Source organism: Lolium rigidum, chromosome 2, assembly GCF_022539505.1.
Source record: "Lolium rigidum isolate FL_2022 chromosome 2, APGP_CSIRO_Lrig_0.1, whole genome shotgun sequence".
In the NCBI taxonomy this organism is placed as follows: Eukaryota; Viridiplantae; Streptophyta; class Magnoliopsida; order Poales; family Poaceae; genus Lolium; species Lolium rigidum.
The window spans coordinates 245,499,895-245,571,983 of NC_061509.1; the positions used below are offsets into that span (position 1 = coordinate 245,499,895).

The 72,089-nt window shown below is 43.4% G+C and overlaps 2 protein-coding genes and 1 pseudogene across 2 annotated transcripts in view; all 3 read left to right on the forward strand.

Moving 5' to 3' along the window:
* The first annotated feature begins 20,232 nt into the window (after positions 1–20,232).
* On the forward strand, positions 20,233–35,607 carry LOC124690727 (annotated as a pseudogene).
* An 18,979-nt stretch (positions 35,608–54,586) lies between these two features.
* On the forward strand, positions 54,587–54,991 carry LOC124690728 (cysteine proteinase inhibitor 8-like). The gene has a single exon (XM_047224078.1). It carries the CDS (start codon positions 54,587–54,589, stop codon positions 54,989–54,991), a length of 405 nt encoding a protein of 134 aa, XP_047080034.1.
* A 9,670-nt stretch (positions 54,992–64,661) lies between these two features.
* LOC124690729 (separase-like) overlaps positions 64,662–72,089 on the forward strand; it is a 14,932-nt gene continuing 7,504 nt past the window's right edge. The window contains exons 1-12 of the mRNA XM_047224079.1: positions 64,662–65,377; positions 67,601–67,778; positions 67,868–67,972; positions 69,497–69,631; positions 69,720–70,183; positions 70,270–70,384; positions 70,711–70,836; positions 70,917–71,216; positions 71,301–71,420; positions 71,518–71,739; positions 71,840–71,947; positions 72,044–72,089. The exon at positions 72,044–72,089 is cut by the window's right edge and continues 101 nt beyond it. Of these exons, the coding sequence (XP_047080035.1) occupies positions 64,662–65,377; positions 67,601–67,778; positions 67,868–67,972; positions 69,497–69,631; positions 69,720–70,183; positions 70,270–70,384; positions 70,711–70,836; positions 70,917–71,216; positions 71,301–71,420; positions 71,518–71,739; positions 71,840–71,947; positions 72,044–72,089 (2,635 nt within the window). The remainder of the gene's footprint in view (positions 65,378–67,600; positions 67,779–67,867; positions 67,973–69,496; positions 69,632–69,719; positions 70,184–70,269; positions 70,385–70,710; positions 70,837–70,916; positions 71,217–71,300; positions 71,421–71,517; positions 71,740–71,839; positions 71,948–72,043) is intronic.

The following is a 72,089-nucleotide window of genomic DNA, read 5'->3' on the forward strand; positions in this document are numbered from 1 at the left end:
AAAAAAAAAAAAAAAAAAAAAAAAGAAAAGAGAAAAAAGAAAGAAAGAAGAAGAAGGAGAGGAAAAAATATCGGGAGATAATGGCAATATAGCGACAAGATGGACTAAAATGTTGAGCCTACAACCAAGCACAAGTTCTTGGCTGTAGCCTCGGGGGCTACTCCCATCGGGAACGCTGTTCGCGTGCCCGATGAAATTACCAAAGGAAAAATAGAACAAGCAAGAGAGTATATTTCGAGTTATAAATTAACTCTACATATACTCCCATCGGGAGAGCAATATAAGTCATATTTGACTCGATAAAATGTGCCATTCCAACAGCCGGAAAAGCACTCGACAATATATTCTCGTAACGCCAAAGTTGCGATCAATTTCCGAATGCCGCAAATGTGCGAAGGTAAGACCCCGAATTATTCTCGCTGGGCGTGGCATCGCCGAAGACTGCGCTCTGCTACTTTTATCCGTATCAACGAGATACGAAGAAAAATCCTAACGGACGCGTTAGGTACTCGATAAATTCGACCGGGACTCGACGGAATGGTAAGACCTTAAGCGGCACTCGTCGAAGTTTACACCCGCATCCCGAGATCATGTCCAGGGACGTGATTTTGAAGTAGGTTGTTGCGGATTGCCACTAGAGCAGTTAACTAGTACCTGATCCGTCGATGAACTAGCCCCAACTACCAATATCCCCGTACAATATAGACTTTTATGAGAAAAAATATGAAAGTTAGAGCTTTCGAATAAAAATAAGCAGTAGAGATTTTCCCTGACTCTACGACTCAAGCAAAATCTCGGGGCTACTGACATAGGCATCCCAAATGGGCCTGCCGAATATAGTACCCGGGGTTTATTGAAGGCCCACTACTCGAAGAATAAGAAGACTCGAGAGCCCAAGATGTATTTAAGGAAAAGATAGAGTTGTAATAGGAAGTGTTATTTGTAATCCGGCGGGATAAGTTAGAAACCATCCCGGACTCGTAATCCTTGTATAGCACGAATCCCTCGGCTCCACCTATATAAAGGGGGTCGAGGGACGAGAAGATCATCGAATCATTGTCCGCAAACCCTAGTTTTCATATTCGTCGAGTACTTTTCGGCTGAAACCTTCGAGATCTACTTGCCCTCTACTTCTAACTAAACCCTAGCCTATAATCCGTAGGCATTGACAAGTTAATCCCTTGTCACATATGTTCACCTTTTGATGTCAACCCAAGCCCCGCAGTGGCAGTACAACCTTTTCAGCAAAAAATTTGGGAAGCTGTCACTTCTCTGTGTGATGTAGAACCTGATAGATTGTAAGTTTATCTATATAATATTTTTTTATATTTTTTATTGAGTTTTGCAGTCTCTAAACAAGTTACTTTGATTTTTAATGTCTTGCAGGATATGGGCAATTAACATTGATAATATAAGAGTATCCATGTTGCAGTTAGGAAACTCAATGAAAGTAAACGGTTGGGTTGAGGCTTGGCTAATGAATGCATTACTGTCGCAAATTATTCAAAGACAAGCATCCTAGAAAATCTAACAAGCATTTCTTCTTCAATACTACTTCGGTAAGTCTATTTTGCTGAAACTAGTATTTGTTGTTCGATTAACTTGTACAAGAGTAAATCATTTATGTTTCGAGTTTTCTATATCTTAAACAGGATTATCTTCTTGAAAAATGGAAAAATGAAGAAACTAGGATAATTTGGAAACGAGAAAGCAGTAGAATCATTCACCTTATCAAATAAAGCCAGATCATTGCACTTGTCAGATGGGGTATTTTTTTGTTCTTCTATGATCCAGTGATTCATTATCTGTTGTTTCTATTATTCTAGTTTATCTAATTTTGTATTTTTTATATGCTGCAGCTGTATTTCCCTAGTGTGTTTGATGATCATTGGTTCGTGTTCATGGTTGACATCAAATATCGCAACTTCATATTCCTAGATTCATATTATTCTCAACAATCTAGTTATCAGAAGAAAGTTGCAAACTTGCTGGTAATAACAAATTTCTTTTGTAGTTTCTTTTTTGTAATCCTTTCTTGAATTTTGCCTCTTGCTAGTAATACCTATCATTGTTTTTGTGCATGAAACAGATTAAAAACTTCAAGGCAGCCTGGAACGAGGCCTGCCTAAAGAATTTGGACTTCAACAGTTTTGGAGTAGCATATCCAAATGTACCTAAGCAAAAGAATGGGTATGCATTGTTTTTTCCTGTGGCACTTTCTTCGATTCCTTTTTATGCATTTTTAGATGTTGTGCTTCTATTCACCTTGTCTTTTATTTGTCCTGTCTTCCCCACGAAATGATTGTGGAATTTTCAAGCATGAAGTATCTGGAACTCTTTACTGCTAGAAATCCTGCTCAGTGCTCATTTTCTCATTTGGACATCACGGCGTTTCGTATGAAATATGCTCATGACATCTTTATGTGTGACTACAATGTTGAGAATGATGCAAAAAATTTAGCCGTTCAGTTTTCTTCATAGGTATAGTGTTATTTTTTTAGGTGTATATTACAATTATTTGCTAATGAATTTTCTCATAACTAATTTTATTGTGTTTGTGGTATTGTCAGGAGAAGAATATCAAAAGAAGACATGAAAATGGTGAACTTCAAACAAAGTTGCTGTATAAGCTGTGAATATACTCCCAAAGTTACTACCACAGTGCTCGAAATAGTTAATGATTTGTAGTTTGATCCTTCTCTTCTGTACATTCAAAGAGACGTGTATATAAGTACTGTCGCCCTGTTATCGGAGAACATGGCATGTTACCTCAGACCTTTCGAGTGTTATCGGAGAAAAACATTTTAGTGTCTTTGTTTCTTTCGAGTGTTATGAATGTCTTCTTTTTATTCAAATAGTTATGTTCATGGTGTGCTTTATATGTTTTTGGCATTCACATTATCTGTGTTGTTTGAACTTTTTCTGGATATGCGGAAACAGCCTCTGGTTGCTTTACTGTCTTTTTCTATAAGTACCATGACAACTGCATATTATTCACCTTTCATAAGTAAAGACATGTACGACAAGCTTTTGTTAAGAAATGCAGAAGACATATCAGAATCTGACACAGAGAAGAAATGCACAAGCTTTTTTCCAGGTATGACTAGTACTATTACATTTATTTGCTCCAGTATCTCAGATTCATTGTTTAGAATCTACTTCACAACATCAATAAATAGCTAGAATCTTTTTCACACAAATCTCCAGCTTGCTTTTTTAGAGGCATGTTTTCCCCTGGCTTTTTGACGATGTCTTCTTCATGTTGCGTGTTGATTTCACCTGGTTTCTCTTTTGTGTTTGCTTCTTTGTTGTATTCTCAGCATCAGCTTTACCTGCAACAAAATGAAAATTCTCTAGGAATTAGTTTCTAAACATTATAAACATAGGAAATACTTTTATAATTGCTCTTTTTTAGCTAATGTTTTTTTTACCCGCTGTCTTCTTGTTGCTGGTTTTGACACTTTTCTCAAAAAATGACTTGGGTATGTGCCTCATTGTACATGTAGCAATGTTATGGTTATGTGAACCACAGTGGCTGCATGTAATTTGATTTTTTGACATCAATTCTTCAACGAATGTCCTTTGTCGTTTAGAAGTTTACGGACGTCCTTTCGAAGGAACAACATCGGGATCTTGTAGGTTATCGGGAAACCATCTTTATGTTGCTCGTTCTCTTAGTTTTTGTTGTTCACTTGTTGCAGATGGTTGTTTGCCCTTTTCTCTTTTCTGGAATTCCGCAGTTTCATCTTCTTGAGTCATCTCATCTAGTCTGTCCTCTATCCTTTTGATTTCATCCAGCAAGAACAAGTATTTCCTTTCAGTCACAGCTCCTTCAGAGGCAATATTGCAAAATTTCCTAGATAGCACGCAGTATCTCAGATGTTTGTTACTTGTTGTTAGATCTATTGGGATGGACTGCTTATCTCTGATGTATTTTCTATCTTTTGGCCTCCACCTACTGATGTAATACTTTTCAGGAAGCTCTGACAAGTTAAGGTGGATGAGGACCCTCAGTATATGTGCACATATTATGCCATCCTTCTCAAACTTGCAGCATATGCAGGCAAATTCTTCTGCTTGTAGGTTTACAGAAACAAGGTACTTCCTGGACCTGAAATCTTGCAGTTGTAGCATAGGTGTCTTGTAGACCTCATACCTGACAAACTTTTGAACCTCCTGAACATGCAATTTTGTTGTGAACATTATTTGTTTCTGGAAACGATAGAATATCTTCCGGTTGTACATGCGACCAGCTTGAAGTTCTATCTCGCTACGCACCCAATAGTCCGGCTCTGTTATCCTTGTTACTCGAATCTTGTTCTCTTTCCAATTCCTCTATGTTTTCAGATATTTTCTGGTACTCACCCAAGAAGATGATAACACTATATGTAGACCCCACATTGTCTTTGAAGATTGCATTAGTTCCCTCACTTCTAGCAGTTGAGTGAATGAAAGGTAAGAAGTTATTGATGAGGACATCCCATCTCTTGATACAGCCGCTGTACCTACAGCCACACAATTACAAGGACCAATCACTCGAGCTCGTGCCAAACAACTTAACTATCAGGTACTTTCGTTTCTTGGAACTATTCCTCACATACATGAGAATATGATGCTGCCTAAATCAGATATGTTTGTTACTCTTAGGAATGATGGACCAAGCATGGATGAGGACGACAAGCATTGGAGCATGATCACGCATGGAGGAGATGGCAGCAAGCGTTTGAGGATTGAAGATGACGCCGCAAGTGGAGATTTCAGAACTTTGAAGCCACCATAAGAAGAGATGAAGACATGGACGAAATATAGAGTTTCCCACTTCATAATTTCGTCCATAGCATGTTATGGTGCTGCGTCACCTTAAGTTTTGGGCCAGGTCCATGTCATTTTCGCAGGAATTAAGTCAGCCACTTTTTAGAGTCCGTATTGAAGGGGGAAAGGCCTTCTAGGGTTTGGTTCGACCACCATACGTATGGTTGGCCGAAACCCCACCTTTTCCTCCTTTAAATACCCCCATAGCCGTCACGTTTAGACTCGGATTTTGATTAGATTAAAAGTTAGCCATTGCCGCAACTCTCGTGTACTTCTTTTGAGGCCAACGCCCGAACAAGACCGACTATTCGGAATCCCACCTTTTCAATAAAGCTTTCAACTATATCCGCAATAATTCCGATTGCATTATTAGTTCTTACTTGTTCTCGATTTCAGGTAGGAATTAAGACCCTCGTTGGTCGGCTGATCGTGCATCCGCAAGATCGGTAACTCCCGGAGATTGTCCTAGCGATTGCATTGGCGCACGAGTTTTGCACGTGTAGTCGGATCGTCAAGCACGAACTCCACCAACAAATCGACGCTATCATACTCTCATCGAAAGATCGGTCACCTTTGCCCTATCAAGTGGTATCAGATTTCAGGTTGCTCGGTGAGATTTTACTGTTTTCGTAGTGTAGATTGCATCTGCCATCATACCCATAAACCACGAAAAAGCCAAAAATACTGTTAGGGTTTTTAGATCATAGTTCCCATAAACCCCCTGCCACGCCTTGCATTGTCTTTTCAGTTTTGCATAGTTGAATTTGTGTCTGCATCTTCGTGTCGAGTTGCTGGTCTTAGCGTCTAGTTCCTTTAGAGTTTCGAGTTCTGGTCATATTAGTCACGCCGCCGCCACTCGCACCATACGCAGAACACCGCCATTATCGCCATATACACCTACCATATACACCTGCCATATACTTCCGCCATCGCCATATACACCTGCCATATACACCTGCCATATACTTCAGCCCTCGCCAGATACGCCTGCCATATACTTCCGCCATCACCATATACACCCGTATCTAACATATACCCCGGTTCCTACCACGACACGGATTTGTGTTGTTTCTCTGCCGCGACAGAGCCCGTGTAGAATTAGGTTTTCTTGTTTTTCCTACTTAGCTGTTACCTTCTAATATCATCTTGCGCTGCAGAAAAATTTCCGTGAGATAAGTTTCGGCCGCCAGTAAACAATTGGAAGGAGAGCAAAAAAAAAAAAAAAAAAAAGAGTCTGGAAACGCTTCCGAAAAAATTTTCTGGCTACATTGGTTTTTCACTTTGGTGATCACTTTTCGCCACTGGCCGTTATAGCGACATTTTTTTGGCGCCTGCGCGCTTTCCGGAGCACCTCCGAAATTTCGACAAAAAAATTTTCTGAGGCTATACTGTTTTTAGACCTTGGGGATCAGTTTGAGACACTTGCTATCATAGTGATTTTTCACACCTCGCGTCGCCACCTCATCGCCACCTCATCGCTGCTAGTTGCTTGTGTGTTGCGCCGTGACCTCGCTCGTGTTCTAGGCTCGCGTCTCTAGTACGGTCTAGCCTAGGACCAGCACAGTACCGTTGTTGAGCATACTTTCAATATTGCATTGCTGTTTTGACAATTGCTGTTTTTGCTACTATATTAGCCTTCCTACAGCTCTACATATTGCCTCCACGTGCACTGTGTCGACACCTGGTAATCGCTTTGGCAATCTTTGGAGACGCTGATCCTTGCTGGTTGTTACATCACCTTCCTCCTGTTTGGTAAGAACTTGTAAGAGCTTTGTATTTTGCTTGACGAATTGCGCGTGAACCACCATATTCCGTAGTTTGTAGGCATATACTTTTGTGCTTTTTGTGTACTAACCATGTCAGGACCAGTTGATCCGACCGCTGTTGATCCGGCCAAGATGACGCCTGGAGCAGCTTGCATGCTCACTTCACCCACCTTTGGGCGGGCATGCTCGCGACACCGATGCGCGCATTGATGACGTGGATGCCAAACTCACCGACGCGCTGGACAAACTGGATGGCCTCGAGGCAGCTTTCAACTCCAAGCTCGACGCCAAGTTCCAGGAGCTTTTGACTCGGTTGCCGCCGCCTCGCGCCAACGTGCAACGCCGCGCGCGCCGCGTTCCTCGTGCGGACGTTCCTGCAGGTACCGCTCCTGCTGCAGCAGCCGCAAATGACGCGCCTTCTGATGAAGGCTACGAAGATTATGAAGGGGACGCGGACGAGCAGGTAGATGAGAACGTACTGGAGGACGAGGAAGTCCAACAACCTGCACCTCGGTCGTCCACGGCAGCTGAACCGCCACGCTCGACCACCTCCACGCCCGGTACGTAATGATGATGATCATGTTGCTAAACCGAAGCTGAATATTCCGCCATTTGAGGGTAGATATAATCCCGATGCATATCTTACATGGGAATTGGAAGTAGAACAACGCTTTGCATGTTTAAAATACCCCGATCACTTGCGTGTTAGTGCTTGCTACTTGTGAGTTCACAGATTTTGCATCTATTTGGTGGTCTGAATATTGTAGAACACATGCAGCAAATATTCCTGCTACTTGGACTGGGTTAAAACTTGCTATGCGTACTCGTTTTGTTCCTCCACATTATCAACGTGACTTGCTGAAAAAATTGTCTCGCTTAGAACAAGGAAAAAATTCTGTAGAAGACTATTATCAAGAATTGCAAACTGGCATGATTCGCTGTGGTATTGTAGAGGATAATGAGGCTATGCTTGCTCGTTTCTTTGGTGGTTTGAATAAAGAGATTCAGCATATTTTAGATTATAAGGAGTACAACACTATTACTCGCTTGTTTCATCTTGCTTGCAAAGCTGAACGTGAAGTGCAGGATCGTCAACCACCATGGAGAAGAACTAACGTTTCGCAGGTCGTACATCGTCGTGGTCTCCGCGACAATCAGCGCCACAATCTCGTGGTACTCGCACCAGCACCTACTACCTCCAAGTACACCGCGCCTGCATCACGAGCACCTCCTGCCTCTACACCAACACCATCGGCTGGTCCTCCTCGGAGTTCATCTTCCATGGCCTCCACGGGGAAGATGCGCGACATTCAATGTCGCAAATGCTTGGGATTTGGTCACATAGAGAGAGAATGCAGAACCATGCGTGTGATGTTGGTGCGTGAAGATGGAGAATATGATTCTGCAAGTGACTTTGATGAAGATACATTGGCCCTTATTGCTGCACGTGATGGTGCCAATTCCGATTCCGAGAGAGAGATGGAGGTAATGGAAGCCGACACCTGCTGATCAGTATAGGAGCTTAGTTGCACAGCGTGTGTTGAGCGTGCAATTGAGCAAAGCTGAGCATGATCAACGCCACAATCTGTTCCAAACAAGAGGCGTTGTAAAAGAGCGAGCTATACGGATCATCATTGATGGAGGGAGTTGCAATAATCGGCCGGCGTTGACATGGTGGAGAAGCTTTCTCTTCCTACAAGACAGCGCACACATCCATACTACATACAATGGTTTGAGAGCTCTCGGAAGCTCAAGGTAACAAGAACTACACGTGTGCATTTTACTATTGGTACATATTCTGATTTTGTGGATTGTGATGTTGTACCTATGCAAGCTTGTTCTTTGTTACTTGGTAGACCTTGGCAATTTGATAGAGAATCTGTTCATAATGGTAAAACTAATCAGTATTCTCTTATGCATGATGGAAAGAAAATTGGTCTCAAACCTATGACTCCTGAACAAATACTAAAAGATGATCTTGCTAGAGCTAGTAGAGTAAAAACGAGGAGAAACTTAAGAGTGAGAATCAGATTGTTGCTGCAGATTTTGTTCCACATAAGACTAATACTAAATCTGATTCGAACCATGCTACCGAAATTCGTTTGAAAAATCCTTGTTTGCTTGCTAGCAAATCTGATATTGCTGAACTTGATGTGGACACTACTCAATGCTATGCTATCATTTGCAAAGAAGTTCTGTTTTCATTTGAGGATATGCCTCCTTCTTTTCCACTGCGGTTGCTAACCTTTTGCAGGAATTCATTGATGTGTTCCCACAAGATGTTCCCCTCGGACTACCACCTATCCGTGGCATAGAACACCAGATTGACTTGATTCCGGGAGCGTCGCTGCCCAACCGTGCACCATACCGTACCAATCTCGAAGAGACGAAAGAGATTCAGACGACAAATTCAGGTTCTCCAAGATAAAGGTTACATTCGTGAGTCTATTAGCCCATGTGCTGTTCCTATTATCTTGGTACCTAAGAAGGATGGTTCTTCACGCATGTGTACTCGATTGTAGAACAATTAATAATATTACCATTCGATACCGTCATCCAATACCTCGTTTAGATGATATGCTTGATGAATTGAGTGGTTCCGTTATGTTCTCTAAAGTTGATTTGCGTAGTGGTTACCACCAGATTCGTATGAAATTAGGAGATGAATGGAAAACAGCGTTTAAAACTAAGTTCGGCTTATATGAGTGGTTAGTAATGCCCTTTGGTTTAACTAATGCACCTAGTACTTTCATGAGACCGATGAACGAAGTTTTACGTGCTTTTATTGGACGTTTTGTGGTGGTATACTTTGATGATATTCTGATTTATAGCAAATCTTTGGAGGAACATTTGGATCATTTACGTGCTGTTTTCAATGCTTTACGTGATGCACGTTTGTATGGTAATCTTGAGAAGTGCACCTTTTGCACCAATCGAGTTGCGTTTCTTGGCTATGTTGTTACTGCGCGGGGAATTGAAGTTGATCCAGCCAAGATTGAGGCAATTGAGAGTTGGCCGCAGCCCAAGACGGTCACACAAGTGAGGAGTTTTCTTGGCCTCGCTGGTTTCTATAGGCGCTTTGTCAAAGACTTTGGATCCATTGCTGCGCCACTCGAATGAGCTTACAAAGAAGGATGTGCCCTTTGTGTGGGGCGATGCACAACAAGAAGCCTTCATGATACTCGAAAGATAAGTTAACACATGCTCCATTACTCCAACTTCCTGATTTCAATAAGACTTTTGAGCTTGAATGTGATGCTAGTGGAATTGGTTTGGGAGGTGTGTTGTTACAAGAGGGCAAACCCGTTGCATATTTTAGTGAAAAATTGAGTGGGCCTAGTCTGAACTATTCTACTTATGATAAAGAATTATATGCGTCTGGTTCGGACATTAGAAACTTGGCAACATTATTTATGGCCTAAAGAATTTGTTATACATTCCGATCATGAATCTTTGAAGCATATTCGTAGTCAAGCTAAGTTGAATCGCCGCCATGCAAAGTGGGTTGAGTTTATTGAGTCTTTTCCTTATGTTATCAAACACAAAAAGGGTAAAGATAATGTTATTGCTGATGCTTTGTCGCGCCGTTATACTATGCTATCTCAACTTGACTTCAAGATTTTTGGATTAGAAACAATAAAGGAACAATATTTGAATGATGCTGATTTTAAAGATGTGTTGCTGAATTGTAAAGATGGTAGAACATGGAACAGATTCGTCCTCAATGATGGATTTGTGTTCCGTGCTAACAAGCTATGCATCCCAGATGGTTCCGTTCGTCTTTTGTTGTTGCAGGAGGCGCATGGAGGAGGATTGATGGGACACTTTGGTGTGAAGAAGACGGAGGATGTACTTGCTGCACACTTCTTTTGGCCACGTATGCGTCGAGATGTTGAGAGATTTGTGGCGCGCTGCACTACATGTCAAAAAGCTAAGTCTCGACTTAATCCACATGGTTTATATATGCCTCTTCCTGTTCCTAGTGTACCTTGGGAGGATATTTCTATGGATTTCGTTTTGGGTTTGCCTCGTACACGAAGGGGAGGGATAGTATCTTTGTTGTTGTGGATAGGTTTTCTAAGATGGCACACTTTATTCCATGTCACAAAACTGATGATGCTACACATGTTGCTGATTTGTTCTTTCGCGAAATTGTGCGTTTACATGGTGTGCCAAATACTATTGTTTCGATCGTGATACTAAGTTTCTTAGCCACTTTTGGAGATGTTTATGGGCTAAGTTGGGGACTAAATTGCTGTTTAGTACTACATGTCATCCCCAAACCGATGGACAAACTGAAGTAGTAAATAGAACTTTGTCTACTATGGTTGCGGGCTGTTTTGAAGAAGAACTTAAAATTGTGGGAAGAATGTTTACCTCATGTTGAATTTGCTTACAATCGCTCGCTGCATTCTACCACTAAGATGTGCCCATTTGAGATTGTTTATGGTTTTGTACCACGTGCACCTATTGATTTGTTGCCTTTACCTTCTTCTGTGCAAAATAATTTGGATGCTACAAACCGTGCTGAATTGATACTAAAATTGCATGAGACTACTAAAGACAACATAGCACGCATGAATACTAAGTATAAAATTGCTGGGGATAGAGGAAGAAAGCATGTTGTGTTTGATGTTGGTGATCTTGTTTGGTTGCATTTGCGCAAAGATCGTTTTCCTGAATTGCGCAAGTCTAAACTAATGCCTTGCGCTGCTGGTCCTTTTAAGGTGTTAGAGAAAATAAATGATAATGCATATAAACTTGAGCTTCCCGTGAATTGGGTCCGGTTAGTCCTACATTTAACATTGCAGATTTGAAGCCTTACTTTGGTGAAGAAGAGGAGCTTTCGTCGAGGACGACTTCAATTCAAGAAGGGGGCATGATGAGGACATCCCATCTCTTGATACAGCCGTGCACCTACAGCCACACAATTACAAGGACCAATCACTCGAGCTCGTGCCAAACAACTTAACTATCAGGTACTTTCGTTTCTTGGAACTATTCCTCACATACATGAGAATATGATGCTGCCTAAATCAGATATGTTTGTTACTCTTAGGAATGATGGACCAAGCATGGATGAGGACGACAAGCATTGGAGCATGATCACGCATGGAGGAGATGGCAGCAAGCGTTTGAGGATTGAAGATGACGCCGCAAGTGGAGATTTCAGAACTTTGAAGCCACCATAAGAAGAGATGAAGATATGGACGAAATATAGAGTTTCCCACTTCATAATTTCGTCCATAGCATGTTATGGTGCTGCGTCACCTTAAGTTTTGGGCCAGGTCCATGTCATTTTCGCAGGAATTAAGTCAGCCACTTTTTAGAGTCCGTATTGAAGGGGAAAGGCCTTCTAGGGTTTGGTTCGACCACCATACGTATGGTTGGCCGAAACCCCACCTTTTCCTCCTTTAAATACCCCCATAGCCGTCACGTTTAGACTCGGATTTTGATTAGATTAAAAGTTAGCCATTGCTGCAACTCTCGTGTACTTCTTTTGAGGCCAACGCCCAGAACAAGACCGACTATTCGGAATCCCACCTTTTCAATAAAGCTTTCAACTATATCCGCAATAATTCTGATTGCATTATTAGTTCTTACTTGTTCTCGATTTCGGGTAGGAATTAAGACCCTCGCTGGTCGAGCTGATCGTGCATCCGCAAGATCGGTAACTCCCGGAGATTGTCCTAGCGATTGCATTGGCGCACGAGTTTTGCACGTGTAGTCGGATCGTCAAGCACGAACTCCACCAACAAATCGACGCTATCATACTCTCATCGAAAGATCGGCCACCTTTGCCCTATCAGTTATGCTTGAAGTAAACGGGGACAAACTTCGCTCTGTTTTCCCACATAATTTTCAAGTATTTCAGGTGTCCAACATCGTATCTGGAAATCATCTCTGGCCACAAATGCTCAAATTCAGCTATAGTCAGCGAGTTGCGCAGAATATCAGAGAAATTTGCATGAAGGTTTGGTATTTTACTGAAGCTTCCTCCACACTTCTCTTCCGACTTTCTCTTGATATGGAAGAAGCAGTTTCTATGACAAGTTTGTTTGAAAACTTCATCTATTGCTTTTGCCATTGCAGCATCTTGATCTGTGATAATTGTTGCAGGATGCTTCCCTCCCATACATATGAGGAATTCCTCGAATAGCCACTCAAAGGTACTTGCTTGTTCATTATTGATTATTGCACAAGCAAATAGGCGGTTGTGGCCATGTCTCGTCACTCCAGACAAAAGGAGCAAATGGGAGGTTATACTTGTTAGTCTTGAATGTTGTGTCGAAGCTAAGGCAATCACCGTATAAGTCATACATGTGTCGAGAAAATCCATCAGACCAAAATATGCATTTGACCTTGTTCCCTTCTCCAAGATCAAAATTATAGTAGAACCTTGGATCTTCTTCTTGCCTCTCGCCTAAAATAAGATAGAACTTTCATCATATCATTTGTGTTGTCTTCTAATCTGATTGCAGTCATGACATTGCACACATATTTCTTGTTGTAAGGAACATTCTTTGGCTTTCCTCCTCGCAGGTATGTGAGTATTGCCATTATCTTTCGTGCTGGAAGCTTCACAGAAGTGAAAGTGCGAATGAAGAGCTTCTCTTGATCAGTCATATGTCTATGGGATGCCAGGAATTTGCTCTCATCAGGGCGGCTTAACTCATGGTTGTGGTGCAACTCTAGGTTTGTGACAACCCACTTGTCTCCTTTTAGTGTAACCACCATTTTGGCTTTGCAACCTGAAACAGGATTTACATTTCTTCTCCTTTTTCTTGTTTTAGGTGGCGGTCCAGAACCAGCTCTCTGTTGGTTTCTCTCTTGTCTCTTCTTCTTCCTTTCCTCAATTACCTCAGGAGCAACTACTTTGCCAAACTTACTGCATGTGTAAGTTCTTCTCGTGCCAATAGCATTTCCAATATTTTTGCCTTTGTAGTTTCCCGCTTTCTTCACAGAGAATACACAAATTGAAGCATATTCATTGTAAAATTTGTAGGCTTCCTCTTCAGTGTTAAATACCATGTTTAAGTGTGGAGCATGATGCCCAGTAACTTCCTGACTAGCTTGTAATGCTGCAACAACACTTTCATTTTCAAGGAAAATACGGATATCTTCTTGAGTTAGCTTCTCCACTCCTTCAGGCATGTCCATATCTACTTCTTCACCATCTTCATTATTGTGAGTTTCATTGTCGAAACTGTTATTTTCCTCTGAAATATGCTGACCATTATGCACTGGATCATTATTCTGATTTTCATTGTGATCAAATTGCCAATTGTAATAGCTATCTGAACCATAATTCGGCAAATCTTCATTTCCAATATTTGTCTCATCTTCATCTAATTCTTCATCTTCATCACCAAATACTGGTTGCTTATAAGCTTCTTCTTCTTCTTCTTGTACATCTAGGAGTGTAGACTGGGAACTTGCATATCTGCCAGTTATCATGAATGTCTTGTTCTGCACATTTTTCAATTTTTGGTTAAATATAATCCGTAGTTAAATATAATCCGCAGCTAATTTGTAGTCACAAGTAATTACCTCCGAACCCATTCCCTCTTCCATTCCATTGAAATTGCTTTGTAGATAGCTCTGCAAATTTATATTTTTACAATAATAGTCAGTTTAAACAACCAAGAACTTTCTTATTAAAACATTTTCCCTGCGATATGTATGTTGCTTGTTACCTGTGATGTTGATGGTGCTTCGATAGACAACAACATTTCCGTGAAGGACATACCATTACCTTGTGATAAGGATATCTGCATTTTTAGTTTCAAATAAGTCATTAATCAATCTGTCATCCCATTATCCCATATTTCAATATTTTTATGATCATATAATTATATACTAAAGTTAGTATGGAACAACTTACAGCATAGCGATCTTCAAGGTCACCTTGTTCAGCTTCCTTTGAGTTGTAGTCATATGTCCATGGTGGTGTCTTAGTCTAAACATCAAGTTCATCATATGTAAGCAACAGTAAGTTGACAATGTTGAGTTTGTAATTCATGTTTTGATATATAGTTCAGAAAGTAAATCAAACTAACCTGCATATTAACATAGTTGCTGTTCAAAGTATAGCTTGCTGTGTGAGCTTCAATTTTATTCTGCATGGAAAAATAACAGTCATATACTTCCAATATAGTGTGCTTTTGTATATAGTCTTGATAATTAATGCACAAGTACACAACTTATATGCTAGAAATTAAAAATACTGTTCCACAACAAATTACTACTTTTATAGTCTTGGAATAAATACCAGAAGTAAACAACTTTTTGTATTTTTAGTTGGGTGCTTCTTAACAAAGTAACATTAGATGACTTGTTGTTTAAGGTCAGTATACCTCACAATTGCATGCTTTCTTTCTTTTTGTACACAAATACTTCCGTCTATTTTTTTTGGGTGCAAACACTTCTGCCTGACAACAAGTGAGGCGGAAGTGTACAACATGCAAATGTGAGGTATAATTATTTCATCATAACCGTCGCCGCCGCCTGGTCCAAGGCACGGGAACACCTCTTCGACCGCAGACCCGTAGTTCCTTTTTGCAGTGGTTTCTGAAGGTTTCTTTTGTGTTGTGGGTGCAGGTGTTTGGAGGAGGGAGGAAGGATTGGACGGCCGGATGCCGCGTGCGGGTCGTGAGGAAGGTGATTTGATCTGATGCTCTGTTGTCGCTGTGTCTTATCTAGATGCCATGTCTGGTTTGTTGAATTGGTTTGGTAAACATAATAAAATATAAGCAGGCATTGTGAGTACAAGTAAACAATGAAGATGAGGTTTAATTCTGTGAGGACCTTTGCGCACAGCATTTTTGTCAGTGAAGTTTGCAGTGATTATATGTTGTGCTTGTGCAGGCTTCTGATAGGAGTAGTATACATTTTTTCAATGTTTTCATGATAGAACCACTCAGGAATGTCTTGTTAAATACCGAGGCTTGTTGCAGTTGGTAGTATAGTTGCTTAGGCCAGAATTTGTGATATATACTGACATAACCATAGTAGCCTGTAGAGGAGATTTTTGGATATGTACATGCTTGCATTTGGTCAGACATGTAGTTTTACCAAGATTTTGCATACTCACGACCATCGAGTCTGAACTATCAGATTGCATGAGCTCAGATTTTGAATCCATGTACTCGATTATATGATCTTTGATACTGTATTTTTTGCAGGTATCATGCAGGTACATGCATAAGTTGATTCAGAAAAGAGGTACCTGATTCAGGCAGAAGTTGCTGTAATTCTTGCTACTGGTTCCTCCATCCTCCAGGTATGGGTACTTGGGTATCTGAAAATGTTTTTGCAGTGTTGGATTTTTAACTCTGTATATGATTTTGATTCAAATTTGTTTTTATAAAAATTGTAGCCATTTTTGTGCTGTTTACCTGGGTTCCTATTATGAAATCAACGTCCAAATTAGAATCTGTTGCAAATGAAATTTAAAGATGTCAGCTACTAGCAGTTAATGAGCAAATTTGCTACAACCTTAGCAAATTTTTTTGGGGAAAGGGCTGAGCAAGGTTTTTGTTCTTGATGCATCAGGTTGTAGCAAGGTTGGTTCAGTTTCTTCAAGAACTGACCAATGATGAATCAGGTTTTAGCAAGATTTTTGGGGGAAAGGTCTGAAAGAAAGATTTACTGGTCGTCAGAGTTTGACCTGAAAGAAAGATCGAGAGAGATTTTTACCATGGTAAGCATCTGTCAGATCCATTGTTCCAATTTCTTCAAGAAATCGTCAGATCTGCTCCTTCAAGAACTCGTCAGATCCATTGTTCTTCCTGTAGTTTTAGCTGGAGGTGGAAGAAAGGAAACAAATCTGGGAGTGGTTGCGTTGCCTTGCGTTATTTCTTGCTTCTCGTAATCGTCAGGGGCATTTTTGTAATTTTAATCCTGCTTTCTGGTGATCGAGAGAGATCTGGGAGTTGTTGATTTCGTACGCTTCAAGTTGGGCTTTTGTTTCTGAAGAAGCCCAATAACAAATATTGGCCCGACAACTCCCAGATCTATGGCCCAACAAAGTCAACTGGACAGCCCAAGACAAAGAAATACAAAGACAAGAAAGATGACGTGAGTTGACTGAGACATAGCTTATGTCTCAGTCGACTGAGCGTTAAAGACTCCCTAATAATAAAGGAGCTAAGGTTTCTGCCAGATTTTTCGTCCAACTTTTTATTGGACGGGTTTACCCTCCCACCAAGTTCCATATAACGCACCAGTGCCACCGAACCGTTATGTTCCTCTTTTTTTCCAGAAACAAGGCACCGGACTCTCTCCCCCATCCTATGCCCTCGCAAATTGCTCGTGCCCCGTGCTGCAGGGCAAATTGCTCGTGCCCCGTGCTGCAGGCGATGCGACGCCTTGGAGGGGGTGCATGGCCGCCGGGAGCCCGGGAGATAATCCCCGCGCGTCGCCGCGAGACTCCTTTGCTCGCCTGGATACGGAACTTCTCGGTGCGCTCGAATCAGGAAAACTGTTCGGATCAGGAACAAAAAATCAGCCCAGAAAAATTGTTCGGATCAGGAACAAAAAATCAGCCCACACCAGAATCCTCCATGGTTCCGCGCGAACAAAAGACAAAGAGCTGACTCAACGCGGGAGGCGCGGCCATCCGACCAAGACTTTGTCTCAAACCAGGCCCATAAACAGAAATTCACAAGCAGCCCGATCGAATCGATCGAGAAAACATAGCATACATAGTGTGAGTTTAGTCCCACATCGTTCCCTTAGAACGAGATTCACCGGTTTATATACGTTTGGATTGCCTAGAACATCGGCGAGGTGAATCAACAAGTACCACCATTGATTGGTGTGAAATCTGCTGGGAAAGAGGCGGCCGCCATGAGTAAATTCTACATGGAGCAGCGCTATCATGGGGGGTGGGGGAGGAGGGGAAGGGGCAGGGGCATGAGGACGGTGGAGCAGATGACTCGCCCCGGAACCCGGCCGCCCGGCGCTGTCTGAAATTCAGAGGAGGCAGTCGGGGGGAGTTTCAGAGAAAATGGAAAATTTGGTCGGAATCGGGCGGTCAAGAGATTTCCGCCCCGCTGCTTGGGCTGCTCGCGAGTCAACGAGAATGATGGAGACGGGGGAGGAAGAAATCGGGGCATCCTCCGCTTTGCAAGGAAACCTTATCCTTTCCTCTATACCACATTAGGCAGCTTGTACGTTAGAGCATCTCCACTCGTCCCCCCGACGAGGCCCCCGGCGAGCGTTTTTTCCATCCGGACGGCGTAATTCGGCCCAGTCGCGCCCCCGGTTCCTCGTTTTCGTCCGGATTTGGGCCTAAATCCATCCGGCGATCCCACGCCATCCCGGCCCCCCGGGAGCGCTCGGGGACTCCGGACGAGTGAAAAGCGGGCGTGGCCCCAACTTGTCGGCGACAATGGCCTCCGATCTACGGCAAAACCCTCGTCTTCCCGATCTACGGCAAAACCCTCGTCTTCCCGATCTACGGCAATACCCTCGTCGAACGAAAGCTTTGAACTCTCAAGTGGTGCAACATAGATAGATTATATATATATTTCGAATATAATTCGAATAAACATAAAAATTACATATAAAAACTTTAAAACTAAACTACTTCTTCTTCTTCTTAGAAGGCCCCGCCTCATCGTCGTCGCGGCGACGCTTCCGGCTCGTCACCTCCTCGTCGGAGGAAGTTGAGTCCTCCTCGTCGTCGTCCTCATCAGCCTCTTCGTCCTCCTCCTCCTGCTCCTCCTCCTGCTCCCCGCTCCTCCTCCTCTTCCTCGGCCTCTTCCTCGGCCTCGCTCCTCGGCCTTGCTCCACGGCCTCTTCGTCCTCCTCCTCGTCGTCCCACTCGTCCTCGCCGGCCGGCGGGGGGAATCGTCGCTGCTGGACGATGCAGCTGGATCCCACCAATGGCGCCATCCAGGCGGCTTCCCCTCGCTGTCGGTGTCCGATGGCCAAGAGATATCGCTCATGGTTGACGGAGGATGGTGACGAGAGAACAGATGAAAGCTCAGCCCGTCGAAAACCGTTTATGTAGGTCTCTCGACGAAAGAGAGCGCCGGTTGCTCTTCCGCGGAGTTCGTGCTCCATTACGGCGGTTCTCGCATCGAGGCTACTTCGACCGTTCCCGACGAGTCGTTTCGGCTCTCCGATCCACTTCGCGACGGTTCAATGCGGCGAGGGAACTCCGACGATTGCCCTTCCCGGTGACTGCGCCGTCGCTATGCACGCGGTGGGTGCGCGTCCATGGGCTCGCGGCTGGAAAAATGGGCCTCCCCAGGCCAAAAACTACATCCATCCGGCGCTAAATTTCGCCGGATTTGGGCGTGGGGAGCCCAAACGAGTGGGGATGCTCTTACAGTACCAACACAAGAAGAGTCTCATTCATTTTCCTAGCACGGTCTCATCCAGACCTTCTTCTTGTGCTTTAAACGTGCCATACTACTTAGACAAATCCCAAATATCATGTACTATGTATTTTTTTCTTCATCATTTTGCATCAAGTATTTTTAAACGGAATATTATTTTGAATAAACAGAAAACGTTCAATGACATGTGGGGCATGCTTCTTTTGTCTTATACGTTGTACCACACTAAGATTTCCCAAAAAGGGTGTACACATTTGTTCTCCTCTTTTTTCCATCAACTATTTCCAAACAGAAAATAATTTTCAATATGCAAAAATATAAAATGGAAATTATCTTTAACTTTTCAACGAAAAGTCCAACAAAGACAGCATGATGGAGGAGGCACGTGGGACTTTCTTATGATGGATAGAAGTTCGCTCAACAACTGTGCACATGTGACACAAGCCCCTGCCACGAACAATGGTTATGCATTGAGTAATAAAACGTTTTATATCAAAAAAGTCTACTTAATTTTGTAAAATTGTCCCAATGCAATACACGAGTATGTTTTCCTACCAGGATAATGTACAAGGGGAGGGGTGATGTCGGTGAAAAGGGGCCCAATACCGAGATATGTTAAATATAGATGGAACAATACATATAATTTTGATATTATGATAACATTATTGAAAATCCGCCGCAACGCGCGGGCATTGCCCTAGTTGTAGATAATGGTATCTACAATGCAGGTTTTTTTTTTGAGGGGTTGAACAAATGCAGGTGAATATGAGTCGGAGCCTCGGATGTCGTTCCGGTAACCTACTGAGCTTATGTTTTCAGAGCTATTTGGGCTGTATTTTCCCGATCAAGCTGGACCTGGTCAGGCTGGGCTATTATTGATTGGGCTTGACCGGGATAGGATAGCTGCACGCCCGCTCAAAAAAAAAAAAATAACTGCACGTCGCCTAGTCTCTTCAGTCTCCAGAACAGACGACGGCGTCCGGCCCGAGCGAGAGAAAAGAGGAGCGCCGCCGCCGGCGACCTCAGCCCCCGCCGGCAGCCACCGGAGATTCGAGGTAAGGAAACCCCTTATATTTGCGCAATCTAAGCAGCAGTAGAGCCTTTCCGAGCCGCGGCCCGCAATTAAAGCAGCTCCGATCGCGAGCTCTAATCTGAATTCGATCCCCTTCCTTCTCGGTTAGGGTCTGGGCGAAGCCCAAGCCGTGTGTATCTTCCCAGTTGATCAGATTTCGGAGGAGACCACGCACTCCGGAGCCATCAACTGCCAGGTTCTTCTCGGGCCTCAGCTGATATCCGTTGGAGCCATGGGGGTGAGTTCCTTGTCCTTTCTTTCCCTCTAGGTCTTTCTTTTTTCTTTAAAACTTAAATTTTATCAAGTTTGTACATCCTGGACTACATAAATATTGCACTTGTACAACTGTATGAAAATTGCATCTTTGAGACTGAATAAAAAAAATGCTCCCTTCATAATTGCAATGTTTTGTCTGGAAAAATACTCCCGCCTTGCCACAATATAGCGCATATAAGATATTTAAAAGGGAAAATTTGCCACAGGACACCGTTATTTTTTGGCGTTTGCTTTAACACACCGCTCGATTGTGTCTTTGCCAGGTACCATTCATCACAAGAAAAAATGCAAAACTTTCCGTTTTTAGGCTGGTGGTGTGTTCTGGCAAATGTGTCACAAAATTGTAATGGTACTTGGCAAAGACATAATCGGGCGGTGTGTTTCGGCAAATGCCAGAAAATAACGGTGTCCTGTAGCAAATTTTCCCTATTTAAAATGTCAAAAAAATGTATACCATATGAAAATATAGATAGTGAGGAATCTAATAGTATTGATTTGGTATTCTAAAGTCGATTTTTTTCCTACACACTTGGTGACAAGGGATTAACTTATCAATGCCTATGGATTGTAGGCTAGGGTTTAGTTAGAAGTAGAGGGCAAGTAGATCTCGAAGGTTTCAGCCGAAAAGTACTCGACGAATATGAAAACTAGGGCTTGCAGACAATGATTCGATGATCTCTTCGTCCCTCGACTCCCCCTTTATATAAGAGGTGGAGCCGAGGGTTTCGCTTTGTACAAGTTACGTAGTCCGGGACGGTTTCTAACTCATCCCGCCGCATTACAAATAACACTTCCTATTACAACTCTATCTTTTCCTTTAACACATCTTGGGCTTCCGAATCTTCTTATCCTTCGGGCAGTGGGCCTTCAATAAACCCCGGGTACTATATTCGGCAGGCCCATTTGGGATACCTATGTCAGTAGCCCCCGAGATTTTGCTTGAATCATAGAGTCAGGGAAAATCTCTACTGTTTATTTTTACTCGAAAGCTCTAACTTTCATACTTTTTCTCATAAAATTCTATATTGTACAGGGATATTGGTAGTTGGGGCTAGTTCATCCGACGGATCAGGTACTAGTTAACTCGCTCTAGTGGCAATCCGCAACAACCTACTTCAAAATCACGTCCCCGGACATGATCTCGGGATACCGGTGTAAACTTCGACAGGTGCCGCTTAAGGTCTTACCATTCCGTCGAGTCCCGACCAAATTTATCGAGTACCTAACGCGTCCGTTAGGATTTTTCTTCGTATCCGTTGATACGGATAAAAGTAGCAGAGCGCTAGCCTTTGGCGATGCCACGCCCAGCAGAATAATTCTGGGTCTTACCTTCGCAAATTTGCGGCATTCAGAAATTGATCGCAACTTTGGCGTTCTGAGAATATATTGTCGAGTGCTTTTCCGGCTGTTGGAATGGCACATTTTATCGAGTCAAATATGACTTATATTGCTCTCCCGATGGGAGTATATGTAGAGTTAATTATAACTCGAAATATACTCTCTTGTTGTTCTATTTTTCCTTTGTTAATTTCATCGGGCACGCGAACAGCGTTCCCGATGGGAGTAGCCCCCGAGGCTACAGCCAAGAACTTGTGCTTGGTTGTAGGCTCAACATTTTAGTCCACCTTGTCGCTATACCGCCATTATCTCCCGATATTCTTTCCTCTTCTTCTTCTTCTCTCTTTCTTTTTTTTTTTTTTTTTATATCTCTCGGGTGCGCGAACAGCGCTTCCGATGGGAGTAGCCCCCGAGGCTACAGCCAAGAGCTTGTGCTTGACTGTAGGCTCAACATTTTCTATATTTGCCATAGTCGAAACTTTACTTTTTTCGAAGTAGCCCCCGAGCATTTGGGCAAAAACTTGTTTCTGACCAAAGGCTCCCGAAGTATGCAAATAAGTCATCCTGTCGCCATTCTCCTTTTATTTTTCTTGTCGACACATTTTCCCTTGGCAAATTTTCTTCAACTCCATCAATGGCCGAGATTTTTCTCGTTTTGTGGGTCCATCGTTTCCACCACGTTGACACGTCGTGCAAGTGGGGGACACACGTCCTCCGCTTTTTCCGGCGCACGTATCGTAACGCCTATCCCAAGAAAAATACTTTTTTGCCCTTGTGTCTAGAAGATCTATTCTCACCACACGATTTCCTCATCCAACGGCACACCGCTTCACCCAATTCTTATATAAACCTCGTCTTCAACCTCCGTTCATCCCTCGCTTGCGCCGCTCACCTGTTCCTCTTCGCAAAACTTTCCCCGCGCCCAACTCTCTCCGATTTCCCGCACTCGCATACATTGCTCTGCCCATTGCCGTTGATGCCACCGCGCGCGCGCTCGACTCGCCACAAGCACTCCGGAATCCGCGATGGCTGCCGAAGATCTTGAGTGGGAGAGATCTAAAATCTCCAATCAAGACGTCAACCTGATGAAAAGGCTTGGCCTTATGAAGAAGGAAGACGCCATCCGCTTCCCAGCGAAGAAAGCTATCCCAACCCTCCAATGGAGTATCGGGTTAGTTTTGTTGATCATCTCATCCGTGGCCTCTCTCCCCAATCCATGATTTCCTCCGCGGTCTTCTCTTTGTTTACGGGATTCAGCTTGCACCAGCTGACTCCCAATTCGATCCTCCATATTTCTATTTTTATCACTCTTTGTGAATGCTTCCTTGGAGTCGCTCCCAATTGGGCTCTTTGGAAGCGCATTTTCTTCCTTCGCCGCAATGGCGCAGCACAACGCCACCTACAACATAGGTGGCGTAGTTATCCGTGTCCGAACCGATGTCGATTATTTCGACGTCAAATTTCCCGACTCGTCCAAGGATGGCGCAAGAGGTGGCTCTATATACACGAAGAAAGCGCCAATTCCGTGGAACACAACATAGTTCCCTTCGACGGAAACGCGAAGATTCAACGCCGCCACTCCCGGGACGCCGAAGCTTCCGAAGAAGAGAAGAAAGCGACGTAAGCTCTTATGTCTCGTATTCATCAGCTCCAAAATACTCGAGGCAAAGAGTTATCTCGGTGTCCAAATCACAGCCTATTTTCTTAGAATTAGAGTGCAGCCTCTTCAGGCTCGCAAAAATCCCCTTTGGACGTACTCTGGTGCCAATGACGCCAATAGGCTCTCCAGTGATCTTTCTGTGAAGGACTTGGAGAAGCTTATTCGAAGAATTACCTCTCTGAGTAAGAAGGATCCTATTCCTTCCTCCTGTCGCGTGGCACCCTACAACTCCACCAATCCTCTCCCCGAGGTATTTTGTCTTCTCGAATTTTTATCTTGTTCTGAATTTTCCTCGCATCTCATTGTATTAATATCTCGCTATTTTTCCCTTTGTCGCTATTTTTTTATAGAATCACCCTACTATGGCTTCCCTTCCTCCTCTTCCTGAGGATGGAGAAGTCGAAGAAATGGGTATAGTTGCCGAAGATGCTCAAGGCTCTTCTGTTCTCGAAAGTGAAGTCGCGGGTTCTCACAAATCTGCGGCTTCTCATGAGAAAGAAGTTGAGTCCGAGGCCGTTGAATCGACCGAATCCCTTCCTCCCGCTCGTTTCTCCAAGGAACAAAAGGAAAAGGACCGATGCCGAAGATTCTGGCATTTCTAAGGCTGAAGAAGTTGTTCCTTCTCATCCGAAGGCAGCTTACGATCCTTATGTTGAATCCCTCATCAGCTCGTAAGTCGACTTTTATCTCTCCTCCCCTTTTTATGTACTCGAAAGATTTATCTTGTCTTGCTTTTTATACTGTCGATTTTTGTTCACTAGTGATGAGGAAGAAGAAGTACCAGTTACTGACGTAGCTCCTCGGACCAGCGCGTCACGTACTGTGCTTGTTTCAGACACTCTAGTTGAAGGAGATGAAACATCGCCTCCCCAACAAAACGTCGTCACCACTACTCCACCATCGAGCCCCCTTGTCCCTTCGCCAAAAAGGGCAAGGGTTGAAATGATCGTTGAGCCTCCTCCTCAATTGAGCAGCTCTTCGTCGCAGCCTCTTGGATGATGTAAGTTTATCGAGATCTATCTTTCCTCTTTTTTGCTTTTATGGACCCTTACTTTTTGTAATGCCGAAGTTTTTCCCCTTCTTTTCTTCTTCTTTGACAGCCTATGATCAAGGATCTTATCCGCATCGGGTCCCAATTTATTGGGTACCGCGAGTATGCCAGCAGAGCCGAAGGTAACGACTTTTATACTTGCTGTTTTTCCCCGGTTTCTCTGCTCGCTCTGTCGTTATTTTTGATCTTTCTTTTCCACATCTCAACGTAAAAACTTGCGGAGGCTAACCAACGTGCCGAGACACTTGCTCGAAAACTCGAGCATAGTGAGACGGCTCGTAAGAAGGCTGAGCTTGCCGCTAGCGAAGCTAGAGCTGAAGCTGATGATGCCAAAGCAAAGGCCGCTAGTGTCGAAGAATTGCAGCAAAGGCTCAAAGATGCTGAATCTGCCTTACACGAGCAAAAACCGCACAAGCTGCACGTGAGCAAGGGGTCATCAAGCGTTTGAAGTCGCAATGTCGACGTACGCTGAGTAATATCCTTAATTTCTTCTATTTTGTTGCATTTTCTGTATCTTGGTTTTCGACTAATATTTTGTCTCGCGTGGCAGCCCAAACAGATCAGGATTTTGATCTGGAAAATCCCGTCAACGACCCTCTCCTTGACGCACTCTCTCTTTTGGAATTGCATGGGCGCGAAATTCGTGAAGGCGTGGCCAATGCCAGTGCGGGTTTGTCGGCGTTGTTCCCCTACTTCTTTCCGAAGAAAGAGGAACCTTCGACTTTCCTTGACCTTGCCAAGCTTTTCAATCCATCGGAAGATCTTGGGCTGAAGATGCGCCATGAAAATATGAAGGTGGCTGTTGAAAATATCGTTGCTCGGTTGCCGACAGCCAGCAGACTCTCGACCGGATGAAGGTTGGCGACACCAATCGATAGAACAGTCGAGGTGGAAGTCACTGATGAAGGCGGCCAAGCCCAATACGAAGAAAATCTTGGCGTATCTCGGGATCAAGCCAACTTCGACTCCTAGCTCCTCGAGGCCGGAGGTCTAGTGGCATGCCTCCTTGTTTCCTTTTCTGTTTCTTTTGCTCTTGTCGCCATTTTAGCCTTGGCGACAATTACTCACTTAGTCTTCCTGAAGAACTTTCTTTTGTAATACCCATGTAAATATTCTAGCAAGTAATGAAATTTCCCTTCGTGCTTTTCATTGATCCCGGGCCTTTCTTTTCCAGCTAATATTTGATAACTACTCGACTCCTCCTTGCTCGCCGCTGCTTCACCCGCATCTTCCTTCTCGAAGAAAATATTAGTCGACCCTAGTCTCCTCAAGAGTTCATCGAGCGGACATTTGTCGGAAGATTTACAAGAACTTCGACAACAAATTCAGTCTATGAAGAAACAAACTTTGGCCATGATGGAACAATCTCGAAAAGCCTCTGAAGGAGAAAAACTTGCTCTTCATCAAGCCGAAGAAGCTGTGGCTGCTAGGGATGCTGCTGTACTGGAAGCAAAGGGAGCCACAACCCGAGAGAATAGTATGCTTGAGCTGATGCTAGAGGCTAGCACAGATATGCTAGGTGCGTGTTTGCCTTCTTTTGATGCCTCTTCTTTATCTTGCTGTGCCTTTCTTCCAATTTCTTGCCCTGTTGCTTTTAACAGTGCTCAGCTTCTTGATTCTGCCGCCGAAGATCGAGGGTGAATGAGAGGACAAATCTTCTTGTTAACCTCTCCCTTAATCATGGGTGTTTGTTCTGGGCCACTCTCGAACGAACCCAACAAATTGTTAGGTTCCAAGATCGTGCTTGCCAAGTGCGCGATTTTCTCAGCTTTTGCACGTCGACATTAACCCTTGTCTATAGGAATCTGTTTCCGCGAAACGAGGTTCCGAAAACTCTTCCCGAATTATTGGAGGTATTCAGAGATGCTCCTCGCATCCATAACTTTGTGCGGGCTCAACTCACTCGCCGGAGCTAGATTTGCCATGATTATGATAAACATTTGTTATCCAAAGTTGGACCCGACGAAGATTGTTGCCGGTTGCCTGCCAAGAAAACGCGTCGGAAGAATGATATCGACTCAATCGATGCCATGGTAGCTCCCGTGGCCGAGTCAATGATAGATGAACTTCTTCGGATGGACTCCGAATTCTTTACCAAGGGTTCTTATGCTGAACATAAAACAACCAGGGGTTTATCGGTAGATACTATCTTGGGATTTCATTGACTTGTATCATGTTAGACATCTTGTATCTCATATTTCCGAAGGAACTCATTGTGTGTTGCTGAGGTTCTCTATGTTGTTGAAGCCCCCGAGCCTGACTAGGCGAAGATTGCACTATTTTTTCTTCCTTGAAATCTGTTTTTTCTGCTGGAATAGAACATATTCGTTTGTCCCTTGAGTATCTTTGATGTCGAAGTTCTATATTTACATGGCGAGGTTTTTAAACCAAGGCACTTACGTTGTTTTGATGTGTATACTATATTTATGATTGCTGTCTTCCGATTTTGTTATATTTGGCGAGGTATTAATGTACCAAGGCGAAATATTTCAGTGAATCTATATTGTATGTATTTTTAGATTTTGGCGTTTGAGCCCCCGAGCGTGTCAAAGAATAAGAAGTGTATCTCCACTATCTTTATTATATTGCAGCACCACGAGCCCGCCTCATTAAAAACCTTTCCCGGCCCCACTCGGTGCCCCGAAAAAGGAAAAGAGTGCGTCCGAAAACTCGTGGGCGTTTCAAGACATTGAAGTTTTACAAGGACTATATTTCGACTCTAGGCGTAGAACCGCCTAAGTTGCGCCACGTTCCAGGGGTTTGGCTCCTCCACCCCTGTCTTCTTGTCCTTTATCCTGTATGCTCCTCCTCCGATTACTTCCGTGACGATGTAAGGGCCAAGCCATGGTGACTCGAGTTTTTCATGACTTTTTTGCGTGAGCCGAAGAACTAAGTCCCCCACTTGAAAAGATCTTGGCCGCAAACGTCGACTGTGATAATTTTTCAAGTCCCGTTGATATTTGGTAACTCTTGATAATACCTCGTCTCGAGCTTCATCGAGTGCGTCCACATCGTCTTCCAATGCTATCTTTGAAGCTTCTTCATCATATGCTCGTGACTCTAGGGGAGTCGTGCTCTATTTCTATTGGAAGTACCGCTCCGCGCCATGGACCATAAAAACGGGGTTTCTTGTGTCGCCGTATTTGGTGTTGTTCGGATACTCCACAAGACACTTGGTAATTCTTCGTAGCCATGTATGTCGAGCTTTTTCTAAAGGTCCCAACAGTACGTTTCTTGATACCATTGCAGATGATGCCATTGGCTTTCTCGACTTGCCCATTGGTTTGAGGATGTGCAACTGATGCAAAGTTCAGCTTGATACCCACCTCTTTGCAATAGTCTTTGAATTCATTGGATGTGAAGTTGCTGCCGTTGTCTGTGACGATGCTGTGGGGCACTCCAAATCTGAAGACGAGGCCTTGTATGAATTTTACTGCAGATGCTCCGTCCGGTGAATTTATCGGCTTCGCTTCTATCCACTTTGTAAATTTGTCGACAGCCTACTAGCATGTACTCCTTTCCTCCCGGCCATGATTTGTGTAACTTGCCCACCATATCGAGTCCCCATTGTGCAAAGGGCCACGACAAAGGTATTGGTGCTAACTCTCGCTGCTGGAGAGTGAGGTTTTGCGGCAAACCTTTGACACGCGTCGCAAGTTCGTACTATGTCCTTAGCATCCTCAATTGCTGTTAACCAGCAGAATCCTGCCCGAAAAACCTTGGCTGCGATAGCTCGACTACTTGCGTGGTGGCCACATATTCCTTCGTGTACATCCTTCAGAATTATTCTTCCTTCTTCGTGTGTGACGCACCTTTGCAAGACGCCTCGAAATACTTCTCTTATATAATTCCCCTTAACCACCGTGAAAGCTTTGGAGCGTCGAATTACTCGCCTTGCCTCGACTGGATCGTCGGGTATTTCTTTCCTGAGTATATATGATATGTATGGCTGCATCCATGGTATCTGTACTACCATGACCAGGTATTGCTCTTCTTCTTCTTCTTCTTGCTTTTCCTTGGTAGCCCCCGAGGGTTTCTTCTCCTTCTTTTTTGACTTTGTCGACTCAGTGGATCTCTCTGTTATCTCTTCCCAAAATACACCCGGTGGAACCGCAAGGCATCTGCGACCCGATGTTTGCCGTAACGTCGGCTTCGTCGTTGCTCAATCTACTAATATGATTTACTTCGCATCCATCGAACAACTTCTCGAGCTCATTGTACACCTCCTTGTATGCCATCATGCTATCGTTGATCTGCGTCACATTGGTTCATAACTTGCTGAGCTACCAACCGTGAATCGCCAAAGATTTTTAATCGAGTTGCTCCGTTGTGCTTTCGCCATCTTCATCCCGTGTATGAGAGCCTCATATTCTCGCTTCATTGTTGGATGCGTTTGGGAACGTCATCCGAAGGATGTACTTTAACTTGTCGCCTCAGTGATATGAGTACTACTCCTGCGCCAGCCCCTTCTAGTCTCTTGGACCCGTCGAAGTTCATAGTCCAGGTTCTCGATAAATCTGGGGTCCCGTATTTTGCAACTCCATCCACTCGCGATGAAGTCCGGTAGTATTTGCGACTTTATTGCTTTTCTTTTTTCATACGTGATGTCCCGAGGGGAAAGTTCTATTCCCCAAAGGGAGACACGACCCGTAGCTTCCGGGTTGTTCAAGATATTTGACAAAGGAGCTTCATTGACCACTATGATCGGGTGTGCCGAAAAATAGTGGCGCAATTTTCGTGCCGTCGTGAACACTCCATATGCTAGCTTTTGGTACCGAGGGTACCTTTGTTTTGAGGGCGACAAGACTTCGCTCACGAAGTATACCGGTCGCTGTACTCCATGGATTTTCCCTTCTTCTTCTCTTTCGACAACTAACACCGTGCTAACCACTTGGGGTGTGGCTGCAATATACAGCAGGAGAGGTTCCTTTTCCTTTGGAGCCACCAGGATTGGTGGTGTCGAGATTTTTCGCTTCAAATCCTCGAAAGCTCTATCGGCTTCTTCGTTCCACTCGGAATTTATCTCCTTGTTTTATCAGCCGCATAAAATGGTAACGCTTTTCTCCTAACCTCGGCGACGAATCTGCTCAAAGCCGCGACTCGCCCAGCTTAGTCGTCGTATTTCTTTCAACTTCGTTGGCTTCCTCATTGTTACTATGGCTTGTATTTTGTCGGGATTTGCTTCAATCCCTCTTGCTGAAACTAGGAACCCCAGAAGTTCTCCTGCTGGGACGCCAAAAGAGCACTTCGTCGGGTTCAGCTTGAGGCAGAATTTGTCGAGGTTGTCAAAAGTTTCTTTGAGATCCTCGATCAGCGTTGTCCCCTTTTTTGATGTTATGACGACATCATCGATGTATACTTGCACATTTTTCCCGATCTGTGTTGCTAAACACTTCGCATCATCCTTCGATATGTTGCTCCCGCATTTTTTAGACCGAAGGGCATTGTCTTGTAACAAAACACGCCGTAAGGTGTAATAAACGCTGTTTTGGCTTCATCATCTTCTTTTAATCTGATCTGGTTATAACCGTAGTATGCATCCAAAAAGGAAAGACGTTCACAACCTGCCGTGGAGTCGATGATTTGATCGATCCTTGGGAGGGGAAAGTGATCCTTAGGGCAATGTTTGTTGAGACACGTAAAGTCGACGCACATGCGAAGGACTCGTCGTGTTTTTCTTCGGCACCATCACCGGGTTAGCTACCCATGTGGCTTCGTAGATATCTCTCCGATAAAACCAGCTTCCTCTAGTCGATTTATTTCGATAGCATGGATTTGCGGTTTGCTTCCGAAAACGCCGCAAAGGTTGTCTCGATTGGTTTTGCCGTTGGATCCAAATTTAGGTGGTGCTCGGCAAGTTCCCCGGGTACTCCCGGCATGTCAGCCTGGACACCATGCGAAGATTTTCCAGCTCTCACGGAGGAACTCGACGAGCGCGCTTCCTATGCGATATCCATGTTGTTTGCAATGGATGTCGTCTTTTTTGGATCCGTCGGGTGAATCTCGCACCTCCTTAGAATTTTTCTCTCGTGTTGAAAGTTGATTCTTTGTTTGGCCTTCCAACGTCCGGCGCACGTCGTAATCAGTCATGCTTTTCGACGCCAAGTATTCAGCTTGCATCCCGAAGGTTTCGATAACCGATGGAAATCCTTGTCGCACTTATCGCCTAAGGCGAAACTCCCTTTGACCGTGATTGGTCCCTTGGGTCCAGTGCAATCTCCATAACAGGTATGTATAGTGTGGTACTGCCATAAATCTAGCATATGCTGGTCGTCCCAACAAAGCGTGGTATTGCGATGGAAAATCCACGACTTCAAACTCCAGCTCGATTCTGTAATTTTCTCGGTTCCAAACCGAACGTCGAGGTTGATCTTTCCCAATGGGTAACTTGGTTTTTCCGGTGTGATGCCATGGAACCTTGTGTCTCGTTGGCTTCGTGTTTGCTAAGGATATGTTCATCTTCCTCAATGTATCTCGCATACATAAGGTTTAAGCCGCTGCCACCATCTATGAACACTCGAGAAACATCAAAGCCCGCAATAACCGCCGGCGTAATAAGTGCCGACCGCCCGGTCGAGGAACTTGCTGCGGATGATCTCGCTATTGTGAAACCGATATCTTGTCCCGACCAATTAAGGTACTCAACCGTTGGTGGAGGCATTTTCTCCGCCATAAACACCCGTCGTGAGATTACTTTTTGAGCTCTATTAGATGGCCTTCCTTCCGAATCATCGACACTGCTCCGTTGGAGTTAGGATCAACATAGGGTGGTGGTGCAGGTGCTGCCGCTATTCTGAGCTGGTGTTGATTGCCCTCTGTAATCGCGGGAGGTGGCGGTAGATGAACTTCGCTCCTAAGCTCCCGAGGGTTTCTCTGTGCTGCTCGTGCGTGAGCGTTTTCTGCACATCTGAACATTGCTTGAAAATTTCGACAATCTTTCTGCAGGTGTCCTGACTGTCTTTTCCCATTGCTATCGAGGAAAAAATGCATCCGGCACGGTCCATTTAACATTTCTTCTGGGGACACGAAAGGTCTTGGAAACCTCGGCCCACTATTTTGTCTATTGCGGAGTCGTCTCTATTGTCGCTTCTCCGTTCATTGCTTCTTTGATAATCGTCTCCGTTGCTTCCTCCCGTATTTGCCCGAAATCCCGCCGAAATTTGCCCCGGGGCGTCATAATTCGGATATCGCCGAGGAAATCGTCGCCTCGATCGATAATTTCGACCACGGTCTTCTTCTGGCGACCTGTGTCGTTTATTGTGGACAGCGTCTTCTCCGTCTCGCCCATCTATTTGCTATTTCCATCAACGCGGATACTGTTTTTGGATTGGTCCTTCCCAAGTCCTCGACAAAATCTCCACGCCTGATTCCTGCGACAAATGCATCTATTGCTCTCTCGTCGATATATTTTCTCGCCGAGTTTTTTATGATGTTCCACCTTTGGATGTATTTTCTCATTGACTCATCTGGCTTTTGTCGACACGCCCTCAGCTCTTCTAACGATGCAGGCTTCTTGCATGTGGACCTGAAGTTCTTGACGAATACGTCCTCGAAGCTTTCCCAGCTGTCGATGGATCCTGGCGGGAGTTTTTTGATCCAAGATCGTGCGGCTCCGCTTAAGTGCACCTGAATACTTTGCATCGCTGTTGCTCTAGTTCCTCCAGCTAGCTTCACCGTCTCGAGGTAATCAATTAACCAGCCTTCCGGATCTTGCAGCCGTCGAACTTTTTGAAGTGATCGGGTAACTTGAATCCTGAGGGGACTCGAGTTTTTCGGACTCTTCTCGTGAAGCACGGTAGACCGCACATATCCTCGTCATTAAGCTCCGGGGACCGCCGATGATCCCTTCTGCTTTGCCTCGCTCTATCGACCCTTGCTTGTGCTCCCGTATCTCTTGATCCACTTGGTCCTTCCGGAGCTGCCGCCGTTGCCGCCGCAGGTCGTGGACTATTTTGCCTTGCCGCTTCTTCGGGAGGCGTTGCTACGAACGCCGTCCCCATAGCTCCAACCCTCGCTAACGCCATATTGTATAATGTTTCCCTTGGATCTCCCGGGGTGGTCCGGATGCAAGGATGTAAGCTTGTGTCGCCATATACCCAGCTTCCGGTGTCTTAGGGATAATATTTCCTCTTGTATCTATCGTCATAAAAGACATGTCGAGATTTTGAATCAAGTGCTCTCTTTCGCTTCGGGTATGTGTTGTAACCTTGATCTTCCTCTCGTTCCGAGCCTCTCCGTGGCTATCACCCGAAACTCTAGATTGTCCACTTAGATCTGCCCTTCTCCCCGCCGGATGCGTAAGCTGTCTCCTTTCTCCCGTTCAACTCAGCCGTCTGTTTTTCTATTTCTCGGCAGCTCGTGCGAGCATATATTGATAAGCTTGCAGTTCTTGAGCTGTAGCCGTTGTCGTCATTGGTTCTGAACCATCTATGGCTTTTGCCGCTCTATCCCAGGCTGCCTGTGGAAGTTGAACTCTGACGCGTGGTGTGGGCCCGACATATTTAGTGCCCATACCTCTCCTTAAATCTGAGGGATCGACAAAAGGATTTCCCAACTCGTCGAAAGCCTCCGATGTTTCCTCTTGATTTTCGATAGCATAAATCTGATGATATTTTGTACTCGGATCTATGTTGGGTTCGGTGACATCATTGTTGAGATTGATGAAGACCTTGCCCACTGTGAGAGATTTGTCGATGAAGTCGTAACTGTCGACATCGCTTGAGCCATCGCTTATATATGAGTCCGCAAACGATGCGTTGCTGAAGATCTTGGCGAGTTTCTCTCTTGCTCTAATGCTGACGTAACGTGTTGCCGAAGTTTCTTCTTCTGACTCAGTTGACGATGCATAGCTTGAAAAATCAGAATCGACCGCCGACGATCCCGACGAAATCGGAATTTCGACACGATACGATCCTTCCTTCTCGACGCGAAAGTGGAATCTTCCGAACGTCATCTCCAAGGGCTCCGCCATATACGCATATGCATCCAAACGGGAGGGTGGGTGAGGAACAAAATCAACAAGACCAGCAGCGATCCGTTTACCTCGATCCATAGTGTTGCTTCCGGTTGACGATGTCGAAGATCTTGAACGTGCCATCGAGATCAGCTCCTTACGCCTCTAATTCCCACGTGACGGCGCCAATTGACAAGGGATTAACTTATCAATGCCTATGGATTGTAGGCTAGGGTTTAGTTAGAAGTAGAGGGCAAGTAGATCTCGAAGGTTTCAGCCGAAAAGTACTCGACGAATATGAAAACTAGGGCTTGCAGACAATGATTCGATGATCTCTTCGTCCCTCGACTCCCCCTTTATATAAGAGGTGGAGCCGAGGGTTTCGTTTTGTACAAGTTACAGAGTCCGGGACGGTTTCTAACTCATCCCGCCAGATTACAAATAACACTTCCTATTACAACTCTATCTTTTCCTTTAACACATCTTGGGCTTCCGAATCTTCTTATCCTTCGGGCAGTGGGCCTTCAATAAACCCCGGGTACTATATTCGGCAGGCCCATTTGGGATACCTATGTCACTTGGTCAAACTTTACATCGTTTGAATTTTATAAATTCTTATACGCACAACATTTTGGCAAGGAGAAAGTATATCAAGTTTGCATCAAAATTGCATCTCAGTGACTAGCGTGAAATCTGAGTCTTATTTTTCTTATCCCAAACGCAGAAAGACTATAGCAGGCTCAGCGCTTTGCCTAATGACATTCTGCTCAACATTCTTGACCGACTCGGTGTCCTCGACGCCGCAAGAATCAGCATCCTCTCCAGACGGTGGACTCAGCTCGCCGCCAAGCTCTCTCGGCTGATTATAAACGCTCAGGACTTCCTGCCCGAGGGTGTGTCAAACGTCAATTTGTCTGATGATGAGATGTTTCGGGTGAATGCTGCTGCCGCCGAAGCGACAAAGAGCATATTGACGCGCAGAAATCCAGGTGAGCACACCATCCGCGTCCTATCTACCGCGTTCTACTTGAGAGATGATGTCCCCATTTCAATTGGACAAGCTGTTGGTCATGCCATGGAGACACACTTGGTTGAGACGGCCCAATTTAGTGTTATGACAGGTAAGGTTGGCACTGATGACGTCGATGATGATGAGCTGGTCATCTACGGGAGAGAATTCATGTGGTTCTTTGAGGCCTGTCCAAATGCATTCGGTGGTCTCACTAGCCTCGACATAGAGAACTTGAGATTTGGTGAATCAGACATATATATCCAACATCCTCATCACTTGCAAGCGGTTGAAGCATCTGCGTTTGCTCAACTCGCGACTCGGGTGATCCCGAAGACACCGCAAGTTGAACACTTGCATCTCAGTGAGCTCAGTATCGTCAATTGCCTTCTCGAAGAAGTTAAGCTGAACTGGCTCCCTCAACTCACACAGATGACCTTTGATGGTTGGATAAATTACCAAGATCCACTGGTGCTTGGTCATGTCCCATTGCTCGAGACTGTAAGCCTCACAAATACTGGCTATAGTTTTCACAATCTAGTCAAGTTAAGTGAGTTTCTTTGCGGTACCTCTATACGGGATCTGAAGCTGGGATTTAAATCTGAAAAGGTAAGTCAAGATTATCGCTTTCCTAGCTGTGGCTTCACTTATTCCTTGCTCATCTCCATCATGTGTTTGTTCTCCGACCAAAAGTCTGGCATCTGTGTTCTGCCAACTAAGGTTTGTGAATCTGGTTGATCTTCCTGAAGGGTATGATCTCACCTGGACAATGTTTATTCTTGAAGTTGCGCCCTTACTGAAGGAGCTATACATAACGAGATGTGCTTTACCTAGAGATCTCTCTTTACCACATGGGGCTTAATGTCAGGTTTTGCATGATTTTCTCACCAGATACATGTATCTGCTGAATTGACAAATTATGTTTGCCTTTGTCCTATTTCTGGCATGCAGGTATAGGATCATGCGTGTATAATGGAAACAGATGAGGAGACGAGGAAAGAAAATTTGTATAGCGAGAACAGGGGTGTAGAGTGGGATTCGGCTGCACCTGATTTCCAGCACCACAATTTGGTCACATTTATCATCTTTGGCTATAAATCTGAAGATTGCATGGTGAGTTATCTCAGACGTGTTATGGCGACGGCGGTGAATCTAAAGGACGTGTTCCTGTATGGTAAGTTGTTGTGCAATCACTGCCAGGATGAGAAGCCGAGTAGGTTCCCTTGGACTAAAAGACAGAAGATATCATTGAAGAAGAGAGTTACCGCCGGAATCGAGTCGTTTGCCATAATTCGCTCTTGCTCAACATTGAGGGGCTGATCATCTAGCAAAGATTGTGCACCCGCAGTGTTGGTTGGATATATCCAGAACAATGTTGCTAAGTCAGCAGCCAGTTGTTTGACATGTTTATTACTTTGATTAAGAGTTTTTAAAATTATTTCGTTTTGCCCACTGGTGCTGCTGTTGTGTAACCTCTTGTACAAAAAGGATCATGGTTATTGTAAGAAGTTATCATGAATTAAAATTCGCTGTAGCGCAGTATGATGATCTCTCTTGTTAGCTAGTGCATCTAAGTTAAGTTGCTAAAAAGATGCCAAATTTGGAACCAGAAACAGCAATGTAAAATGAATGCACACGTGAATGGGAACTAGTGAAAGCTATGCACAATGATGAATCATAATCATCAGTACATCGATCGATTGCCTCTTTTGTATCGACGGCTTGTATATGAAGAGAGGTCCGTTCTAGTTAATTAGGTGTTGGCTACCATGCGTCTGCGGGCAGGGATCCTCTTTCTTCTTATTTGTTTCTTATCTGTGCAGAAAGTTTATATAATCTCTTGTTGTACGAAGAAGAAGACCATCGGTCTCACATCTACTTTTTGGATGATTTCCTAATACTCATGAAAAACGGATATGACTAATGCAACTTTCTTGCAGCAAGTTTTGGATACCTATTGTGCTAATTTGGGGCATTTGGTGAGTTTTGGCAAAGTCAACCATTTTCTTCTCGCCCAATACTAATGCTTTGTTGAGGGCAGAAATTTGTGAAACCTTGCATATTGATACTGAATCTCTTTCTGATAAATATCTTGGTCTGCCAGCTCTTGTGGGAGAAGATAAGAGTGATTGCTTCTTACACTTTATTGAAAGGATTATACAAAGGATAAATGGGTGGAGAGGGAAGATTTTATCTATAGGAGGGAAAGAAATTCTTTTAAAAGCTGTTGCATAGGCAATACCGGTATATGCTATATCGGTGTTTGTTGTTCCTAAAGGAGTTTGCAAGCGAATGATGGACGCCATTGCTCAGTTTTGGTGGGGTGAAGATGAAAATAGTAACAAAATGCACTGGCCAGCCTGGTGGAAATTGTGCTATCCCAAAAAAACAAGGTGGTATGGGTTTTAGAGATTTCCATTTCTTTAATCTTGCAATGCTTGCAAAACAGGCATGGAGACTCATAACCAATCCTGAATCCCTATGTGCACGGGTGCTAAGAGATATTCTAAAAGCAGGACCAAAATCAGGTTCATCATTCACCTGGCAAAGTATTCTGGCCGGTATTACTACCTTCACACAAGGCTGCGTATGGTGGCTTGGGGATGGACAAAAAATAAATATTTGGAATGACCCATGGATTCCTACATCCCCAAACATGAAAATTATCTCGCCTCGGAATGGTGTTGTTTTTACAAAGGTCTCTGATCTGATTGATCCTCACACTAGAGTGTGGGACGAAAATATATTGAATGCACTGTTATGTAGTGGATGTGGGACGCATTCTCCAAATCCTGCTAAATGATCAAGGTTTTGAGGATTTTTTTGGCTTGAGGTTTCACAAAGGTTCGCTCGGGGTATTATTTACAGTGGAAGCATCAATTTGGACCATCAGCAGGCCAACTGGCTTTACGAGGTCAATTTATTCATAACCCAGTCTGGAAGATTTTATGGCATCTCAAAATCCCTAGCAAGGTAAAAATCTTTATTTGGAGAGCTCTTCATAGCATTCTACCTTTAAAATGCATCATGGCTAACCGACATATTGGAGACAGTGGTGCTTGCCCAATCTGTAACCAAGGGGCCAAAGATGTGCTTCATCTTCTGTTTACATGCCCTATGGCGGTTGAATTTATGGAGGTTTCTAGGCCTGGATGGTATTATCAATGATGCATCTCAGATAGATAGTTCAGATAGATAGGTCGGGGTCAGCGGTCCTAGAACATATCTTATGTCTTCGAGACAATACACTATCGGGGTTTCGGACTGTCAATCTCAAGGAGGTGGTATCGGTCTACTGTTGGTATCTCTGGTGGATCCGACGCACTCGAACTCATAATGAAGACGTCCCACCATTACATAAGTGTAAATTTTATGTTCTATCTATTGCAGCCAACGTTGCTGGGGCTTCAAAGAAAAAAAATGTATGATGTGTCAATTAAGTGGGAAAGACCTGGACCGAGGCAAGTAAAGCTCAATGTAGATGCTTCATTTCATGAAGATGTCAAAGTGTTGGGGCGATTTTACGTGATTACAAAGGTAATTTGGTGGCAGCCTGTACTAAATATATTCTACATGTTGCTTTGGCTTTGATGGCGGAAGCGTTGGCGATGAAGGAAGGCCTTCTCTTAGCTCACAGGATGGGGTGCAACAATCTTTTAGCTGAATCCGACTCAACTGTTCGCTATATTTGCAGACAGCATTGATCAAGTATTTTCGATTGGTACTGTTTCGTTTGCTCATTGTCGGAGGGAAGCAAATGAAGTGGCTCATGAATTAGCTAAAGAGGGTTTTAGGAGTAAAGTGTCTTCTAATTGGGTCGATGAACCCCCTAGTTTACTCTTAGACTCCTTGTTGAACGATGTCACCGTACTTTGATTGGAGCAGCAAGTTTCAGACGCACACTTTTCTTTACCAGAGTTCGAAGGGGACTGGAAATATTTTAATGAGGCGGCTTGCTAGCTTAATATATTTGGTTTATTTATTTAAAAAAATGTGTTGGCTACCACGCTAAGAGCATGACATTGTAATGTTGGCAAAACTTATGCGGCAGTCTGTTATAATTTGACCTACCTTTTGTAGTTAAACATGATTTCATTGACATGGAATTCAAGTATACAGTCCGGAAAAACAAATATAATTACTTCTTTTTTCGCTGAAAAGGTGCATACGTATGTACATGATAGAATAATAATCAACATACATGTGATGTGAGGTTTTCTTTTGTTCTCATACATATGCACGTTGGAAAATCTTTGTGATTAAAACGTGATCAAATCTTTTTGGATGTGCTCTTTCTGAAAATAGACATTCTTATTCTCCAAAGATGGTTCCTGCATTTGGAGCATATATACACCGATACTCTAAATCTAAATATGGATTTAAAATTAGCATTCTTATTATCCAAATATTTCCCCTAAATTTGGAGCTTATATAAGCCGATACTCCAAATCCAAATATGGATTGGCTATATCTAAAAATAACATTTTTATGCTCCGAAGATTTTCCCTGCATTTGGAGCATATATACACCGAGATGCCCAAAATCCAAATACGGATTTGCTCTATCCGAAAATTAAGAATTTTACTCTCCTAAGATTTCCCCTGTATTTGGAGCTTATACACAAATATTTGTAGATTTTTCTCTATCTGGAAAATGACATTCGTTTTCTCCAAAGATTTTCCCTGCATCTTGAGCATCTATACACAAAATCCAAATATGGCCACAACAGCAGTTATGAATTCTCTGCTATAAAACGGCCTCTACCCTCTTTATTCTCCTCACACATCAAACAACAAAAGCAATGTCTCATAGTTATAGGGGGAGGCTGAAGATGCAGTGGATCATGGACAAGACGAAGCGAAAGAAGGCGCTGGATAGGCGCCTGCCCAATGTGCTGAAGAAGGTCCGCGAGATCTCCGTGCTCTGCGACACCCCTGCCTGCCTCGTGGTGTACCTCCCCGGCGAGGCCCGGCCCGTGGTTTGGCCGTCGCCCGAGGCGGCCAGGAAGGTTGTGCGCCGGTACAGAGACCTGGATTTCGGGAGGTTCAAGGAAAAGCTGGACGGCCTGGAGATCCTCCAGCAAAGAAATGAGAAGGTGAGAGTGAGGCTGGCCAAAGTCCAGCAGCAGACCCGTAACCAGCAGGTCAAGCTCGTCCTCCACGACTTCCTCGCCGGCTACCGCGAGAACTTCAACGACCTGCCTAATGACTTCCTCGCCGCCACGGCATCGGCGGTGCAGACTAAGCTTGATATCGTCAAAGCGCGCCTCCTACAGCTCCGTTCTGGTCGCGCACCACCCCGTCCTAAACCCGAGGACGGCCGTATGGTGGCAACACCTCGGAATGCTGGTCCTACTACATCCATGGCTTTGGGTCGTGAGCCACCCTATGGTAGCTACCTCTTCGGGACGCTGGACGCCTCTGACATCGTAGGTGAAGGCAGTGTCCTCCCTACCGCTGAGGAGATGCATGCATGGCTCAGGCGGGCTGGGATATTATCTAGGCCGCCGAAGCTGAGCCCAAGCTTTCTTGACCTGTAGAACCGACAGGGCTTCTTCGTCAAGATTTGTTGCGCCGGTCTATTTTTCTTGAGTAAACGTCGTTGCGGACAGGTCTCTTAGATTATGCATGGTTATATTGCTTCAAGCCTTTGAGTGATCCATCATGGTGGTGTAAGGTTCCAAGCTCGCTCTGCATGAACGGCAACAAGATTTCAATTTTTTCTTAGTCTTGCCCTCTTATAATTGTGTCGTCCATTGTACTCAACAATGATTTTATGATGTAATCTTTCCATATCATTAATTAATGGAATTCATTGTTGTCATGTTAGAATATGTTTTGCCTCTATCAAGTTATATCTGATGAGGTTTGGAGCCAAATTAATTATCTGGAGGAATGGATCGGTGGAAGAAGCAATCACAAATCTTTTGTCGAAGTTATCCATTACTGCGGTTGGCTCATTCGACCAGATTGCAATTATAAATATTAATTCAGATGGTGTAATTCAGCTATCTTTGTGTATTTTTTGGGATTGGAATAATTGAACGAGAGGGGAGTTCGTTCAGAGGTAATTCATGCAAGGTTTATGAGGGAGTGGATGATCACGTGATCATTGAAGCTTTGGTGTTGCCTGATGCGGTTTTGTCTGCGGCTTCAAGGGGTTTTAGACAAGTGACCTTCGAAGTGGATTGGAATTCTGCTTCCAATCCTGTGTCAATGCTCGTACACGCTGCATTGAAATCATTGATTACTTGCCTAACTTTGTCTGTCCTTATATTGTTGAGTGCAAATTTCACATGACAATATGCAGATGTGTCATAGATGTGAAATAGCAAGGAAAGGAGGGGGCATCCGTTTAGCGAGGACGTGGGTGTAGAGTGGGAAGCATCTGCAAGCACCAGAATCTGGCTATGCTCAGGGTATTTGAATTTCAGTTAGAAGACAAGTTTATGAATTATGTCAAAAGTGTCATGAAAGCATCTGTCGATCGCAGTGACATATACATGTATGAGATGACAATGTGTGAGCAATGCAGGTGTAAGACGCAAAAGGATAGATACCCGTGGACAAAGAAGCAGGGGATCTAGCTTATCAACAGTTTCAACATGGATACTCACCCGCTTTTTGGGGATTCACTTTACGAGTTTAAGGACCCGAAGGGTGCGCAAGAGTTATGTGAAGTTGTTGTTTAAGAACTTGAAGATTCATATAGATGTTATCTGAATTTGTGTATGTCCCTTTCTGAGGTTCCTTGAGATGAAAATGAATTCAAAATAACGATATATCCTAAGAACTTGAGCCTGCTTATTAATTATTTATTATCACCGTGTTTTCATGCTATATATGTACTTAGAAGGAGCATCCAAGCATTACTTGTAGTCCACCCGTCCCGTTGGTTCACGTGCCTTCAGTTTTGCTAGTCATATTTTGGCTTTAGGTTGTCTTAAACTGATAAAGTAAACTAAATTGGATCCTGCCAACCCTCGGGCTGCTATCCTTTTTTTCTTGAGGGAATCGCGAGATTTATTAATTCAAAACCGCCGAGTTACAATCAGCCATAAGGTTGTGAACTAAAAAGGCCGGTGTCTCAGCATACCAAGAAACCGACTTCTGTTGTAAACTCGCAAACTTTATTTGCCGTCTATTTGGTGTTAATGGACATGTGAAGATATGCCTTAATAAAGCTATGCCATAGTTTGTTTTTGAAGGAAAAACACTCCCATAATGGTGTATGGGGGAGCAAATTATGAGTCTTCAAGAAGCAACAATTATCAAGTAGGATATGCAAGGCAAAGGTATGGCCATGATAGGTTTTCCTTTTACCGGTATCAAGGTGGTCGTTGAGAAGCCGGGTTATACGATAAATAACCACACTATCAAGAGGAGTTTCGGTTGGGTAACTTGATCACATTATCTTAGGGAGCTTAATCCTTTGCATATTTGCATCCTCTAATTCTTGTTGTTTATTGGTGTTTCTCTATGTGAGGTTTTTGAGCTTGTTGCTAGATTTTCAATAAGCCCAAGTTCATCGGAAATGAAATACGTATGTATCTTCTATTGCATTTTCAAGTGTGGACGTTTTTACCGGTTCCTGGGTTGGAGAGGTTGGAGAGGTTTCACTTTTAAAAATGTTTCAAAATATCCTGTGGTAATTCCTAATATTTTTATTGGGGTTCTATTCGTCGTTATATTTCCAAAAAAAATTGATTTTCAGCTTAATTGGAGTTCGGGAACTTTGTGAAAGTTCAGTTCTTTCGAGAAACTGCAGTTTGAGGGGTTATGGCGAAATCGGCGCAGAAACCGGCACCCCGCTGGAATTGTTTGGTGCCGCTGGATTGCTCCAGATTGCTCTCTTAATGATGACTTGGATGTTGTATTAATTGCCTTAAGGGCCTAGCTTTATAAGTAAACTCAACCCCATAAAAATATATGATCAACTCAAAAATACTTTATTTGAAGTGAGTTGTTTAACGGTAATTGCCAAAAATCATTTTGTTTAAACCATAGTGATATATTGATTTATGTGTGTCTCATGCCACTGGCGTATACCATGGATAATGTTAACAACTCCGCTGGCCTTTAAACGATATACCAAAAAAGAACTCTCAGATTTTGGCTATGAGTTGATTAAACGTTAGTAATAGTAACGTTATGACGGTAATTTTTTTAACTCCTCTGACCGCTATGATAAATCGTTAAACCCCAAAAGGTCACCAATCAACAAGGGTTCAAAGATGATTCACAGAAGGTTTAAGAGCACTTGTACGGTCATACCCGCTGGTACGACTAACCGTACCATGTGTCGGTAGCTTTGTCTTGTCAAACATAGTATAAATTGTGAAAGCACCCATGGCATTCAAGAGACACATGAAGAGAAAACACGCATTCCACCACCATAGCCAAATCCAATCTACAACGAAGCCCTATCGCCGACGCCATCAACTTCACCGCCTCATCATCATCACCACATCCATCCTCTCTCTCTCTCTCTCTCTCTCTCTCTCTCTCTCTCTCTCTCCCTACTTGTAATCTTGATTCATTTACGGTTGGCGATATTGTAAAACTACTTATCATTCATATCTTGGAGATGCATAATAGAATGTTTATGATTGTTGATATAATCATAGTGAGTAGTCACCTAGCCTTGCAATATCTGGTGCATCTATTTTACGTACGGGATATTGTGTAGTACGTTCATCAAGGTCCATTTCTAGTCTCTGATCTTCTTGCCTCGATCTTAAGGTTTGACAGGCACCCAAACCCGCAAAGATCGGTAAACGTATTGTGAGGTTTGAGTACAATAGTGACATGATCCAACGTTGTGTTCAAGTGATAACATTCATGGGTTGGTAGTGTTGCTATCTTCTAGGGAGTAACAGTGACGTCAGTGATCCTAATTCTGTTAATTGTCTGATTTATGTTAATACCAAGAGTTTGTGTGTTGCGTAGGAATTCGAGGCAGATAACAGATCCATAAATACTGTGACATTATCATTACGGTGTTCTTATGACCCATCACCTACATTATATGAGTATCTTTATTTCAACATATTTACACATGTGAGCTTTATTTTATCGTTGAATCTCATTTACTAATGCACAACTGCATGTGAAACCTTAGGCCCTTCCATATCTCCGAATCACTAATACAAAAACACACAAGAAAAACGTTGACCTGGTAAAGCAAACACTAGACGAAAACTAGAAGTGTTGTTCGACTATTACACCAAAATCAATCTTTTCGTGGATTCGATAAACCTAGATCTCTGGGGAAAGAATTTCAAGTACTAAAATATGTAATCTGGGTCCAAGATATCATGTAGTCAGAGTCATGACCGCACAACACACATATTTAATGTAGTTAGATTCAAGGAAGAGTATAAGTATCTTTGCTATTTTGTTATCATGCAATTGCAGTTCACAAAATAAATCCATTTTGATGGAGAGGTAGAGGTATAATGTTGAATAGTGGCAACATCCTCTATTTCTAGAAACTGCTTTGATAGAGAAATACCCCTTTTTATATGATATTTCCAGGAAGTGGATATCACTTTAAAGCAATATGCTTAGAATACTCTAATATTCAGTTTTGAAGAAGATTGCATATTTTTTTCTTGAATAGTGGAACTATACATTGTAGGTAAAGCTACAAAGAACCATTTATCTTATAATGGTGATAAAATTGTGTGGAGTTTAAATAAGAACAATATTTCCTCAACCAAATCAGTGTATAAGTATCTGGAGAGATTCCTTTGGTCCAAATTATAGTAGATTTGGAAAACAAAGATTCCTATTAAGGTTTAGTTTTCCTATAGCAAGATGAAAAATGCAATTTTGACTAGATATGATATGAAAAGGAGAAAGTGTCCTCGCAATCCTAGTTGCTCCTTTTGTCATCAGTTGGAAAGGAAGGATCATATGTTGTTCATGTGTTCCTCTGTGAAATTTTTATGGGGTATTATTGTTGTTGTTCTTAAAACTCCTACCCTTCTTCGATTTGGCAAACCATGTCTATGTTTTATGTTTTCCGTCCTTGGAAGAATTTTTTTTGTACTTTGCTCATTGTTGCAGTCTGTTGGTCTATTTGGACAACAAGAAACAAACTGACTTTTGAGAAATACAAGTTGAAATCTCTTGTGTCTATTATTTCCACTGTTGGTGCTTTGCTCAAATATTGCGTAGGGCTTTACAGGAAGGAAGACAAAGAAGCAATCCATACCGGCGTGTGCCAGCATATGTAGATAACAAGGGAATGATGAGAAGCGATGCAACAAGATTTTCAGCTTCATTTCCTCTTGCTTGTGTCTTGACGATTACTGAAGGGTGGTGGATGTCCTTTTACATGTTGCCTAATAAGTACTAGTAGATGGTTGTTTGCTGGTGTAGTCGGTCTTTGTTTGTTGAACCGTTGAACTAACTTGGGTTGTTTTGAGGTAGCAAGTTTTTGCTCCGTAGGGGTGCTCGAGAGAGAGCATTCACATCAGGTTTCCTGCTACTGCACCAACCCGCTCTTCCCTTTTCCCTTTTCCTTGAATTGCTTTGTAATACAATCGTTTCTGTTGAGTGTTTAAGGGAAAACAGTGTGAGCCCGGCTGGAAAACAAAACAAATCCACGAAGCCGTGTGATCTTGGATGGTGAACAACTTCAAGCTAGATATAGTTAACGTTGAATCCATAATAAAAATTTATCACCAAAAGGGAGTCCGAGGAGATGTCTCGTAAATATTCTCATCTAGCTACATCGAATTAGTTTCATGCATTGCTTATGAAGAAAGTGAATGCTCAGAATATTACTTGAATGTAAGTACTTACTTACTCCCTCGAACTAAAATCACGCTAGTTTCCTTCATCGGTCCCTCTCAAAGGCCTATGCCTAGGAAACTACTCATACATATCAACTTCAAACATGAATCAAATTACGGGCAATTACTCCTATAAATAAGGATAATTGGAAGTATGTTCCATGGATATATTAGTTGCAATTTGTGTGAGAGAGTTATGGAGAAGTTACGACCATGGTAGATGGCTCAACTAGGCCATGCTAGCATGCGTCATGTGTAAGTTGTCTCAGGCTTTCATGAGAGAGGGTTGTGGGGTGGAGGGAGAGGCCGAGGGTGGGAGGGAGGGAGCACGCGGATAGGGTGAGAGCACAAGTGCGGAGGGAGATAGGGGGAGTGAATGCAGGGGAATAAAATAGATTTGACATGTGAATCAAGAGGGTATCAACTGGTCCGATAAAGATTCCCGTAGCATGTTATTCCCGCAACGAACCCTTCTTACTCTATGCGTAAATTTCTATCCCACCTATTGAGGGATGTAGAGAGTAGTACCTTATGTTATTTTGGCTTGCTATCTTTCCCAGCGTCATGCTAAACATTAACACAGAGAAATGCTAGAATTTTGGTAGCACCTAGCCGTGCTTCTTCAGCACTAGCAATGTTGCAAGGGCGTGTACCACTAGCCAAAGGAATGAATAATTTGGTTGCATGTGTTTTTGCACGGTGGAGAAAGTATGTTTCTTCCATACATAGAGTATGGTGCAATATAAACCAATCTGAAATTCTTTATATCTGAGACGACTCTCTAGCGGCTGACCATGCCTGCAATTAGCATATCTTCTAGAACGGTGACCACCAGGGCCCAATATCCCCCCTCTCTCGTGTGCCTTAATGCTCTCAAGCATAATATATTCCCCTTGTCTTCTCTTACTCAACATGGCCATGGACGATCCGCTCCCTCCTCTTATATATCTCCCTAAACCAAGCGAAATGCGGGGCTGATGTGGTTGGCCACGCTGGCTGATGTCTACGGGTGCTTCTATTCTTGTAGACAGTGTTGGGCCTCCAAGAGCAGAGGTTTGTAGAACAGCAGCAAGTTTCCCTTAAGTGGATCACCCAAGGTTTATCGAACTTAGGGAGGAAGAGGTCAAAGATATCCCTCTCATGCAACCCCGCAACCACAAAGCAAGAAGTCTCTTGTGTCCCCAACACACCTAATAGGTGCACTAGTTCGGCGAAGAGATAGTGAAATACAAGTGGTATGAATGAATATGAGCAGTAGTAACGGCGCCGGAAAAGTGCTTGCCGACGTGCGGTTGATGGTAGTAATATTGCAGGAAGTAAAGATGCAGTAGAAACAAGTAAACAAGCAGCGATAGCGATATTTAGGAACAAGGCCTAGGGATCATACTTTCACTAGTGGACACTCTCAACATTGATCACATAACAGAATAAATAGATAGATGCTAGACTCTACACCCTCTTGTTGGATGATGAACACCACTAACCGTGTAGGATTACACGAACCCTCAATGCCGGAGTTAACAAGCTCCACAATATTCAATGTTCATATTTAAATAACCTTAGAGTGCATAACAGATCAACATAACCAAACCAAGTACTAACATAGCATGCACACTCGTCACCTTCACACTACGAAAGGAGGAATAGATCACATCAATACTATCATAGCAATAGTTAACTTCATAATCTACAAGAGATCACAATCATAGCCTACGCCAAGTACTACACGATGCACACACTCGTCACCATTACACCGTGCGGGAGGAATAAACTACTTTAATAACATCACTAGAGTAGCACACAGATAAATTGTGATACAAAACACATTGCAATCATAAAGGGATATAAATAAGCACTTCACTATGCCATTCATAACAGTGAATAAGTATTCTGTGAAATATAGCCTAAGAGACCCACACGGTGCACACACTCGTCACCTTTACACACGTGGGACAAGGAGTCTCCGGAGATCACATAAGTAAAATCCACTTGACTAGCATAATGACATCTAGATTACAAGCATCATCATATGAATCTCAATCATGTAAGGCAGCTCATGAGATTATTGTATTGAAGTACATAGGAGAGAGATAAACCACATAGCTACCGGTACAGCCCCGAGCCTCGATGGAGAACTACTCCCTCCTCATGGGAGACAGCAGCGTTGATGAAGATGGTGGTGGTGTTGATGGAGAAGCCTTCCGGGGCACTTCCCCGTCCCGGCGGCGTGCCGGAACGGTGACTCCTGTCCCCCGGATCTTGGCTTCACGATGGCGGCGGCTCCGGAAGGTTTTCTCCGGTTTCGTCGAACGTGTCGGGGTTTTCGCGACGGAGGCTTTAAATAGGCGGAAGGGCAAGGTCGGAAGGGGTCCGGGGCCACCGGACACTAGGGCGGCGCGCCCCTCCTCGGGCCGCGCCGCCACCATGTGTGGGCCCCCGTGGCCCCTCTCCGGCGGTTCTCGGGTGTTCTGGAAGCTCCCGGGGATTCTAAGATCTTCGGTGTTGATTTCGTCCGATTCCGAGAATATTTCCTTACTAGGATTTCTGAAACCAAAAACAGCAGAAAACAGGAACTTGCCCTTCGGCATCTCATCAATAGGTTAGTTCCGGAAAACGCATAAATATGACATATAATGTGTATAAAACATGTAGATATCATCAATAATGTGGCATGGAACATAAGAAATTATCGATACGTCGGAGACGTATCAGCATCCCCAAGCTTAGTTTCGCTCGTCCCGAGCGAGTAAACGATAACAAAGATAATTTCGGAGTGACATGCCATCATAACCTTGATCATACTATTGTAAGCATATGTAATGAATGCAGCGATCAAAACAATGGTAATGACATGAGTAAACAAATGAATCATAAAGCAAAGACTTTTCATGAATAGTACTTTCAAGACAAGCATCAATAAGTCTTGCATAAGAGTTAACTCATAAAGCAATAAATTCATAGTAAAGGTATTGAAGCAACACAAAGGAAGATTAAGTTTCAGCGGTTGCTTTCAACTTATAACATGTATATCTCATGGATAGTTGTCAACATAAAGCAATATAACGAATGCAATAAGTAAACATGTAAGAATCAATGCACAGTTGACACAAGTGTTTGCTTCTAAGATAGAAAGAATAGGTAAACTGACTCAACAATAAAGTAAAAGAATGGCCCTTCGCAGAGGGAAGCAGGGATTAAATCATGTGCTAGAGCTTTTTAAGTTTTGAAATTATATAGAGAGCATAAAAGTAAAGTTTTGAGAGGTGTTTGTTGTTGTCAACGAATGGTAGCGGGTACTCTAACTACCTTATCAACCGGACTTTCAAGAGCGGCTCCCATGAAGGACGTTATCTCTACCAGACAAGGTAGATCATCCCTCTTCTCTTTTGTTTACACATGTACTTTAGTTTAGTTTATATTTTTTTGATTTTTTAGATGACACTCCTCCCAACCTTTGCTTTCTCAAGCCATGGCTAACCGAATCCTCGGGTGCCTTCCAACAATCACATACCATGGAGGAGTGTCTATTTGCAAAATTAAGTTGCTTACTGATGAATCAGAGCAAAACATGTGAAGAGAATTATTAATGAAGGTTGATTAATTGGGGGCTGGGAACCCCGCGCCAACTCTTTTTGCAAAGTTATTGGATAAGCGGATGAAGCCACTAGTCCATTGTGAAAGTCTGTCCGAAGTAAATGACAAGATCGAAAGATAAACACCACATACTTCCTCATGAGCTATAAAACATTGACACAAATAAGAGATAATAGCTTTTGAATTGTTTAAAGGCAGCACATGAAGTATTTGCTTGGAATGGCAGAGAAATACCATGTGGTAGGTAGGTATGGTGGACACAAATGGCATAGTTTTTAGCTCAAGGATTTGGATGCACGAGAAGAATTCCTCTCAATACAAGGCTAGGCTAGCAAGGTTGTTTGAAGCAAACTCAAGTATAAAACGGTGCAGCAAGACTCACATATGAACATATTGTAAGCATTATAAGACTTTACATCGTCTTCCTTGTTGTTCAAACACCTTAACCAAAAAATATCTAGACTCTAGAGAACAATCATGCAAACCAAATTTTAACAAGCTCTATGTAGTTCTTCATTAATAGGTGCAAAGTACATGATGCAAGAGCTTAAACATGATCTATATGAGCACAACAATTGCCAAGTATCAAATTATTCAAGATATTATACCAATTACTACATGTAGCATTTCCCGTTTCCAACCATATAACAATGAACGAAGCAGTTTCAACCTTCGCCATGAACATTAAAAGCTAAGAACACATGTTTTCATACGAACCAGCGGAGCGTGTCTCTCTCGCACACAAGCATTTATTCAAACAAAAACAAAAACAAAAACAAACAGACGCTCCAAGTAAAGTACATAAGATGTGACCGAATAAAAATATAGTTTCAAGAGAAGAAACCTGATAAATTGTTGATGAAGAAGGGGATGCCTTGGGCATCCCCAAGCTTAGATGCTTGAGTCTTCTTGAAATATGCAGGGATGAACCACGGGGCATCCCCAAGCTTAGACTCTTCACTCTTCTTGATCATAGTATATCATCCTCCTCTCTTGACCCTTGAAAACTTCCTCCACACCAAACTCGAAACAAACTCATTAGAGGGTTAGTGCATAATCAAAAATTCACATGTTCAGAGGTGACACAATCATTCTTAACACTTCTGGACATTGCCCAAAGCTACTGGAAGTCAATGGAACAAAGAAATCCATCCAACACAACAAAAGAGGCAATGCGAAATAAAAGGCAGAATCTGTCAAAACAGAACAGTCCGTAAAGACGAATTTTAAAGTGGCACCAGACTTGCTCAGATGAAAATTCCCAAATTGAATGAAAGTTGCGTACATATCTGAGGATCACTCACGTAAATTGGCAGATTTTTCTGAGTTACCTACAGAGAATTCTGCCCAGATTCGTGACAGACAGAAATCTGTTTCTGCGCAGTAATCCAAATCTAGTATCAACCTTGCTATCAAAGACTTTACTTGGCACAACAATGCAATAAAATAAAGATAAGGAGAGGTTGCTACAGTAGTAACAACTTCCAAGACACAAATATAAAACAAAAGTACTGTAGTAAAATAAACACATGGGTTATCTCCCAAGAAGTTCTTTCTTTATAGCCATTAAGATGGGCTCAGCAATTTTAATGATGCTCACATAAGGATGAGAGTTGAAGCGAAAAGAGATCATCAAGAAGCAAATTCAAAACACATTTAAGTCTAACATGCTTCCTATGCATAGGAGTTTTGTAAATAAACAAGTTCATGAAGAAAAAAGTAACAAGCATAAGAAGATAGAACAAGTGTAGCTTCAAAAATTTCAGCACATAGAGAGGTGTTTTAGTAACATGAAAATTTCTACAACCATATTTTCCTCTCTCATAATAATTTTCAGTAGCATCATGAACAAACTCAACAATATAAGTATCACATAAGACATCTTTATTCACACACATAAAAGTATCATTACCCTCCACATAAGCATAGTCAATTTTATTGGTAATAGTGGGAGCAAATTCAACAAAGTAGCTATCATTATTATTCTCATCATCAAATATAGGAGGCATATTGTAATCATAATCAAATTTATCCTCCATAACGAAGCGGTACTAAAAGACCAATATCATTATAATCATCATAAATAGGAGGCAAAGTATCATCAAAGTAAATTTTCTCCTCAATGCTTGGGGGACTAAAAATATCATGCTCATCAAAGCCAGCTTCCCCAAGCTTAGAATTTTCCATATCATTAGCAACAATGGTGTTCAAAGCGTTCATACTAATATGTTCCATAGGTTTTTTAATTTTCGCATCAAACCATCCATGTCTTAAATCAGGAAATAGAATAAGAAGCTCATTGTTGTCCATTATGCCTAACTAGTGTAAACAAGAAACAAAAAGATGCAATTGCAGGATCTAAAGGAAATAGCTTCGAGCACACACACAACGGTAACAGAAAAGTACTTAGTTACCTGGGACCGGAGTATGAGTGCCTTTTACCTTTCCTCCCCGGCAACGGCGCCAGAAAATAGCTTAGTTGCCGGGATCCGGTGTGTGAGTGCCGTTTACCTTTCCTCCCCGGCAACGGCGCCAGAAATTTGCTTGATGTCTACGGGTGCTTCTATTCTTGTAGACAGTGTTGGGCCTCCAAGAGCAGAGGTTTGTAGAACAGCAGCAAGTTTCCCTTAAGTGGATCACCCAAGGTTTATCGAACTCAGGGAGGAAGATGTCAAAGATATCCCTCTCATGCAACCCCGCAACCACAAAGCAAGAAGTCTCTTGTGTCCCCAACACACCTAATAGGTGCACTAGTTTGGCGAAGAGATAGTGAAATACAAGTGGTATGAATGAATATGAGCAAGTAGTAACGGCGCCGTGAAAAGTGCTTGTCGGCGTGCGGTTGATGGTAGTAATATTGCAGGAAGTAAAGATGCGAAGAAACAAGTAAACAAGCAGCGATAGCGATATTTAGGAACAAGGCCTAGGGATCATACTTTCACTAGTGGACACTCTCAACATTGATCACATAACAGAATAAATAGATAGATGCTAGACTCTACACCCTCTTGTTGGATGATAAACACCACTAATCGTGTAGGATTACACGAACCCTCAATGCCGGAGTTAACAAGCTCCACAATATTCAATGTTCATATTTAAATAACCTTAGAGTGCATAACGGATCAACATAACCAAACCAAGTACTAACATAGCATGCACACCTGTCACCTTCACACTACGAAAGGAGGAATAGATCACATCAATACTATCATAGCAATAGTTAACTTCATAATCTACAAGAGATCACAATCATAGCCTACGCCAAGTACTACACGATGCACACACTCGTCACCATTACACCGTGCAGGAGGAATAAACTACTTTAATAACATCACTAGAGTAGCACACGGATAAATTGTGATACAAAACACATTGCAATCATAAAGGGATATAAATAAGCACTTCACTATGCCATTCATAACAGTTAATAAGTATTCTGTGAAATATAGCCTAAGAGACCCACACGGTGCACACACTCGTCACCTTTACACACGTGGGACAAGGAGTCTCCGGAGATCACATAAGTAAAATCCACTTGACTAGCATAATGACATCTAGATTACAAGCATCATCATATGAATCTCAATCATGTAAGGCAGCTCATGAGATTATTGTATTGAAGTACATAGGAGAGAGATAAACCACATAGCTACCGGTACAGCCCCGAGCCTCGATGGAGAACTACTCCCTCCTCATGGGAGACAAGCAGCGTTGATGAAGATGGTGGTGGTGTTGATGGAGAAGCCTTCCGGGGCACTTCCCGTCCCGCGGCGTGCCGGAACAGGTGACTCCTGTCCCCCGCATCTTGGCTTCACGATGGCGGCGGCTCGGAAGGTTTTCTCTGGTTTCGTCGAACGTGTCGGGGTTTTCGCGACGGAGGCTTTAAATAGGCGGAAGGGCAAGGTCGAAGGGGTCCGGGGCCACCGGACACTAGGGCGGCGCGCCCCCTCCCGGGCCGCGCCGCCACCATGTGTGGGCCCCCGTGGCCCCTCTCCGGCGGTTCTCGGGTGTTCCGGAAGCTCCCGGGGATTCTAAGATCTTCGGTGTTGATTTCGTCCGATTCCGAGAATATTTCCTTGCTAGGATTTCTGAAACCAAAAACAGCAGAAAACAGGAACTGGCCCTTCGGCATCTCGTCAATAGGTTAGTTCCGGAAAACGCATAAATATAACATATAATGTGTATAAAACATGTAGATATCATCAATAATGTGGCATGGAACATAAGAAATTATCGATACGTCGGAGACGTATCACTGGCATCAGGGCCAAGTTAGCGGCAGGGCCGCCACGTCTAGCCGCAACAACATGGACCCTAGTGAGGAAGATACTTAGGGTTGGAAAGGTGCATGTCACTAGCGATAGACTTAGGGGTGGGTGTGAAGGTCACCGGTGTCGGAGACGATGGTGGTGCTCAAGGCAGAGCATGGAGGCGAGGAATGCAGCAAGGTCAAGAGTTGTCAGGAAGGTCATAATCTTTAGAGGAGATACGAGATGGAGGTGTCAGTTTTGCCATCTTATGTCTTATGTGTCCTAATTTACCACAAGTGTCACGGTGCGCTCATTAAGCTTTGTAGCAACGTCCATCACATGTAACCACAAAAGCATCAACCTTGAGCATCCGTAGATCGAAGCGATGTATGTCTGGTTGAAGGAGAACACAAGTGCAAATACGCAATGTAACCATACTCCTCACCCGACAACTACACCTTTATCGTCACGCGTTGACGAGGTTGTTAAAATAACAAGCACACCCAAAAGTGTATCCTACTTAAATAAATTGACACTAAAGCATGTAGATATGGTTATTACCTAATATTAATTGGAAAATACCTATACTCTTCCCGAGCGGCACACGTCCATCGCGCATGGCTGGAGGAAATGATGCGGCGTAAAGGAGACCCCACCTGGTATCTTATATCCTCCCAAACTCTCCCCTCCATTTGTTCTCTCTTTTTTTTTGTTTTCTCTCCCCTATTTGTGCTCTTCCCATCTCTCTCACTGGGCACGCCGCCGCCGACCATACCACGCTGCCCCACCAACTAACGTCTTGTTGTCGTTCCCCTCCAGCTAGTTGTTGCCCCTTTCATCGCTCGCTTGACGACGCCTCCCGCGGCGATTTGCTCTTGTGTGGGAATCGGCGACGATGACACGGTGGCGCCACGAGAGGACCGCAGAGCTCCTGCAAGGGGGCGACAACCGCGGTTGCAGGCACATGGGCCAACGGTCGTGAAGGTGCAGAGGGTAGTCGGAGAAACTTCAATTAGCATCCATGTGTTCATGCGAGGATAAGTGGATACTGAAAGGGAACACTGCCAGGGTGGTGGCAAGGTGCTGCTACAACATGGCGGGGCTGGATGCTCCTATCGGGGGGGGGGTAGGCAACATTGTTGCTGGCCAGAGTCGAGACTCCGGTGGTGATGCCAACGTTTGTGCGCGATGTGTCGACGGAGGTCTCGCCGGAGTTTACAGCCACATGCGGTGGACAAGCACGGATCTTTAGGTTGGTGGTGAGATTTTCTGTGCGGTAAACGCAGGTGCGCATGTGGTTGCTCGGGTGGTCCCGTTTTTACATCACGTGTACGCTTCCAATTGGACGGCGGAGCTTTTTCGCCTCGATCCTCTCGAGAACGCTCAACACCGTCCATATTAACTTACAGCTGTACTCCAGTTAATCTCTTTAATTATGGATACATGGATACAAAAAATCTCCTTAAATGCACTACCAAAAGATCTACTAGAACTAATGTAGATATATGATACAATTAATAGTATCTTTAAATGCACTGTCCAAGAAAATCTCTATAAATGGTCCAGAGTCAGTCCCCAATCTCACCACACCATCTGACATTTTCCAAACCCAATCGACTTGAAGGCAGGATCTAGCCGCGGCCTGGCAGCCATGACGAGGATGAGCACCCTATTCTTTCTCCTCGTCGCCGGCGCAGCCGTCCTTCATGCTGCTGCCGCGCTCGATGCAACCGTCCCTGACGCCGCTGCTGCTGCCGCGCCCAGTGCAGCGCTTGACGGGAAGTGGAAACCGATCACCAACATCACCGACCCGCACGTCCAGGACCTCGGCCGGTGGGCTGTGGTGAAGCACACGTGGGTGTACAACGACGGGCTCAGGTTCAGCAAGGTGGTGAGCGGCGAGATGCAGATCGTTGACTTCGGCATAAACTACCGGCTCGACGTCGACGCGCTGAGGATGAACGACGCGCACGCCATGTATAAGGTGGAAATGTTCGAGCAGGACTCGCCGACGGTCACCACCCGAAAGCTTGGATCCTTGGTCCCGGCCAAGTGAGCCGTCGACGTTGAGTGTTTTTTTGTGTGTTGTTGTTGTAATAAGACTTTGGAAGTTTGAGGAATATATATGGTCCTGAGCAACTCCTGCTCGCGCGGGGGCAACATGTTTCTCATGATCTTTCTACTGCTGTAGTCCTCCGCTCGAGATCTTAATCGATCCCCTCCCGTCAAGATTTGGAAGTTTCTTCACCTGATCTTGTGCTTAAGATGAAACAGGAGAGAGATCTTTGTGTTCATCCGCAAGTCAATAAAATAGTCCCTAAATGTTCATGTTGATTGCTGCGTTCATGCTGCCATTGCCGGTGTGCCGAATCCGGCGAGATCCCAAGGCCAGGGCAACTACTACGCACAGAATCAGTTTTGCATCAGCAATGAACCACCGCCTCCGTTATTTTAATGTAAGGCAACTATCAAAATATTTTGCCAATAGGCAAAATTGTTGGTGTTTTCCTCGTATAATGTCCAGCTCAAGCAGAACCGATGGACAATAGTTACCCCAACCAAACCAACCTTGCATGCGACGTCCAGCTCAACCGCATTTGTTAACCTCACAAAAATAAAGCAAACATCGACTAGTCTAAATTTTGATTTTGATACCTGTAATTTGAGTTTGTGGCCTAGCACTGTGTTCAAAATAGTTTATCATTTATGATTGATGGGTAGCATGACGATGGTGGTCGATGGGTCACTCCATTTGGATGATTAAGAAGTCTAACATCATACACCTCAAAACGTTTTAGTGACATTGTATAACAATAGATAAAAAAAAGAGTGATGCGATAAGTAGCTACGTTAGAGCAAGTACAATTAAATTTGGTCTTACCATAACATCACACACTCAAGATAAGATAAATCTTTTTTTTGAGAGAACACGTCACTTTATTGATCAATATGAACCATTACATAGAGTCTGCCGATGCAATCCGGGATAGAATTTCTAAAGATGACAGAAATAAAATGCTCCGCAGAGCGAGCTAAGGTGTGTGCCGCGACATTACACTGACAATAAACATGAATAAAAGACACCGAGGAAAACCCAGAGGCTTGGGCTTTGATGTCTTGAACCACCACTCCAACAGAACTCCGATCGCTTTCAGAACCGACCAGACGTTGGATCAAGGAGAGGCAATCAGATGCCATAATCACTTTGTCGAATCCTTCCGTTTCAGACAGGGACAAAGCGCGGCGGACAGCCAGCGCTTCAGCAACTTCCGGCATTGTAACCTCCGAGACAAGCTCGCTGCAAGCCACCGAGCAATCACCATTGTGGATTCGGATTACAATGCCTATACCCATCCGGCGTGAAGGGGGAAAGAGTGCAGCATCAACGTTGATATAGACCATTCCTTCAGGCGGCGGAGACCAACGAGGCAAGACAACCTCACGCCTAGTAGAAGTACCTGGTTTAAACAACTGCATTTCGATCATCTCGACATAAGCTTTGCACTACTCAGCGATGTTGTGTGGGTGTCTCGAAGATTCACCGTTTCTCACAGAATTCCGAGCTGTCCATAGGTGCCACACACCAACAACTAGCACCATTCTTTCTCTGTCAGTAGACCTTGACATGAAATCAAAGACCCATGATCTGGGCAGACGAATGTTTTGCGCCTCATGTGGAAACCATAAAGATGCTTGATCACCCACGAGAACTCCTTCGCATATTGACAGAATAGAAAGCAGTGGGCTGCAGTCTCCTCCCGGCCACAGACACTACACGCTGCTGATGCAGGGATGTGGCGCCGGACCATCTGAGAACCTGACGGAAGACAGTCATGGGAAAAACACCAGATATTAATCTTCGTCTTCCCTGGCGCTTTTATTGCCCACAATTTCTTCCAATAAGCAGAATCATCCTGCAAGGCCGAGTGAGAACCCCGGCCCTTCTTGCTCTGATCCAGAAAGAATTTTTCACTCCTTGCAAGGTGATATGCCGAGCGGACAGTATACTCGCCATACTTTGTCGGAGGCCACGAGAGAAAATCTTCGCCACCTCGCCGACTGATTGGTATCTCAAGAACCAGATTCGCTACGTCCTCCTCAAAGACAGAACGGACAATGTCCTCATCCCATGATCGATGATCTTCCGCAAGAAGAAAAGCCACCGTCGTGCCGTCAGGTAACGGCGTCAGAGTCTGTAGAATCTCTGGTCTCACATTAGGTATCCAGAAATCAGTCAGCAAATTAATCTTGTTGCCATCGCTAACACTCCAGCGAACCCCGCGCTTCACTAATTTCATGCCGTGGCAGATGCTTGTCCAGGTGAACGAGGCGGATCGAGGTTGGGGCGCCTCACAGAAATCACAATGCGGGAAGTACCTGCCTTTTAACACCCTGGCACACAAGGAAGTAGGGTCCGTGAGCAACCTCCAGCATTGGCGTCCAAGCATTGCTTGGTTAAAGAGGACTAGGTCGCGAAACCCCATGCCTCCTAAAGCTTTTGGTGTGCACATCCACTCCCAGCTCCGCCAATGCATCTTCTTTCTCCCATCTTCGAAACCCCACCAGTGGTCCGCAATCGCCTTACGGAGAGATTCACAAGTGGAGGTAGGAATCTGAAAACAACTCATCATGTATGTTGGAATTGCCTAAATAATTGCTTTAAGCAAAGCCTCTTTTCCCGCCCTTGACATGGGCTGATCAGACCAGCCGTTCATGCACTTCCAAGCATGGTCAAGGATGGGTTTGAAAGAACCAGTGGGAGAGCGGCTAACGGCTAACGCCTGTAAGCATGCCCAAGTAGGATTCTTGCAGAACCTCGTTATTGACTCCCAACATGTTCATCACAGCCCCCTTGACATGGTTGTCACAATGCAGACCAAAGAAAACTGAGGATTTTTCAATATTGATCTTCTGGCCTGAAACCTGACAGTATAGCTCCAAGGTCTCCTTCAGCGCCTCTGATGGCGTGTATTTCACACGTTCGTTGGGCAACCCCAAGAGGAAGGTATGATGCGCACAGCAGCAAGTTTTCCCTCAGAAAGAAACCAAGGTTTATCGAACCAGGAGGAGCCAAGAAGCACGTTGAAGGTTGATGGCGGCGGGATGTAGTGCGGCGCAACACCGGGGATTCCGGCGCCAACGTGGAACCTGCACAACACAACCAAAGTACTTTGCCCCAACGAAACAGTGAGGTTGTCAATCTCACCGGCTTGTCTGTAACAAAGGATTAACCGTATTGTGTGGAAGATGATTGTTTGCAGAGAAAACAATGAAACAAGTATTGCAGCAGATTTGTATTTCAAGTATTACGGAATGGACCGGGGTCCACGGTTCACTAGAGGTGTCTCTCCCATAAGATAAAAGCATGTTGGGTGAACAAATTACAGTCGGGCAATTGACAAATAGAGAGGGCATAACAATGCACATACATGTCATGATAAGTACAGTGAGATTTAATTGGGCATTACGACAAAGTACATAGACCGCCATCCAACCGCATCTATGCCTAAAAAGTCCACCTTCAGGTTATCATCCGAACCCCTTCCGGTATTAAGTTGCAAAGCAACGGATAATTGCATTAAGTATGGTGCGTAATGTAATCAACAACTACATCCTCGGACATAGCGCCAATGTTTTATCCCTAGTGGCAACTCGCACAACACAACCTTAGAACTTTCCGTCACTCGTCCCGGTGTCAATGCATGCATGAACCCACTATCGAGCATAAATACTCCCTCTTGGAGTTAAAAGCAAAAACTTGGCCGAGCCTCTACTAGTAACGGAGAGCATGCAAGATCATAAACAACACATATGTAATAACTTGATAATTAACATAACATGGTATTCTCTATCCATCGGATCCCGACAAACACAACATAGAGTATTACAGATAGATGATCGTGATCATGTTAGGCAGCTCACAAGATCCAACAATGAAGCACAATGAGGAGAAGACAACCATCTAGCTACTGCTATGGACCCATAGTCCAGGGGTGAACTACTCACTCATCACTCCGGAGGCGACCATGGCGGTGTAGAGTCCTCCGGGAGATGAATCCCCTCTCCGGCGAGGTGCCGGAGGAGATCTCCAGAATCCCCCGAGATGGGATCGGCGGCGGCGTCTCCGGAAGGTTTTCCGTATCGTGGTTTTTCGCATCGGGGTTTTCGCGACGGAGGCTTTAAGTAGGCGGAAGGGCGCAGTCGGGGCCGACGAGGGGCCCACACCACGGGCGGCGCGCGGCCCCCTTGGCCGCGCCGCCTTGTGGTCCGACCACCTCGTGGCCCCACTTCGTATGCTCTTCGGTCTTCCGGAAGGTTCGTGGCAAAATAGGACCACGGGACTTGATTTCGTCCAATTCCGAGAATATTTCGTTACTAGGATTTCGAAACCAAAAACAACGTAAACAAAGAATCGGCACTTCGGCATCTTGTTAATAGGTTAGTTTCAGAAAATGCACGAATATGACATAAAGTGTGCATAAAACATGTAGGTATCATCAATAATATGGCATAGAACATAAGAAATTATCGATACGTCGGAGACGTATCAGCATCCCCAAGCTTAGTTCTGCTCATCCCGAGCAGGTAAAACGATAACAAAGATAATTTCGAAGTGACATGCCATCATAACCTTGATCATACTATTTGTAAACATATGTAGTGGATGCAGCGATCAAAACAATGGTAATGACATGAGTAAACAAGTGAATCATAAAGCAAAGACTTTTCATGAATAATACTTCAAGACAAGCATCAATAAGTCTTGCATAAGAGTTAACTCATAAAGCAATAAATCAAAGTAAAGGCATTGAAGCAACACAAAGGAAGATTAAGTTTCAGCGGTTGCTTTCAACTTGTAACATGTATATCTCATGGATAATTGTCAACATAGAGTAATATAACAAGTACAATATGCAAGTATGTAGGAATCAATACACAGTTCACACAAGTGTTTGCTTCTTGAGGTGGAGAGAGATAGGTGAACTGACTCAACATAAAAGTAAAAGAATGGTCCTTCAAAGAGGAAAGCATCGATTGCTATATTTGTGCTAGAGTTTTTATTTTGAAAACATGAAACAATTTTGTCAACGGTAGTAATAAAGCATATGAGTTATGAAAGCTATATCTTACAAGTTGCAAGCCTCATGCATAGTATACTAATAGTGCCCACACCTTGTCCTAATTAGCTTGGACTACCGGATCTTTGCAATGCACATGTTTTAACCAAGTGTCACAATGGGGTACCTCCATGCCGCCTGTACAAAGGTCTAAGGAGAAAGCTCGCATTTTGGATTTCTCGCTTTTGATTATTCTCAACTTAGACATCCATACCGGGACAACATGGACAACGGATAATGGACTCCTCTTTAATGCATAAGCATGTGGCAACAATTATTATTCTCATATGAGATTGAGGATATATGTCCAAAACTCGAAACTTCCACCATGATTCATGGCTTTAGTTAGCGGCCCAATGTTCTTCTCTAACAATATGCATGCTCCAACCATTAAGGTGGTAGATCTCTCTTACTTCGAGACAAGACGGACATGCATAGCAACTCACATGATATTCAACAAGGAATAGTTGATGGCGTCCCCGAAACATGGTTATCGCACAACAAGCAACTTAATAAGAGATAAAGTGCATAAGTACATATTCAATACCACAATAGTTTTTAAGCTATTTGTCCCATGAGCTATATATTGCAAAGGTGAATGATGGAATTTTAAAGGTAGCACTCAAGCAATTTACTTTGGAATGGCGGATAAATACCATGTAGTAGGAAGGTATGGTGGACACAAATGGCATAGTGGTTGGCTCAAGTATTAGGGATGCATGAGAAGTATTCCCTCTCGATACAAGGTTTAGGCTAGCAAGGTTATTTGAAACAAACACAAGGATGAACGGTGCAGCAAAACTCACATAAAAGACATATTGTAAACATCATAAGACTCCACACCGTCTTCCTTGTTGTTCAAAACTCAATACTAGATGTTATCTAGACTCTAGAGAAACCAAATATGCAAACCAAATTAGCAAGCTCTAAGTATTTCTTCATTAATGGGTGCAAAGTATATGATGCAAGAACTTAAACATGAGCACAACAATTGCCAAGTATCAAATTATCCAAGACATTTTAGAGTTACTACATGTAGCATTTTCCAATTCCAACCATATAACAATTTAACGAAGAAGAAACTTCGCCATGAATACTATGAGTAGAGCCTAAGGACATACTTGTCCATATGCTACAACGGAGCGTGTCTCTCTCCCATAAAGTGAATGCTAGGATCCATTTTATTCAAACAAAACAAAAACAAAAACAAACCGACGCGCCAAGCAAAGTGCATAAGATGTGACGGAATAAAAATATAGTTTCGGGGGAGGAACTCGATAATGTTGTCGATGAAGAAGGGGATGCCTTGGGCATCCCCAAGCTTAGACGCTTGAGTCTTCTTAGAATATGCAGGGGTGAACCACCGGGGCATCCCCAAGCTTAGAGCTTTCACTCTCCTTGATCATATTGCATCATACTCCTCTCTTGATCCTTGAAAACTTCCTCCACACCAAACTCGAAACAACTCATTAGAGGGTTAGTGCATAATAAAAATTCACATGTTCGAGAGGTGACACAATCATTCTTAACACTTCTGGACATTGCATAAAGCTACTCGGACATTAATGGATCAAAGAAATTCATCCAACCTAGCAAAAGAGGCAATGCGAAATAAAAGACAGAATCTGTCAAAACAGAACAGTCCGTAAAGATGGATTTTATTAGACCACCAGACTTGCTCAAACGAAAATGCCCAAATTGAATGAAAGTTGCGTACATATCTGAGGATCACGCACGTAAATTGGCTTAATTTTCTGAGCTACCTACAGGGAGATAGACCTAGATTCGTGACAGCAAAGAAATCAGTAATCGCGCAGTAATCCAAATCTAGTACTTACTTTACTATCAAAGACTTTACTTGGCACAACAAAACATAAAACTAAGATAAGGAGAGGTTGCTACAGTAGTAAACAACTTCCAAGACTCGAATATAAAACAAAAATACTGTAGTAAAAACATGGGTTGTCTCCCATAAGCGCTTTTCTTTAACGCCTTTCAGCTAGGCGCAGAAAGTGTATCTCAAGTAACATCGAGAGACGAAGCATCAACATCATAATTTGTTCTAATAATAGAATCATAAGGTAACTTCATTCTCTTTCTAGGGAAGTGTTCCATACCTTTCTTGAGAAAAAATTGATATTTAATATTACCTTCCTTCATATCAATAGTAGCACCAACGGTTCGAAGAAAAGGTCTTCCCAATATAATGGGGCAAGATGCATTGCATTCAATATCCAAGACAACAAAATCAACGGGGACAAGGTTATTGTTAACCATAATATGAACATTATCAACTCTCCCCAAAGGTTTCTTTTTAGCATTATCAGCGAGATTAACATCCAGATAACAGTTTTTCAATGGTGGCAAGTCAAGCATATCATAGACTTTCTTAGGCATAACAGCAAGATCACATAAAGCATTACAATCAAAATCTTTGACCCTCATTTTAATGATGGGCTCCCAACCATCCTCTAGCTTTCTAGGAATAGAAGTTTCAAGTTTTAGTTTCTCTTCTCTAGCTTTTATGAGAGCATTTGTAATATGTTTTGTGAAAGCCAAGTTTACAGCGCTAGCATTGGGACTTTTAGCAAGTTTTTGTAAGAACTTTATAACTTCAGAGATGTGGCAATCATCAAAATCTAAATCATTACAATCCAAAGCAATGGGATTATCATCCCCAAGGTTGGAAAAAATTTCAGCAGTTTTATCACAAGCAGTTTCAGCAGTTTTAGCAGTTTCAGGTAATTTTGCGCGCTTTGCACTAGGAGTAGAAGCATTGCCAACACCAATTATTTTACCATTGATAGTAGGAGGTGCAGCAACTTGTGAATCATTAGCATTGCTAGTGGTGGTAATAGTCCAAACTTTAGCTACATTACTCTTTTTAGCTAGTTTTTCATTTTCTTCTCTATCCCACCTAGCTCGCAGTTCAGCCATTAATCTTATATTCTCATTAATTCTAACTTGGATGGCATTTGCTGTAGTAACAATTTTATTTTCAATATCCCTATTAGGCATTTGCTGTAGTTTTTCGCATCAGGGTTTTCGCGACGGAGGCTTTAAGTAGGCGGAAGGGCAGAGTCGGGGGGCTGACGAGGGGCCCACACCACAGGGCGGCGCGGGCCCCCCCTTGGCCGCGCCGCCTTGTGGTCTGACCACCTCGTGGCCCCACTTCGTATGCTCTTCGGTCTTCTGGAAGGTTCGTGGCAAAATAGGACCCTGGGACTTGATTTCGCCCAATTCCGAGAATATTTCGTTACTAGGATTTCTGAAACCAAAAACAGCAGAAAACAACGAACCGGCACTTCGGCATCTTGTTAATAGGTTAGTTCCAGAAAATGCACGAATATGACATAAAGTGTGCATAAAACATGTAGGTATCATCAATAATATGGCATAGAACATAAGAAATTATCGATACGTCGGAGACGTATCAGCCTCCACACTCCTTGAGTCACTCCGTGCAAAGAATATGCTATCATCTGCGGACAAAAGGTGGGAAATAGGTGGGCCTTCACGACCGTTATGGACACTTTGTAGCGCCCCCACATGTTCTTTTTGAAACAACAGACTAGACAAACCTTCGGTAAAGAGGAGAAAGAGGTATGGGCTGATTGGATCTCCTTGACGAATTCCCCTAGTAGGAACAACGGGTGAAGTTAGCTCTCCGTTGATGCGGACTGCATATCGGACTTGAGTAACACATCTCATCACTGTAGTTATCCACTCAGGATCAAAACCCAACTTACATAGACAACCGTGTAGATATCCCCATTCAACACGGCCTTCATCATGTCGATCTTTATAGCAAATGATACAATACATGAAAACACATACAAGTTAGTACTCCCTCTCTTATAGTTTATTAGGCGTACGCGTACCCTTAGGTCACAAATTTGATCAAGTTAACATTAATTATATTATTAAGTTTAGATTTCTATTTTCTAATGATATTTTGCATTATATACTTTAAATTATATATGTCAAATTGACGACCTAGGGATACGGGAAAGACTAGTAAACTGAGATGGAGGGAATACCTACTATGGAGTATGCATGTTACTAGTTACCCCCACTATGACCAGCCTTAATGATGGAGGTGGGACCAATAATTGTTGTTTTTCAGCAACAATTAATTACATGATATTTCTATAATACTAGTTATAGTTGGTAGTATCATACTAGCAATATCAAGCACATGGTACTAGTGTATACTATTATTTCTACAACGCATGATATCATGTATTAGTAGTATCATAATCTTTTTATATTTATTGATTTGTAGTAACTTCATGCAAATATGTGTACAAGATTTATTTAATATTTATTTTTCTGGATCTACGTGCTATGATACGATATCTACCTATGATACTCATCATTAATTATAGTGACACACAGAGAAAATAATACTCGTATGAACCATTAATATTCAAAAGCCTGTTTTTTGGGCCCAACCATTCCAGTCCGGCCCAGAACCTTCCAATCTTCCGCCGTACGCTTCCTGTTCTGTTCTGACCCGATCTGCCATTAGCGGAGCGGCCGCTTCTGTGAAACCCTGCAACATTTCCCGCCCCTCCTCGCCAAAAAATTCCCCACCCGCACACGGCGATGGAGGCCGCCGCCGAGGACCTCCTCGCCGCCCTCTCCTCCCCGAGCTCCGGCGCCGGGCTCCGCTCCCGCTTCTCCGCCTACCTCCAGCCCTTCTCGCCCCATCTGCCCGGCGCGAACCCTAACCCCACCAACCCGCCGCCGAAGAGGGCGACGAAGCAGCCCAAGCAGCAGCCGCCGCCGCCGCCTCCCGACGCGGCCGCCCTTCGCCCTCTCGCGAAGCGCTTCCTCCCGTTCCTCTGCCGCGCGCTCCACCTCCTCCCGCCGCTCCTCCGCCCGAACCCTAGCTCGGCCGACGCCGACGAGCTGCTCGAGATCTACGGCCTCGTCCTCGACTGCCTGGCGGCCATCTCCGCGTGCCTCGCCGGGAAGCCCTACGCCGTGCTGCTCCAGCGCGGCCACTTCGTGTGCTGCCTCGAGTCGCGCGGCCACTACGCGCGCGCCGAGGCGGAGGCTGCCGCCACCCTCGACGCCCTCCGCCACGCTCTCTCGCCAGCGCCCACGGCCGCCAAGCCTCGCCGTGGGGCCGCCAGTGCGGCTCCCCTCCTCCCCGACCCTGGCGTTGCAGGGGAGGCTGGAGCCGACCCTGAAATCAGCACACTGGCCATTGAGCTCACCGTCTGCCTTGCTAACTGTGCCAGCAAGGGCAAGGTCAAGGAAGGGGCCCCATACGAACGGGTACTCGTCCTCGTTGAGCAGATCCGGCCATGGCTCCGGTGAGATTTTGGGCTCTGCTAACTCTGCAATTTTTTCTCTACTACTATAATGCACCAGTTTTGAATTTAAACTAGAGCATCAATGCTGACCGTTGATTTGCTAAATCTAACGGATGAGATCCCGCGGATTCGCATGAACAGTAGAATGTAGTTGCCTCTACATCATTCTAGAACCGAGTTCAGATCACGGGACCCGTGCGCCCGGACGTTGAGCGCGTGGAAGCATATGGCGTGGAGCACCTCCCCGTCCTAGCTGTGCACGCAGACGCGGGCCTCCACAGGTGCGGCTCTGGCATGGCGAAGTGCACGGGGATCGCTAAGGCCGCGAGCAGCAGCGACAAGTGCTACAGCTGGTTCAGGTGACCCTGCCCCTGCGCCGGGAACGCCACCGTCACGACGGCGATATATGAGGGATATTCCATCATCGTGGATGATTGAGATCGGAGGGGGCGGAGCTGTTGAAGACCAGAGTTCATGCGCTTCGAGATATTCCACATGATCGCCTTGCTTCTGGCCTTGGCTAGCCGGGGGAGAGCGCAATTAAGAGTTCTTCACTCAAGTGCGGGAGCCCCGCGACGGCGCACGACGGGAGGGCAGCCCAGACTTCAAGCTGTGGAGACGGCCACCGGCTAAAGCAGTGTCACACACTGAGGCGTCAAGGAGCCGAAGACGCGGCCAGCAGGTTCTGGATTCGTCTCTCCTCGCCACAGCAAGTCTGCCCTGGTCCAGTTCCATGATACAGCTGGAAGCTAGATGACTTTTCCAGAAACATATACATTTGGTTCTGTGGTACGTGAGTGGATCTTCCGCGGGTAACTGATCTACGATACTAGATAGGAAATAATCCATACAGCAGACAGAAAGAAATCAAATGAGGTGCTTTATGTTCTACAGCATCTCAGATCTTATAAGATGAATGATTAGTTAGGCTGCAAATTCTGATCCTTCTTTGGAAACATAGACTAAATAAATAAGAAGCGCGCAATAACCAAAATACTTAGAAATTTTAGAGGTTAATTTTTATAAAGATACCATCAAAGGAACATTCGCTGTCTTATCTTTAATTCCTTTTTTATAATCTGTCCTACAAACTTGTATGTCCTAACAATTCACTAATTTTTTTTTCAAAAAAAACCAATAAAGATTTTGTACGTGTACAACTACTCTTGAAATTTTTAGTCCCAAATGTATGGCCGTAGAAACACATAGTGACACTGGCCCGTCCATAAATAAATTAAGTTATGTATGTATACCCCCTTTTAGCTATCTAGAACACGTTTTTGCCAATTTCGTATTGCACGATTAGGCTATTGCAACCCCTAGATTTCACAAATAGATATATTTTCCTTGGTATTGATGTATTTTTTTACAAGCTCTCTTGTTCATGGGATGCCTGAGAAATAACTGCTTTTAAGTCGACCCTAAGGACCGTATGATCTAAGTATTGAGACATCTTCAAGTTCAAAGGGATGTTAAGATCTCAGGCGGCTATAATTGTTGACTGAGACATAACTATTTCTAGGTCAACTGATAAATAGTCACTCCCCCTGGGTTACATGGTCTGAAAGTTATTGACGGTGTATTTATTTGTTTATTCCATTTTCTAGAAAAGAGTTATATTTGTACGTAGAATACATGAAAATATGTCACTTGTGAACTTTATTAAGAAACATTGACAATTAATTGGTGCAACTTATTTCTAAATCAACCAAGAAATTGTCACTGCCTTCGATAAATAGTCTATGTGTATTCTATGTCTTTTTGGTTGTGTATTCAACTTTTAATACAACTCATGTAATAAGTAAAATACATGAGAACATGTCACGTCTAAACTTCATGAAAACACTGCTAATATGTTTCATTTTAGGTATATTAAAGTAGGTTGTAAATTCAATTAGACATATAATGATATAACGTACTCCCCCGTTCCACGAAACATGTCGAAAAGAGTTATCAAAATTTGGATGTATCTACTACTATTTAGTGTCTAGATACATCTAAATTTTGATAAACCTTCGACATGTTTCGTGGGATGGAGGGAGTATGTTATTTGCTAGAGGATTTTGTCTTTAAATGTTAAGACATAGAAAATTGATTTTTAATATGCATGTAGTAAATAATATTTTTTAAGGTTATATTCTTCTACTATTACGTGCTACTTACTAGTTGTTTATTATAGAGTGCAGATACGGTGTGTGACTATGAGGTTTTGTCATTTTGCAGGATTCTAACTGAGGAGTCCAGCAGGAAGTATCTCACCCTGTTTGTGAATGCACTGAGCCGCTGTGCCATTTTCCTGGCTGCCGAGTCCTCATTTTTCAACTCTAACCTTGTTCGCAAATTCTGTCTTGCAACATTAGACGAGTGTGATAAGGCGCAAATGATGGAACGCTTGCCCCCTGTACGTGTCACTAGCAAATTGATTCCCGTACCATATATAAGTTAATTATATTGGTTGGTTAACGGTTTTACTGTTTATTCTGGTTGAAGGTTGCACGCAGGATTTGTTCTGCTGTCGATTTGAGTCGGGTAGGGAGCATGGAGCTTTTGCATGACGTGTTGAAGACTGCTCTTGAATCTGTGTTACGTGTCAAGGTAATGCATCGCTGGCACATGTTCTAGTTCACTAAAATTCAGAAGAACATTAAGGCCCAGTTCTTTTCGGCTTCAGCTTGTGCATAAGCCACTCTAGCTTGAGCTGCCCAGAGAAACCATGGTAAAATTAAGCTCATGAGAAACTGCACTCGAGTTCTTTTCGGCTTCCACTGTCCTAGCTTATTGTCTAGGCTATATAATGAAAAGTCTATAATGCCCCTGCAATGATTAGTGTTTTGACTACCTAATGTTGAGTCATTTCTTATTCTTTCTGCCGCAAATTCGAGGAGAAAACAATTGCATAGCATCACTTAACAGTGACGTTGTTCAGCTACAAAAATAGTTACTTTGTTTCGCCACAAGCAAGAGTATACTGCCTTCAACATCTTTGAACGGTGCATGTTAATTTCTCAGACATTTGTGTATCAAAAGTCATATATAATCACTTAATCAGCTAGTGCAGCATAAATCAACACAATACAATTTATAAAATTGGAGCACTACGTTTGTGCATCTGGAGAGCTAGCTATGTCTGAATGTCATCCATGCTCGTTGGCACCAGCAGCAGCTGCTACCCATAGTCCTTCACACCGTGAACTCACTGCATTCAGTTGCCATTTTACTTCTATGCACATGAGTAGATATCTCCATCTAAAAAATAGAGAAACGCAGCAGATGTACCTTCCCGTCGGGCGTCGGTGTAGCCCAGGCAGCAGCAGGCCGATGAAACACATTGTCTTCCACTAAAATTCAGAAGCATATCAATCTGCACGAAGACTCAGTTTGCGGTTTCTGAACTGTGATGTGCTGTGCTTATTTAATAATCTGCTGTAGAAAATTAGACACAGAAGTATGCAAAAGCGGGTGAAACAAACACTAAATAAAAAAAAGCCGGTTGGGGAAACAGGAAATGATAATCCACAGACTTACTAGATGTAACTTAAGTTTAGCAGTAAAGTGGTGACTTGACAAAATTACATGAACGTGAAGCTAGAAGTATGGTTCATAGATTTTTCAAAATTTGAACTGTGTGTGGTTCCTTATTTTGGAGACATGCGAGTGTGATTTGAAGTGAATAAGGCTTCTCAATAGCTGAATTTTGTCAATCTATCTTAGTAGACATTGTTATTGTTTCCTACCAAACAACTGTTTTGGTTGCTTACAGCCTTAAACCATCTAGAGCTCCACTCCCCTGTGACTGAGCAATTCCACGCAGATAAAACACATTGTCTTTCACTAAAATTCAGAAGCACATTAATCGCTTATTTTGCGGTTGCTGAACTGTGATGTGCTATGCTTATTTATAATCTCTGCTGTACAAATTAAGGCACAAAAGTAGGCAGAAGCGAGTAAAAGAAACATTAAAAATGTACCATTTCTGGTGCACTTTAGGTCTCATGTATTTTTGCACTCGATGTACCATTTCCATACTGTCAGTTTGCACCCGGTGAAAATTATAAGGCAATGAGTTTCTCTACCAAAGAAACATTGTTAACCATTGTAAGATCATGTACATTTTTTCAGGTCGAATTGCCTAAAGCTGTAAATGAACTCCTAGAATTTGTAGCATATTTTTCTCGGAGCTATCTCTCTTCAAATAAGGATTTACAAGTTAATGCTTCAGAACTACTTTACGTACAAGGTGGTTATCTTTCTGAGGTACATTCTGCACTGTTTTCTCAGCATTGATTGTTGTTAATGTGTGCCATTGTTATTTTTCATTAACTTATTTCCATGCAAATTATAGATTTCCCCTCCCATGGCCTCAGTTCTCCATCTTTATGCTACTGGATTACATTTCAGTTTGCAGCAAATAGAAAGCGAAGGTCACCCCGCTATATCAGTGGATTTTCCCAAGAATGAAAAGAATCTACAAACTTTGAACAGTGCACTTGGCACACTCGCACGGATTTTCTGTGTCACCGATGGCAAATCCAGTCAACGTGATAGTTTGGGGAAATATGCAAGTCCACCATCAGATGCGGGACACCCCAATAAGAAACACAGCTATAGTTATTCTGAGTCGCACGAGTATATTTATTTTGTGGCATATTTTGATGCTTTGGAGTTCGTTTGCAAGATACTATTGCAGCATGCAAATGCAGTTTGGAAGAACTTCTCTGAAGGAAAAACAGTCCCCAATTCGCGAAACATGACATGTATCTTTATGGCACTGGATCAATTCATTGATTTCAGCCTTATTGCTTATAGGTGAAGTCCATAAAACCATAGGTATTACCCCTGCCATAAGTGAATGATTTCTGATTTTGCAAGCTGTTTTTCGTGTGCTGTAACAGTTGTACGAAAAGGTCTGAAGAAGAGAAGGAGAGATTGCATGAACAACGTGGAACCTTACTGAGAGCCCTCGTTTCAGCAATCAAAATTTCCTTTATGACCAACAAGGCTATCCAGGTACTTAAGTCGCTTGTCCTATACTTTTTTCTTTCGAGAAAACGTTTGTCCTATACTTATAGTGAATCTTATTAATTTGAACATAAGACCATCTAGTCATTTACCGCTGGTGCTATGACTTGGTGCATTACATAATCCCTTGATTCAGCCTGTTATTATATCACTTTTGAGAGTCATCATTTTGTTGCAAGTAGAAATTATTACGAGTAAACATTTATGTACATTCTCCTATACCAGTGCTATTTCTGGGGAATTGTTGTTAAATACCTATTTACTGTTCTCTAGTACTATCCTTATTATTAATGCATTTTACTTTCATAGTCCAGAAGAGCTTGGCTTCTATCAATCGCGCCATTTCAAGTACATGGATAAAGCTCGAAGATTTCAATTTTTTGATCTCTTCTATCTTTAACATTGGTGTGACACTTTACAATATTGGGCATCTTGAAGAGGTACCCTTCTGAGGTGCTGGTCTATTACATTTTGCTTTTAACTATGGACTTTTAGATGTTAACCTCTGTAACTGCTTCAGGCCCCAAAGGCATTAGAACTATGCTGTCAAACAACATGGGCATACGCCAGCCTTTCTTACAGTAGACTATCAGCAACAATGGAAGGTCACATTGTCACTGAGGATCTACCAGAAGATACACTGAATGATATCATTACCAATGCATTTGCTAGGATAACAAAGATGGTTGACATTCTCAATAGATGTGGCTCAAAAGTGATACGTGATATTGTTGTGAAGAGCCTATCTGAATTGTTGGCTTATGGTGACACATCTGGTTATCACAAAAGTTATTTGGTTCTGATCAAGTTATGGGTGAAGGTATTGACATTAAAAACTAGAGAAACTATCCCGCTTCAAACACTTTGTTGATGTGGTTTCGTTTAATTTCTTATGCAAATACAGATAACACTAAAAGATTTTGGGGATGACCAATGTGTTGATAGTGCTCCGCTTCTCTATCACTCTCTTATGGGCTACCCGTCACCCTTGCCAAAGAAGTTGATAGGCTTAATCTTGGAGCAGGTATCAGAGTGTTTTGTGAAGATTAACAATGGTGTATCTGTCTTTTTAATCTCTTTTTGATGCGCGCAGTGCTTTCGACATGCATTGGTTTTTACAGGAATTATTCGCATATGGAGCAATGGAATCTCGTGCCACCATGCTCTGTGCAAATATGCAAAATAAAATAATAGACATTCTCTTGAATGAAATATATTGTTCAAAAGAATATTATCTGGACAGATCAAAGGTTTTGGTTAGAAAGGCACGTGCACTCCGTGCATCTGGGGTGCAAAACATAAGCAGCTGTCTTGTTTGCTTGTCTGACGCCATATCTTTACTGGTGAGCCCCCCACTCCCCTCCCTGCTGCCCCCTTCCTGCCCTATTTCCTTATGCCTACCACAAGGAAGATCTAAGATTCATTTTTTTCCTATTGATCCAGAAAGGTGTACTGGATTCATCTCAAGGCAATGCGATTGTTATCCATGAATTGGCTACTGCGTACTGCTTGCATGCACATTGTGCCCAGGAGGCAAATTATGGCGAGGAGGTAACTGCTTCATATGAATTGCTTGTATAGTCATCTGTATATTAGTCATCAAATGCGTTGCTTTGTTTGCTTATGGTTATTTGTTATTTCGAATAGGTAATCTTTGATGGTGTTAGGAGTGCTGTTGACTTGTGGTCAAAGA

Coding starts and splice junctions, on each gene's coding strand:
- LOC124690728 (XM_047224078.1), top strand. CDS start 54,587: ATGACGAGGATGAGCACCCTATTCTTTCTCCTCGTCGCCGGCGCAGCC.